Genomic DNA, 66,905 nt, shown 5'->3' with positions numbered 1-66,905 from the left:
ATCCTCATGCTGCTTTGGTGGATTCCCTTTGTTGTCAGGGGAGCAGCATCAGCACAAAACAAGGAATCACACAGCAGTGCTTTTTGGGAGCTGGGGAGCAGTGTTTCCACTAGAATTGGCCTGTTTGCCATGGTCTTTGCTGTGAAGAACAAATGAGACTGTGGCATGAATTGAACTTTTAAACCCAGACTGTTCAAGTGGGTTTGAAATTAGGACTGTCTTAATTAAAAATGAAAGGCTATTTACAGCATTAAGCTACCCTTTGTTACAGTTAAAGTTATAAGAAAGGAGACAAACCAGAACCTGAACTTAAGTTTGGAGATGTAGTTGTTTCACCTCAGTGGAACACAAATTGTTTACAAAATTGATGTTTACAATAGGAACAAAGCGCCCTCAGATAAAGGCAGAAAACCCCGTTTACCTGGGGAGAGAACTGGTAACAGGATGCCTGAGTTAAAATCCCTCATTCAACAGGGCATACCAAAATGAGGTTTTTTGTGCTGCTTTCTGTTGATTTAAAATGAGATGACACAGAGACAGATTAGCTAAAACCACAGACATTATAAATTGCAATTTGGTCTCAAAAGCTGAAGTGCTTTGATCTGTGATTCAGTTGGGGCCAAACTGAAGAGCATTTAAAGAGGGGGAAACATACAAGGGAAAAAGAGCTTGGACATAAACAACTTTTTCTCACATTACAGTAGCTGACCTGAATAAGTCTTTGCCATTATTTTCATCGGATTTTAGTCATGTCCACCAGAAAAGTTGTAGAGCAGCATCCCCACTGGGAGATTCTAAGACAAAACATGGCAGTCTCTAGTATGTTCATTAACTACAAGTCTAGAAAGAATTTCTTCTTTGCCACCCAGTTGGAGGCTCATATTTGGTCTGGTCTTTCTGTGAGAAGTGTGGTAAGAGATTTTGTAGCTGATACATAAGCAATTTTTTTTTTTTTAATAGAGCAAGAAGAGCTGGGATTTGGCAGCTTGGAAAGACCTTAAGGGTTAAGACTATGCTTAAAGTTAAGTAGGTGAGTTGATGTGTGCTGAAGCAAGAGAGGAACTCTCCTGCTCTCTGGAGAAAAAGATTATCCATTTCTCTTTTGTTCCCTTTGGAAAGGTTTCTACTCCAGACAGCCCTCCCCAGTCCACACAGCTGGTTGTGTGGTAAAAATCTGGCTCACTTTCTCAGCAATGTGAGCTCCTCTCACTGCTCTTTATGCAATCTTCTGATCTTATTCAGTCTTTTGCAACATCTGTCTTTTAAAATAATGTTTTATTTTCACCTTGTGAGCAGACCACCTTTGTGCTCCCAATCACCTTGACATGTTTCACAATTCCTACTTCTGCCAATGTGAAAGGGCAAGTCACAGCAGGGGAAGTTTTCTAGCGAGGGACTGAGCCTGACCACCCACATGAGCTGGGCTGAAGCAGGGAAGTGGCCCCTGAACAGCTGGAAGTCTCTTCAGGCAGCAGCTCAGGCACTGGGGCAGGAGCTATGTTGGAGGATGATCCGCATGTTTCCCAAACATCCATGCAAGCCTCCTCAAGGCCTCACTTCATCCCAACACCAGGGTGCATCCAGTGGAGCCTCTCTGGAGCAGAGCAGAGCAAAGATGTCAGATTTGTTTTGTTTGCCACAGGTGGTTTAAAGCCAGAGGGTTTTCCTACTTCCCAGTGTGTAAACAAAATGCACCAAAGCCCTTGTCTGCTGGCCTCACTTCTGCCTAGCAAGCATTAGCACAGCCGTGTGAAGAGCTCTTCCAGAACCATCAGTGCTACTTCTTCCTTTATTGGAGGTACAGTCATACCTTTATTTGTTTGTACTGCTTTTCAGAGGCTTACCAGCACAGTGTTTTAAACATTACCTTTCATCACAAGAAATGTCCTTTCTGATGAGAAAGGAGCACTGGACTGGCTGGGATTATCCCAGACTGGAGGCAGGAGGATTTTGGCTGATGTTTCTGGTGGCAGCATTTTGTGATCCAACGGTCTAGTCCTGTGTCTGTCATGGAACTGACTGAGTCGATGCACATCATAACTCACTTGGTTGCTTTGTCTCAGCTTCCCTTTGGCAAAAAAACGGCACTCATATATCCCAGGATAATTGCTCTGTTTAATGAGACATGGCCCTTGTCTTGCTCCTCTTTTTTTTAATTGCTCCTACTGAAGACAGGCTCGCCTTAGAGTAGGATGTGCAGGATTTAATGCGGTATTTGCACAGACCTGTGGTATGAAATGCTGCTAGGAGAGTGTTTGGGTGGGAGAGTAAAGATGAACTACTTTGAAAAAGGCTCAATTTGGAGAGATCGATAATTTAAATTTAGATACCAATTCAAAATACTGCTGAACTAAATACCACTCTTTTGTGTGCAGTTCCACTCTTACCACTCATGTGCTTAAAATTAAGCATATGCTTAAATGGTTTGACAGAGGAGGTCTTCAGAGCTCCATTAGCACTGTATGTTTTTGCTCTAAATTCACTGTAATTGTTTCTCATTGAATAGATGCTCACTGAGTAAGATATAAAAAGAGCATGGGAACAAAGGGGCCCTCAATCTGAGACTTTGATCCACATATTATTCAAATACATAATGACTGCTTTGATTTATGGATTTATAATTCTATTGAGGCATTCCGGAGATTACCCAAAACATTCCAGCTCCAGTCGATGCTGGAGGGTGATACCAGAGCCCCTGCCTGGAATTAGATGGATAAAATTTAGTTGCCTATTTGCTGCTGAGATTACTTCACAGATTGCAGAATAAGAGCAAGCTGCATGGCCATGCACTAGCTTATATTTGGTCCTAATTCCAAAGGTTTTTTTCCCCTGTCGCCTAAGAAAAGCATCTGAAAGTAGAGACTATTCTACCCACAGTATATAGAGCTTTGGCAGTATAACAAGACAGCAGACTACATAGTGGGTGTTTTGAAAGAAGGAGCAGATGGTGGATTGCTAGCACAAGGATTTAGCAGTGCTTTTAGAAAACAGATTATTTCGGAAGATGAGAAATTATGAAGTATGATTAGCCCCCTCCCTCCCCTTTACTCCCACTCCCCTCCCCAAACATATCCCAACAAGATGTTACTTTGGCCATGCACTGTAGGACTGACTCAGCTCTGACACTGAGTAAGACTTCTGCAAGAATTCAAATAGGTGACAGCTGTTAAGAAAAAAATTCCCTGCTTTTTATTTGCATCAGTATCAGTTTGGATTTTTGAATTCATTTCACCTTACACAGCAGACCCACCTTGCTGGTAACAGAGAGGATTACCAGTAAAGGGGCCTGGCCTGCAAGAGGGGCTATAAAATTTCCTTTCTTCCAGTCATTACGTATTGGTTATATTGAGAGACTTAGGTGTGGGGTAGAGTGTGATGGTTCTGCTGTGTGAGCAAGAGGAAAGAATAAGACTTCATTAAGTGCTGAATCCCTAAGGCAATCCATATAGTTTGGCTTCTGTGAGAGAAAGAACAGCATCAGAAATGGGGGCAACTGGTACTAATAGAATCTAGGGAGGGTTCTAGTTACAAAAAGAGTCTTCTCTTTCTTTAAAGGTGGTCTTATCATGGGGAGAGGAGAGATGAAGGCCTTGTACTACAAATGGGTGAAACCCTTGGCAATGTGAGATGAACCAGTTTTGACTTCCTCCCCACTTCTGGGACTGCGGCAGCAGGACTTAGGGGTTAGCCAGAGATCAGCCTAGGGAGTGACTGCATTCCCTTTTACCTCTGTTTGGCCACAGTGACAAAAAGGGATTTAAGAAGGGCATAGGAGGGGCTTTAGTATAATGCCTGGAAAGCTCTTCAGTGTGAGACAAGGAGCAGGAGCCGGGCAGGAAATATGAGTGCTTTTCTGGTATGGTGATACAAAGTCACTCTTGGTATCAACTTCTTTGCTTGTCAACTGCCTCCCATCAGAGGCTGCTGTCACTGGTGCAATAACAAGAACCCAAGATGAACATCAGCAGCAGAGTCTTGTGTCCTCAGTCTCAGTGGCACCTTGAAATAAGGCAGTGGGAAACCAAAGAGACAATGCATCCTGGACAAAGAGTCTAATTTTGGTCCTTTATGGTTCATCCTCTCAGAATCTTAAATCCTTGGGATACAAGGGTGGAATTCACCTGGAGACTTACAGATCCCTTGGATGTTTCAATTCATGTCATCCTAAATAAGAATTTTAAAGCAAAACAGGTACATTGCATTCTGTAGATGCCTGTTTCTTCCAAAGACTATCAAAAGTTTCCCAGTGAAATCAGCTCAGATATAGACTATTACTGTAGACTTTTAAGCAGGGTGAGATAAATGCAACCCAAAAATCTGGTTAACTACAAGAAATGTTCTCTTGGTGGAAAAATCAGCAACCTGCAATCCAAAAAATAAAAATAGTGTGTTACCTATGCACAAGAATAGTATTGAACATACTTGTCATTTAGCAGTAAACCATGATTAAAACCATTAGGGAGAAGAGGAGGCTGTACTGATTGCTGAAGGGAGATTGTCTTCAGAGATGAAAATGTCTACTTCAGCATGAAATGACGCTGGATTTAGTGTGTTGTTTCCCCAGGTGTACCATCAGCTTAGCTCATGTCACTTCACAACTTAAATGAATTCTTTACTGCAGTGACACTGGACGTGGTCACTTGGGGCAGTGTCCACCTGCCTGGAGATGACAGATCTGGGAAGACAGACATGAATTTTCTGTTCATCAAAGCAGCTATGCCTCAGTGATTACCAGCATCTGCATGTTTGGACCTCATTTTTGAGTGGGGAGTGGAGTGTAGCAAACTGGATCTTACATTGTGCATCAACCACTACCTCAGCATTTCAGAGGGGAGGCACATCCCTCCCAGAAACAACCTATTTTCCATTCATGCTATGGCTTTGTCCTTTTCACTATCCAGAATTCTGACAGAGGTTTCTTCTGGTTTTAGATAGACTGGTAAGTCTGGATGGTCCTGCTCTCACAGCAAAGCCAGGTGCTTATAATGAGGAAGGGAATTGCTTTTTTTGTGGATAGGACTGATTTGGTGGTGGAACAAACTCACGAGGTAACACAGTACTCACATTCTCCTGTGAAGTGTGGACAACAGGTGCTCCTTAGGTAGTGTAGATGTTGGGAAAAAAGAAAATATCTTGCATCTGTATCATCTGTGGTAGATGAAATCTGGTGGAGAACATCAGGTCCTTGACTTAGAAATGGTCAGCTTTTGAGCAAGACAGGCGGATTTTGCTTTGAAGGAGTCAATAAAGTGCTTGTTGCTCAAGAAGTCATTGCTGAGTATTTGTAATCCTGGTCACAGTCAGCTATAGCATTTTCTTTTTGGGATCAGATTGTGGAGATGCAGGTCTCAGAGGAGCCAAGTGCCTTTGCTCTCCTCCACCCTCCTCAGTCTCACTATGGGCCTGTGTAAAATGCAGAGTTGGCTTAGAAACCTCTTTTTGGAGACTTGTGAACACCAACAACATATGGCCATTGGGCTGATTGCTGGTTGAAGACTTTCCAACTTTTTTTTGTTGTTTTCCTTGGGGGGGGGAGGGGGGTTGGTTGGGGTTTTTTTACCCTGAAAATGCTGACCTGACACAAAGAAAACATACTTTGAGAATGGGATGATTTTGACAATACTTTGACAGAAACCAGGCAATTTTCCAGTACAGTCTCACTTGCCAGGTGGGTTTCCAAACCATCCCTGTTTCTTGTCAGCTCACGCACAGCTCCACTGGCAGGCTGCCCTGCTGAATCCCAGGCACAAGGATCATGGGTACACCAAGTTCCCAGAGCTTCCCTCTGCTACATGGAAAGACCCTGGCAAAGGTGACTGATCTCAGGGCTGCCATGCTAAGAAAGCCATCCTCCCTGAGCCTTCTGTCTGAGCATCTTAGGAATACTGTGAATGGTTGACACACAAAATACTATCTAAAAGTTTTCTCAAATGACTTTTGGAATTTCACCATTGCAAATGTTTATTTATTTTGGAGTAAACTTTTTTTTGGTCTCATCTGTGGAGCTGAACATGGAATAAATGTAGATCCATCTGTCCAAATTAACTGGTTACCCCTGACTGTAAACAGCAATGTGTTGCCTGGAAACACTGATGGGAGTAGACACAACCTCTCCTCAGCAGCTTCATTCCTTCTCCCTGGGAGATCTCCACAAATGGTCCCACCCCCCAAACATCCTCCCAAAGGGCTCTTGACTGTGGGGAATCACAAGATGTTAATCCTGAAAACCGCCCTTGTTCCCTGTGGCCAAAAGGAAAGGCTGTTCATCAAGATGCAGCATTCTTTTCTTTTTGTTGGGTCTACAGTGGCCAAAGTCAAGGTGCTGGATCCTCTGGTCTGGAGAACACAGGTCAGCCTCTACATGGGACCCACTGGTACAGTGCCAAGGATAACCCAAAGGGAAGCCAGTGGAGGCAAGATGAGGGGGATTATGCAACATGGAGACATGGTGAAAGCCATACCAGCTCTTTTGACTACTGTATTACGCATTCTCATAATTCAGAGAAAACATGCAATTCAGAACTGATTTTAGACTCCCTGATTTTTCCTTGGTGGTTTGAATACAGCAGTGACACAGCCAGATTTGCAGTTAGGGTCTGCCCAGCAGGCTGTGAAAAGGGGCAGCCCATCTTTTTCATTCTTTTGTCACCTGCGATCAGGTGACTGCAATGCCCCAGAGTGTTTGATGGATGCTGCAGTCAGAGCCCTGCAAGAGCTTGACTCTGCTGCACAGCAGCTTCTCTCTAACCAAGTGTGTGAAACGCACTGGTTCCCAAGAGGAATTTAGGGGAAAAAAGAAAAAAAAAAACCAAACCAAAAAAACACCTCAAAAAAAACCAAACAAACAAACAAAAAACCCCCACATTAAAAAATTTTAAGCCAGTCTGACATTTTGTATTGAGGGAGGAGGAGTGGATCTCGGGGATTTCATATGCTGCAGTGCCAAGAACAGCCAGGGAGCAGCCAGGAGCCCCTCAATGATACAGGGCTGGGCTGGCAGCTGATTGAAATCACTTGGTTCACTCTTTAAAGAAAAACTTGAAAGGCTCCATGATGGGAGAAGAAAAACACAAAAGCAGTGGTATGAGGAGCTGGCTGAAGGGACAGAGACAGGCTGCAAGCTGGGGTTTGGCAGGTGAAGCCTATTAAATGGACAGATCAATCAATAGCCCTTTTAATGGGAGGGAAAGATCAATCTTTTTCTCTGCAAGGGCAATGAAGTTGTTGAAGTTTATAGAGCACAGCTCTGATGAGGAGTGGCTGAGGGAAATGGGGTTGTTTAACCTGGAGAAAAGAAGGCCGAGGGGAGACCTTACTGATCTATGAAAAGAGGTTGTAGTGAGGTGGGGTCAGCCTCTTTTCTCAAGGAGCAAGCAATAGAACAAGAGGAAATAGCCTCAAGATGCACCAGGGCAGGTTTAGTTTGGATGTTAGGAAGATTTTCTTGACCAAAAGGGTTGTCAAGCACTGGATCAGGCTGCCCAGGGAAGTGGTGGAGTCATTTAAATGACATGTAGATGTGGCACTGGGGACATGTGTAGTAGTGGACTTGGCAGTGCAAACAATTCTATGTTCCTATGATTCTGTGGCTTACTCCTACCCAAGCTCCCATTTATTCATTTCCTATAACCAGGTAAATCCAGAAGAGCTGGGCTGTGGGAGGCTGGATTTGGCCCAGACAACTTGCACTGGAGCAGTATCCTGCGGGGCTGTGCTGGCTGTGGCAGGGGTGCCCAGTCCATCCCAGTCCAGCTGGTACGTACCAGCCCCTAGCACAGAGCCTGGGGCTGTGCAATGTCCACATTACTTGGGGCAGGGAGCAGGAAAGTCAGTGTCAGCCATGCTGGTGTAACTTGTTAAAAAGTTGTGCTGTTAGACAACAGGGTTAGGTACAACATCTGGTTTTGATCAAAAGCAAGGGAAAGAGAGACATCCTTATGATTTATACCTGCATTTGAGGAGGCCATGCTCCTGTTTCCAACTGTGAGAATGCTGGAAGCTTCACAAGAAGAGTCAAGAACTTCTTTCAGTAAGCAGATGTGGTCTCTCCTAATTGGAGATTAGCTCCAACCCTGCCATTTTGCTTCAGCAATGTTCCTAATGGCGTTTTGTAAGGATCCTTGTCCACAGGCAAGCAGAAAGCCCATAAGCCTCAAGAGACTGGCTTTCAACAGTGGCTCATTCTCTGCCTACTTAGCTCAGAAAGCTCCCAGGCACAGGCCAGTGTGCCCGCCTGCTTGCACAGCCCCCACAGAAACGTGCAGTGCTCTAGACGTGATTTTTATTCAGAGTCATGAAAATAGCCCATCCAGTCAGACAGGCACAGCTTTGTATTGTTAGGAGCTGGTTCCACTGGGGAATTTTTGATTTCAGATTGCCCAACTCTAGCTCGGCAGGGCTGGGTGCCAAGGTATTTGGGCACAAAATGGTCAAGTGAGTTTTCATTCTTTTTTTGTAGACAGACAATATTTTTATGCCCTGTCATGGCTGGGCAATCAAAACAGCAATTAGGTTGCATCAGCAGATGTGCTTGGTTTTAGTGACTGTCGGTTTCAGCAGCGCACAAGCTATGTTCTGTTTGGCACAAAGATCTTTTCATTTCCAAATAAAACTTGGACCTTTACAGAGCTTTGTCAACCATCTGAAAAGCTGAGCAGCGGTGGCATTTGCTTTTAGCACTCTCAGCCTAGAAAAGTGTAGGTGTTTATCTTTAGCACTCCTGTAAGGTGAGCAGAAAAGGGAGACCTTGAACCTGCTTGGCGAATGCAGAGCACAGCGTGTGCCCTTGCTCACAGTCCTGGATAGGAGCAATGGAGCAGATTCTCTTCACATCAGCAGAAAACCAGCCCAGCTTCCCAGGTCTGGCCAGCACAGCTCCATTACTTTCTCCCCTGGTGTGGTCTGGCCCAAATTTAAGCAGTTGTTCTGAGAGTCACCTAACATCCCTCCGTGACTGGGGACAGTGATGGTGCTGCAGGATGAGTAACCCGCCATGAGCCCTCCAAATCCACAGAGAGAAGCGGAGACTCGCATGGTCCTGACCATCTGAAATAGAAGGGACAAACCATCTGCTGAGGACTCCTGCTTCTGCAGGTGACCGGAGGAGATGGGCCACCGAAACGCATCACTTGGCTTACAGATTACCAAAATTAGATGCCATGAATCCTATCTTCTACCTATACAGAGCATCTGCACCCATAATTTCCCAATCATCTTGCATTCCCAAATCCACCAAGCAGCAATGAAACTTGCTGGTGCCTGTCACTTTGGAAAGCTAGGTCTCAGCTATGCCTCAAGCTTCACAGGAGTTTTTGCAGGTTGGAGCAACTAGGGGATTAAGTACAATAATACACATAAATTTCACTCAAATTAGCTGAGATGCAGCAATGAAGAAGTCTAGGAGAGAGATTTGTCTCCTGCTGGCTCAGGTAATCATGGGTGCAGCCACATGCCCATCCTGGCACCAAGTGAGGGCAGGAACATCCACCAAGCAACACAGGCACCTTGTTTTACAGCTCACCACCCTGGAAACAGGGTGCAAGGAGACAGGGCAGGAAAAACCCTGGGTTTGGAAAGCACATAGGAAAATGGGGCTCTGTTTTAATTTGAGCTTCTTTGCCGTTGATAGAATAGGAACACATTTAACAACATGGTCATCTTTGGGTTGTCTGTAGGCTGCCTGTGAGGGAAACAGTTTCACCTCTTCATGTTATGTCATTTCTAATAATGTTTGAAATTAAGATTGAACCCTTATTTTTTTTCATATTGATTTACTTCTGTTATATTCACTTTATTATTTTTTCTACTTCTCTCTCCTCCCAGGTCTGTGTATGTGTATTTGAGGTGAGGATGGTCAGCTTGTACAAAGTACATCATTCACTGCATTCTAATGGGACTGGCTCAAAAATTAATTTCAAATCTGAGGTCAGAACTAAGGCAAGGTAAGGTCACCTGAAAGTCTCTTAATGACTTCCCAAGAATGCTGGATACTTCTTACATGTAAGAAAAAAAAATTCTGAGCCTTCCAGCTTTGGCCTTGGCCCATGAGTTAGTCACTGCCCTTTGCAGTGGCCAAAGCACCAGCTTTGTGGTGAATGTGGGATGAACTGGAGAAAGGGTTCATGGATGCTGAGAGGGCAGGGACTTCTCCATGTGAAGTTGAGGGCCCTAAGCTAGGACTAATGGAGTGGCTGTGATGTATGAGCCCAGCACTGAGAGCCAAAAGGCTCCAAGGGGGCCAAGGGGACTTTCTCACCCATGTGGCCATTGCAGGCAGATTTCATCAGATGCAATTTAAAAGATATCAAGCTCTTTCCTAATATCATTTGTCATTATAAATAACTACTGCAGTTGACAAAGGGCTGTTCTGGGATCTCAAAAAGGATGGGAACAAGAACTCAGAGCTGGAAATGGGAGGACAGACTTGAGACAGCAATCAGGTTGGCTGTCTGGGGCACCCCTTAAGCCTCTGCAGCACCCTGAATCCTCATCACCTCCTGCAGGGCTGGGCCAGTCAGGCCAGGTGCAGGGGGTTGGCTGAAGATCTTCCATTTATTAAATGGATGGAGGATTTCAGCTGTTCAGCCTCCTTTGGCTGAACACACAGGGTGGTGTTTGGGACCCACTGCTATTCATCCCATGTTAGTGTGCTATAATATGTCTGTTAAAACCCATAGCACTCACCTCCCCTTCACCAGCCTGTGTGACCTCCTACTGAAGTAAGGCCATCAAGGCTCAGGCCAGTAAGTGGCAATCAGTAAAGTCTGCACTGCACTGTGGCTCCTGATTTCTCCTGCCTATATCCAGACAAGACTCACCAACACCAAGACTTGGGTTGCCTTCCTGCCCTGGACCCATGGCTGGAGCATGGCTACCAGTGGTGACCTCAAGTGTTTACTGAGCTAAAGCCTGAGGGACTGACCTGCCCAGAGTGCTGGAGAGACTCAACCCTTGCTCTCGTGTTGTACAGAGCTGGCCATCAGGACATGGCCACAGAACAGCCCAGGAGCCATGGGGTGTCCCTGGACCATGCTGACTGCAGTAGGAGGTAGAGCATGGCTACATGCATGGAACCTACAGGATTAGCAGGGATGCTCGCCCAGGCAAACGGTGGAACCCAAAGGCCAGCATCAGACACAAGTGAACCCTGAAATAATGACATGCTGTAAGACTTAGACTCATCCTATATCACCCACAGTTATAGGAATTTCCAGTGATTCTTTGGAAGTCAAATGGGCTGGTTTACCCTTTGGAAAGAACCATCCTTCCAAGTTCACTGCAAAGTAAGTCCAGCATATCTGTGGTCCTAACTTAAACACCTCCTGCACATAGCTTAGGTGAGCTGAATAATGCCCAAGAATTGTCCATGAACCTGTGCAAACACACACTGAACTCCTGAGAGGAAAATGTTTGTTCATTCCTTGAACCCTTATCTGGTGCACTGTAAACGTTAAAACAGGCCAAGGAATTTGGCTCAAGAATAGTGATGGACTAGGAAAAGAGATCAGCTCTGTGTGCCAAACAGGGGCTCTTGATGCAGTAGCATTTTGAAACAGGTGGCAAAAGGAGGGTATGAACCACAAAGGAAGATGCAGTTTGATTTGAAAGAAAGCCTGAGACTTTTTTTTTTAATATAAATTCAGTTTTGAAGTTGCCTAAGCATCTTTTTTTAAATCCTACCTCATTCTTGTGTGATGGACAAATGTAGAGAGTAAGCCGGGGAACTGCAGCACCCTCTAAATACTTTGTGAGTCATTTGTGTCCCTCACCACACTCTATGTTTCAGCAGCTACAGCAGAAGTGACCAGACACCAACCAGAGTAGCTGGCAGCAAAGTGCTACTGTTGCGTATATTCAATAAAAGCAGGCATTTGAACACCATATTCTATTGTGGATTTTTCAAATAAAGTTTACATCCAAGGACCTGCTTTATTTGCAACAACTAGGCAGAAATATGAACAAGAAGGACTTCTCATAACAGCGACTGCTATAAAAGTATTATTGTTCAAAATCTCCATTTGACTTTTTGGATATCCCTTTGGATGATGATTTTGCAGTATCACTGGGATATCCTGTGTGATACCCCTAACTAAAAGGCATCTCTGATGGGAATTGATTTCTCTGCTGGTGGGAGAGAGCTCACAGTACAACCTAAGTAAGAGTACAGTCAAATCAAATTGTTTCTAGAGTGCACCACTTTAGAAAGACAGATTCAAAAGTTCAGTTGTCAGCTGTGCCCATGACCTGTGCTGTGACCTGTCCCAAGTCACTTCATCTTCTCATGCTTCCTTTTCCGTTCCAACCTTTTTGCATTTAACTCTACAGTTTGTGATCTGGGCAGATGAGTTTCATTGTGTTTGTACAATACATACTAAACCAGAGCTGTCAGCCTGATTTGTGTCTCTTGGCAGTGCCAATGTTACCAGGTCTTGGGGATTTAGTGAAGGTCTGCACGTTCGGAGGCTGTCATGAAGTCTCCTATCTTGGCATGTTGCACTGAATAAATTTTTCATTTCAAAGAACAGCAGATTTTCAGGCAAGCTTGAAAAGGCTTGCACTAGAAATTAATACTTGAGAATACATGTAGAGGTGAGGTGGTGTTATTTTTAACATTTGGTGTTAGCAGAATGGCAGAAACACAGAAAAGGTATGAATGACATAGCCACAACAGTAAAAGCAGTAGAGAGTCAAAATGTTCCTGTTGCAAAGGCAATAGACAAGAAACATCTAATTACCATGTTTTAACAGTATGGAAAACCAGTTAATTTACCAGGAGTTACATCATGTATCTGCATATTCTGTTTACAAAGGAGGATGCTGCCATTCAAAGGCCATGGGGTTGTCAGTGGGGGTTTTTACCCTTTTTATCAGCCAGCCCCACGCTTCTCTGCACTCTGCCGCACACAATGCTGGCGGCCCAGCACTCCTCCCCTCCTCCAAACAGCACTGCTGAGCCAAAATCTGCCTGCTCCCTATGCACTGCACAGGGCAGCCCTCCAGGGAGTAAGAAAAAGGGCTGGCAAGGAGGAAACATAGACTTTCTATTTTATTGTTGTTGATTCCATGGCTGGCTTCTTATGGAGTGTGGTGGCCTGCTAGCCTGCCTCTAAAATGGGGATAATGAGTCATTATTCTGCCAGTAACAATGTGCATCTTTATTTAATTTTCCTCCTGAAACCCTGATTGCCAGCAGGTGATGCAGATTGCCCAGGGTGAGTGACAAGGAGTGACTGCCAAGCAGCTGGGGTCAGTGTTTGGGGCCCGTGGAAGGTGGATGTAAGCCACGCCAGCAAGGTGACAGCACCCAAAAGCCACCTCACACACAGACATTTTGGAGAGGTTCTGGGGAGGGAATCACCGCCCCAGAAGGCTGAGCACAGTGCAACGCACTGGGGAGAGGTGGGAAGTCCAGGGGCAGGGCTCCAGTCCACAGCCAGATGCCTCCCATTGTGTTCATTTGCATGAGTAAAATACAAAAGTGGTTTTATGGAATTGCCCCTCCTAAGGTGAGAGGTGAAATTACTTACCCTAGGGTCACCCCTGGAACCTGTGGCAAAGTCCAGCCTGCAGGCAGATTTGTGAAGGGAGAGAGGAGATGAGACCTTCCTCAGATCTTATCCACCTGCACATTACACCTTGAGACTGCAGAGGGGAAAACATTTTACCTTACAAATAATTTGATAAATTTAATCTTGAGGTAAGCAATTCGATAAATTCAGTCTTGAGGAAAGCAAGTCAAATTGTTCACTTTGGTAGCTTTGTGCTCAGATCCATCCTAGCTTGGTAGTTCCTGAGTTTCCCATTTTATCTGATGCTGATGGGGTGCCCAGTGCAGCTCCACTGTGCCAGCCACAGCTGTGCTGTGCTCCACGAAGGGTACCTGCTCAGCCCCAGCACTGCTGCAACCTGGCGTCAGCCCTCACTGGGCTGGTGTGCCGAGTACAAACCATTACATGCAATGACAAGTAAAGCACTGCTTGAACCTTAGCACAAAGAAGAAAAAACCAAAACAATAAATGCATTTTCCACAAGGGCAGAGACAGCAGCCTTTGAATAGGAATTGCTGGATCGGCTTATGACTCAGCTGGCTGCTCCCAGAGCACTTCAGCACATGCTCAGCTTGGGATGGCAACTGGGGCTCTGTTGGCTTTGTTGGATCCAAAGTGAAATGCATGCAGGGATGTGTTGTAAAGGTGTGGGATGTGGGAGAGGTCTGCAGCACTGGTAGGGCCGGGGGGATGTGTTGCCCACGCATCCTCTCCCCAAGCAATGTGGTCACCCAGTGCCAGCAGCCCCTCCAGAGGAGGCCGAGTGGGAAGTGGCGGGTGAAGGGCGGCCCGTGCTGCTCCCAGGGCTCAGCATGGCGTGGGGTGACACGCTCAGGGTTTGCGGGATGCGTTTCACCACTCGGGTCAAGCCCTGCTTGTTGAAGTGGGAGGAGGGAACCAGCCCAGGCGCCAAAATGTCTGTGACTCTGCTTAGATCATAGTTATAATGTTTTTCTGCATACGGATCTACGTAAATAGAAAGAAACCATTCATCTCAGCTGGGAGAACTGGCAGTCTTTGGAGTCACCCTGTCCAGTGATATCCAGCCACCTTATTTTTTGCCCACTCTTTGATTTCTGCCCTCCTCCCCCCACCAGCACTGTTCCCAGGGCATCGTCTTCATGAAACGGCCTTTTGTTCATAGGTGCCTGAAGCCAATGCGCCTCTTTGGCTGCTTCATTTCACGCCGGCACCCTTAACTGCTGGTTTCATCTTCCTGGTAGCGATTGTCTCAGATGAAGTTTCAGTATCACTGTTTCTCATCTGCGGCTTGAGAGTCCCATTTTCACCAGCCAAAAGCCAAATGCCTTGCACTTGCCTGACCTCTGCAATTACCGGCAAGACTGTTGCTTCACAGCACTGCAGCCTCTGGCCATGGGGAACCTTTGGAGCAGGGGCCATTTGGATAAGCCACAGGAGACCTAGAAACAGCACAGTTTGCTTAAAATGTCCGGTTCTTCCTGCAGTTTCTTTCAAATTCACTGCTGCGACCTCACTTGCTGTGAAGCACAGTTTTGATTACAGTGTCATCTGAATACTGCCTGTGATGGCAGAGTGCCTGTCCTCACCTCTGGAGGGTCTTCCTATTTTCTTCTTTTTTTGCTTCTTAATCAAAGAGCAAAGTTTCTAGCCACCCCAGGCTGCAAGTCTGCTGTGAGTCTTTCATGTACAGAAGTGCAAAAGAAAGCATTAAACACAACTATTTGGGGATTTCTTCCCTCCAATGCATATTTGTGCAAGAACTTACGCAAATCTCCTGGTGCTGGTCAGGATATTCTGCTAGATGCGTACCACCTTTGGTTTTCATTATACCATGAGCATCCATATGACTTCAGCCAGCAGCTTTTAATAGCTCTTCAGCAAACCCCAAGCATTTGCCAATACCTTCAGTGGTGTGAGGAGCCCACAGCACGCACCTCTTCATAAAAGGTGAAGAGCAAGGCATGGTAACACAACAGATTGTGTGGGAAAATTGCAAGCCCACCACATGCCCATAATGCTGCTGCACAGAGTAGGTCTGTTGCGGATTTGAGCTATCACATTTCAGCTGCAGTGCATGGGAGTTGGGGGTGGAAACCCCCTGTCACACCATTGCTGTGCTGTGGGTGTGATCAGGTCCAAATGTAAACTTGGCAGATCAGTAAAGCACCCAAAAAAATGGTGGCCACTGCAGTTCTCATGGGAAGCTTGGCATTGGAACAGATCACCTTAACTCCAAGTCCCCCGGAAATTTTACAGCAACTAGGCAAGGCATGCAGGAAAACTCAGAGGCCCTGCCTGCCTTCCTACAGGCTCTTCTCAGATAGGTATTTGTCCTCTCAAGGAAGAGGATATGATGGGATTAAGGCTTGTGGTGCTGCTCACTGGCTCTGCTCAAGGGCTGGAAGAGGGTTAGGCATTCAACCCAGAGTTGGTGAAGCTAACTGGCTCTGCTCATTAATCACCCCCAGCACACCACTGTCCTGTGTGTCAGTACAAACTCTAGGAAACACAAGTTTGTGAGTCTGGGCACCATGCTCCAGCACAGGCTATGGTCATGCTTTGGCTTCCTCAAGACAAGAATTATTCTGCTCTTCTGGTGGCACCCCAGCTTTCAGGGATGGATGCAACCATGGTACTGAGGGGGAGAGAAAAGTTGCTGCTCAGCTTTCTCCCTGCACTAACCAGGGGCAGCTAATTAGATGGCAAATGTCCCACCATGCCTTGTGGCTCTCCTAGGAAACCCTGACTTGGCTAATAATTTTAGCATAAACTGCAAGAAAACTCTGGATAGCAGAAGAAAATGAGATCACATTCAAACCATCACACTGCCTTTCTTGGTGAGAAGAATAAAATTTCTGTCTATCACTCAGATAACTTCAGACACACTGTGCATGATCTGTTGAGTTCTTCCCATTCATGCTATTATCAAGAGTTCAGCAGCCACATCAGCTTTGTCTTCAGTTTGAGTGTTTTCCTGTTTTACTTTCTCTGCAGCTTATCGAGTACAGGCACTGTTCTTTGATAACTCCACAGATAACTGCTCTTTCTGGACTTTTATTTTCACCGTTCATGAAGCATCTTACATGAGTGGATCTCCATGTACTTCAGGAAGTCCTGGAAGTGAGTGTCTGGAGGCAGATGGGGTCTGATTCTCCAGTACCTCGTGCTGCCCTTCATAATAACATAAAGCTTAAAGACCTGCAAAGCACTTTGAGGTGTGGGAAAGGAAAACCCAGTTTCACAGAATTACAAATCCTGTCTGCTTTTCATGATGAGGTCGTATGCTGGTGAGCATTGCATCTCTAGAAAATAATTCTCACACAGAAGAAGACGCAAGAAGTCTGTGGCAGTCCCAGAAGGCAGCAGTCAGCTGTCCCAGCCCTCCGTGCCTTACTTTAACAGTGACCCTTCACCACACAGAGGCAGTGGAGACTTGGGGTCAGGTACCAGGAGGCTTGGGAAGATGACAGTTCTTTAGCACTTGGGATTTTCACTGCTGCCATGGTGCCCAGGTACCTGCCACAGACAGGGACAGGTGCTTCCAAAGCAGCTGACCAGCATACCTTTTTGCTTCTGAATAGTCTCTCATGTCCATCATCCCAGTGGGGAAAAGGAAAACATACTACAGACAGGACATGCCTCGTTTGGTTTTTTTTTACTAGACAATAAATATTTTTTTCCAGTCTCTTACATATTAAATGTCAGCTTGACTACTTTGGGACAGCTGGCTACAGGTATGCAAACTCAAAGATGTGATTTATTCACTTGTGACCCTCTCTCCCACCCATAGCCAAACAAATTGGCGATGCTTTAACAACAGCTGCACGTGGCAGCTAAGAACACAACCAACAAAATTACCTGGCACAGTTGCAAGTTGTTCACTGCACTGACAAACAGTAACCAACCACTTTCTTCTGCTCTCTGAGCTTAATCTTGTTACAGACACCGCTTGGAAACCACATCCTTCTGTTCAGTATGACTTGTCCCCACCGCTTACGACACACTTTCTGACTAAATGCATGAATGCCATGTTTTATCGCAGGGAGAAGTCGCTGCGGATGTTCAGAGGATCCCCAGTCTGCACAGAGGATGCTTTGCCCACCAGCTGCAGAAACTTGCTTCAGGCACCAGGACCCCCTTTGCCTTTAGCCAAGTGCTGTCCTCATCCAGTAGTGGAGTGCTTGGCACTGTTTCTCCAGCGCTTTTGGCTCACACATTACTTGCAGGATAGTACATCACTGCTGCTTTACTCAAAGGAAATCTAACCATCCTGCCAGGGAAGTAATGGAAGAAATTCACTTCTCATAAACTGACTAGAAAGAGGCAAATTCTCTGCCTACCAGCAGGAACGTGCCTATGAATAGCCACTGTGTAAACACAGATTGCTTATTGCAGAATGACATTGAGCGTGGTTACCGCCAGCCATCTCTTCCTGAAATTCAATAGACATTGATATTTATACCCAGCCTTTGAGGTTTAGCATGCTTCAGCACAAATATACATTTCTTAATACCACATAACACCGGGCCTTATTGACTCTTATTCCACTCACAGATACACATTTTCTCTTGGACTGTCATGCTTGAAATAAGTTAAGCCAAAAGTGAATGGTCTTTCAACAGAGTAAGTAATATATTTAAGGCCACATTCACCATTATTTTCCTTACTTCCCTTCACCAAAGTGATATTTATAGAGAGTGCTACATTCTGCTCAGCAGTAGATTAATGCTAATGATATATGACTCCAGTGGTTATAGCACAGTTGATCTGAACATATATTGACAAAACAGGGAGTGGGAATTCGGCCCAACACTCTCAGAATAGGAGTACTAGGACTGGAGTTATGTCAGGAAAGAATTTGGTCCATACTCTTTCTGAAATAAGGGAGTCAAATAATGCAAAAAAGGAAGCTGGTCTGAAGTCTGTTTACAAGAAAATCCATGATCTCCAGTGATTTGGAGTCCAGCTAGAGGAAGGTTAAGTTCAGGAGCAATACAACCTGACTGAAATAAGTTATTTCTCCCCGCAAAATGACCTTTTAATAGAAATGAGGACAAATAAAATTCTTAAGACATGACCTTGCTCCGGAAATACAATCCTTTCATATTTTCCATCTCAGATCCTGTGCTGTACAAAGACATCACTTCACCTTTAAAGCAGTTTCTGCTTCTACTGTGCAGTATTCTCATGAATCTTCATCAATATAAATGCTTCAGTGGCCATAGTAAATAGTCCAGTCTGTGCCTGAGGTTCAGTTATACTAGACAGATCTGGAAGTTAGCAGAGCAAGACGCAATGACCCATGTTATTATTCATTTATTTGCCCAAACAGGAGCTGGCTTCTGCCATTTCCAGCTCAGGAGACCCAGCACTGAAGGGGTGACTGCCAGCGCTTCACCAGCAGAGCAAGGTGCATTGATTACACCCTTTTTTCCTTCCAGACTGACCCTCTCTTTCCCCTCCTCTGACATGATAAACAGAGCTCATGTCTGCTGCAACACTGGGCTGAAATAGGTCAGGGAGTCTTCAAAGAAAAATCTACATGCAGGAGTCATGAATTTCCATCCGGCAGCAGACAACCAGCAGGCTAGAGGAGACAGAAGCAGAAAGGAGTTGGCTGATGTAGGTCCAGGAAACTGCTGCTCCTTTTCTCTTACTCTGCAGTGCCAGATGGCTGGTCCCATCCTGCTTGCTGCATTTTGGTGTATCACTGCCTGGCTGTGCAGCAGGGAGGGAGGCGGAAATGCCAAGGTTAGCAGGTTGTGAGGCTCTGCACAGGCAAATTGTGCTGCTGATTCAGTCAGCCGACTCCCCTGCAGGGGTCTTTCTTTAAGGCTGAATCTCAACACCTCTCCTGTCCAAGAACGTCCCCAGCATCCAGACAGAGATGAATGAAAGAAGAAAACACACCATGCAAACAAGCTTTCAGCACTCATCTGATTTTGCTGGGGAAGATCCCATGTGCTAACTGCCTCCACTCACACGCCTAATTGCTTCTAAGTGTGGTACCTTCTGAGAAAATCCCACTTGCACTGACACTCTGGTTTTTCAGGGTGTAACCACTGGGAAAAGAATGAAATTGGGTAAAAGCATTTTTAAATAAAAACAAGCCAAGTCCATGACAGACGCAAATCTTTCAGCATTTCAGGTCTTCTTTGTCTAAAAACAAGGAATAAAACTCTACCATAATTTAGCCTGACCTTCCAACATATTTATGTTCCTGTCTCATGGGTTTCAATGAGAAATGGAGCTGAACTATGTGCCATATCCCAAAAGCTGCTAAGTTTTGTATTTGGTTTTTTGTATTTGCACTTGTATTTGAAAATAATGAAAGCCATAACTTTACCAATGAATACCGGAAGCTAATTTCACTGATCAGCTCCATCCTTAATGTGGCATCATGCTGTACCAAGTGTTTCATTTGCAAAATACAAACAGACAAGTTCTTCTGCTTGAGAAACATTACAGTTTTTCAGTCAGACAAAGACATTTGTGTGCTTTGCATTGGCCAGGCACAAAACTGAGCCAAGGCAGTGGGAGGAAACAGGCAGCAACCCCCCAGGTTCCAGTTCTCTTCCCCAGACAGCTGCCTCCTGCTTGCCCTCTTCTGGCTCCTTGGCTTTTGAGCTCTTGGCCTCATGGTATCCTGGCTGCAAAAGAAAAGCTCGAGGTGTTTTACCCAGCCTGACCTACACTGTTGTGTTTAGGCTGTACTCTTCAGTGATACGCATTGTAGCTGGGAGCCAAGGCAGGAACTCCCACTTTCCACCCAAAGGCCAGCAGCATTTCTGTCTTCTTGAGGATATCTTGCCACTGGTCCACAGTGCCAGAGGACACTTACATCTCACAGAGATGTCATAACTGCAGCTTTGATGCAGGTACACATGTTTAGGAGAGGGATGAAACCTCGGGCACATCCTTATCAGTGCTGGAATTGGTGCCTTTTGTAGCAGCTGTGCAGCCAGTGCTGAGACCCAGCCTTGTCCCTGCTCCACATGTATGACCCCAGGCATCCAGGTCCACCCCATGAACTACACCTCCAGTCCTGGAGGGGAGAGAGTTTTCTGTCTCCACAGGTAGTCCTGCTGCTGTCATTACATCTGTTTTGTAGGACTACCTTCAATACTAATAGGAATACATTGCAAATGATTACTTGTATTTCTCCTTTTGCAGGGAGTAAGATCAGGCTGCCTTTGTCCTGATTTTTAGATGCAGTTTTTTTCATTTAATATACTTCTCCTCTGTATCACTCCCAAAAATTATACAGGCTGAAACATTTCCAACTTTAACTTGAAGCATAAAGTATTTTTGTTCCAGATGATCCCTATTTATGGGCTCACAGCACTGGCCAGTGTGGTCTCAGAAGGCTGAATTGAAGTAAACAACATGTTGAAATATATTTAGTGAATTATCGTGCAAACCACAGAAGAACATGAAGAGAGAGGAGAAGAGGTTTCTCGGTTGGGTAGTGATTTCATGTTTTCTGTCAAAGAAATCAGATATTATAAAGGCTTATTAGGTCAGTGAGCTCAGCTTTCCTGGGCCAGGCCATAATTGTTTCTTATGATAAACATAATTTCAAGTACTTTGTCTAGTTAGGGTTTAAACCCTGAAAATGAAAAGGTGTGCACCCCCACCCTCAAGGAAGAATTCCACAAACTATTACATCTCCCTATCTCACACAATTATCTGAACACCCATTTTGCAGATTAGGATGTGTAATAGCAAGGATGAGAAGTCATTTTATAGTGTCTAAGTGTGTGTAACATCAGTCAGGGCACAAATTTTATCTGTTTCTCTTCCTTCCCCTAACAATATAATATAAATGCCGTGCAAATGATATTAGAAGAGTGCAACAAAAATTATGATAATGAAGGCAGGACTGTCACTCATTTGACATAATGTCAACAGGCTGGATTTTTGGCCTGAAGAAACTACATCTATTTGCCTGTGTATACATGTTCCGCATGGCTTTACTGAATGACTCATGGGGTCATGAAATGTAAGGCATGTGACATGTGTCAATCAGCTCATTTAATCATGCATAGAGCACTTTACTATGGCAGTCAGGGAGGCTGGGTAAGGCTCCAGAGCTGGGTGCTCAGGTATGCTCTCTCTTCCTGCTTCTGGGCAAAACCCGAGAATCTTTTAATTTCGTGTGGGATTTCTAGTCTGGCAGCAATCCAGTCAGAGCTATTGCACAGCAGCTGCCCCCTCCCGTCCTCTCTCTCCAAGCTGCTGGATGTCTATGAATAACAAACGTTTCCACTGCATAACAAGTTCGATTTTACAGCACTTGATCTTGTCAATCTAGCCTTTTCAGGAAGCATCAAGCTGTTCAATAATGTATGAACAACAGAAGCACTGCACACTTGTAGAGTAGGTGCATAATTTAGGGAAGCATCATGTAGATTTTGTGAGCATCCCACAGCACCTGCACAGCACATTGCCACCAGGCTGACTGTTCTGGGACACACAGTAGGGTCAGTACAGTCAACCTACAGATCATCTTCTTACTGCTCTTGAAAAAAGTGTGTGTTTATCGCTCTGTGCTGCCTTACAGAATGGTTGTGCAGCAGACGGTTGTTGGGTGTGATGCTTTCTGGAAGACAGTGGAGATGCATTTTGTCCAAGTTCCAGGTGGAAATATTGCAGCCTCAGCAGGATTTCAAAGCTGGTATCACACTGCTAAAACACAGCATGAGTATATGCTCTGGGAGGTGAAGGTGGCTCAGTGTTTGGATGCACCTGGGTCTCTCAGCCAGTCTGTTTCAACAAAGTTAACTCGAAGGCTGCATAAGGCATTAGGAGAAATTTGACCTTCTAGCAAAGGCCATCACATCTCAGCCACTCCTACAACAAGGGCAACAGTCCACGCCTGGCTGCAATGTGTCTGCCAAAAATGCATCTGATGATTTCAGGAGGCAGAGAAATCCTTACTTCCTTTGGAAGTTTATTCCCACCTTGTTGTTTCATCATAGTGTTTGTTTCTTAAACTTTGCAAAAGTTATGATCATTGATGATAAAAATCTGTTTAAACCAGTAACCACTTGTGCAACTCTATCCCAGCAGGTCAGTAATCTCTGTCAAAGGATGTGATGGTCTCAAGCCAGTATGCTCCATATCATCAAGATTAAAAAAATCTCCCCATTACCCTTATACAGCATAGTTCACAGCCTGTCTAGGTGACCTCAGAAGAGAGAACTGATTGGGTTTACAGAACTGACAATCTTTGTAAAATTTACAGGCTGGTCAAGATGCCATGCTGTTTGTAACTCAAGTACCTCTTAATTTCAGCATTCTGCTTTCCTTTATGACTCAGTAGCTGGGCAAAAACTGAAGGAAATCCACAGCAGTGGATGGCAAGTGAGGTACAGTTGAATCATAAAAACTGCCAGACAATTGTGAAGGGAGCACTGGATATTTTTGCATACTTCATTTCAGCAATAAGCTTACAAGGAGAACTTTCAAGAATGTGGGTATGTTCACCAAGAAACCAGCTTGTACAAAGACAGGCTTTTATTCTGCAGAACTTATGCACATTTAACTCAAAATGGAATGATGAAAGAGCTCAAAATCAGGCTCACATGCACAAGCTTTTGCAGGCAGCAGGACTCTGCAGATGCTGTAAGCAGAGCACAAAACCAGCATTTTACAGGAGCATTGTCACACAGAGCCCAGCAGTTCATTTCCAAACACCACATCTAAACAGAGTTGAGGTGTTTTAAAAATTGTCATATTGTCTCTAATGTATACACTAATTTTCTAAGACTGACACCGAGTAAGCACTGGCCCTGTTAAGTACATTTCTGATCTCTATTAGGCATTAAAACTCTTTATTAAAAAAAAAAAATTTGCAGAGGGGAAAAATGAACTCCAGAAAAGATATCCAATAGAATTTTTGTTTGAGGGCAAGAAAGGGTTTTAGGCAACTTCTATTTGCTGTATTATTTCCAAAAACAATGAAACACTTTCAAAGTTTATGTTTCTCTTGACATTTCTCAGCTACTAAAGTACTGAAAGGCAAGACTGGGAGCCACAAAGGTATTTAAGTGCTTCTTGTTTAATTAAGGGTTAGTCAACCAAATACTTAAGCATCTGGGCATGCATGTCCTGCTTTTTTTCACAAGATGTTTGTGGCAGAACAGAGACTAGATACCAAATTTCTCTAATTGTAAACTGCCTTACAAGTCAGCCTAACTTTCACACCAGACTAATGGAAAATTTTCCTGGGTTTAATGGACTTTGCTAAAGATCTGAAGATGTCACTCAAGGCAGAAATAATTTCAGCAGGGGAGTGGGACCCAACCACATTTCTAAGAATGTTTAGTCATGTATACTTGACACTGTGGATATAAAATAAATGAATGGATGCTATTACTGAAATCTGAGTATTTGCAAATGTTCCGATGTTAAATATTAGGAGTAATTCAGCCAAAATCTTTCTCTTACCTGTTTTTCAAACTTGTCTGCTACCATCCTTGCCAACGGGTTTGAGTTTTGAACCAGACACTTTAACAGCAAATGACTCAAAGTGATCTTACTTGAACTGAAGAGTGAACTCCTCTTTGCTTGTGGCTTAATAACACTGATCCTCTACTGTTTCTTTTAAAATTCTTATTTCAGATAACATGATCATGGAGTTTGGCAAGAAATAAAAAGCTGTTTATATCATTCACGTAGTTTACTTAAATGTTAGCATTACATTCAGATTACACGATGAAAACTAACCTGTTTGGCTACCCTTTTCCACTGGTTTAAATAGCACCATGCTGCAGTGTGTGGGATTCAGACACGGCACAGCAAGTACCTGCACTCAGGGAAACAAACAGTTTTCTCATGTTGGGATGCCTTTTCTAGTACACTGTTTGGGGGAGAAACCCCCAAAACACCAAAACAAAAGAAAAAAAAAAACAAACAACCCCCTTTCATGTATTCCTCTCCAAGCATTTTGTATTGCTGCCTGTGACTGTAACATTTGGATGTATTCCCAACAGTGGAGTCCACAGAGTGTCCGTCTGTTGAAGGCTGCTCTGCCTGGGGAAAAGATCCCTTTTGAAATGGACAGAAGGGAAAGGATGGAGGAGAATGTTCCTGTGGATGTGGTTTTACTCATGCTGGCAAAGTCTGATCTGAGAAACTTTTCGGTAGTTCTCAAAGATAGATCTAGGTTCAATCAGTCTCCTTTAAGATATGTAAATTACTAATTGCATTGTGCCCTTTTTAGCCAGTCAGTTGACTAAATTATACAACGCTTCATTTTGCAAAAATAGAAAGTATTCCCAGGCAAAGCAAATCACAGTTCTCAAGCAGCTGGTTTAAGAATGTTTCTCTGGGAGAAACCTTGAAAACAATGTAACATCCCAAATCTGCTTAGAAATTTCATAGCGTAATAGCATTCTGTTGCCATTAAAAAATAGAAAATAAAATCCTTCTGTATCATCATCTTTCAAAATAGGAATTATATAACGCTCGACATTTAATGAACTTTTATTGACGTCGGTGGGACTACTTATGCTGAAGCTCATCTGTGCACATTTAAAAGCTAAAGAGCACACAGGCAAGGGAAACTGCAATGATGCCGTGATGCAAAAAAGAGGTCCATACCCCAGCTCTCCGAGGCTGCAGATAATAGATTTGCCTCTGTCCTAATTATACACTCCATCTCCGTGCATTAGCATGGAGCCTAGAAAACCTGACTCATCATCCCTAACAGTCCCGGCGACCTGAGGCAACCACACACACACACATTCTCGCATGCGTGCTCCCAACTTTCCCTAGAGCAAACACCTCATCCTGCTCCGCCGGGCAGCAGCACAGTCGTGTCCCTGCATGTGCAGCCCGCCGCTCTGGCAGGGAGAGCAGATCGCCCCCCGCCCCGGGAACGGGGGTACCCCGGGAGAATGAGGCTGGCGATGCCCGGGGACTGGGTCTGGCCGCGGGGTCGGCAGGCAGGTGGGATGGGGAGCTGAGGCCGGCCCCTCCTCCCACCGGTGACCCCGAACGGGACCCTCGGGGACGCTCCTGGGGCAGCGGGACCGAGACCGGCCCGGGGGAACCGCGGCCGCCGAGACCCCGGCCCGGGGGCGTGGCCTCCGCGCCTCATTTGCATGGCGCGCACCTTATTGGCCAGCGGAAGGCACGCGCCGAAGCGCCGGCTCCGCCCCTCTCTCCCCAAGGCTGCCCAGAGACGCCACCGGCCACGCCCCTCCACGGCCCTGGCCACGCCCCCCTCCCCGCCCCCTCTCGCAGGCTGCCCGGAGATGGGAGCCGCAGCGGGCGCTGCCCATTGGCCGGCGGCGGGCGGCCCGCCGGGATTGGCCGGCGGCGGCGGCGGTGGGCGGGGCGGGCGGCGCTGATTGGCGGGGCCGGCGGGGGTGTGCGCGGGGGGCGGTGGCGCGGAGCGGGCGCTGGGGCCGCGGCCGGGGATGGGGGCGGCCGGCGGCGCGGGCAGCTGAGCGGCGCGGAGCGTCCTGCGCCTCCCCGTCCCGCCCGGCCCTCGCCGCCATCCCCGCCACCATGAACCGCCTCGGCTCCGGACCTGTGGGCAGCGCCGCCGCCGCTGCCGCCGCCGCCGCCGCCGGGCAGTACCGGGTGTGCGGCAATTGCCGGAAGGTGCCGAGACAGGTATCGGGGGGCGCCCGCTCAGAGGAGGCGGGAGCTGCGGGAGAGGCTTGTAGAGCAGATTGGGGGAGCGAGGGGCGGTGGGACAGAGACTTGGCGGGGGGGAGGACACGGACGGCGACAGTGACTGAGGAGAAATGGGCAATAGGGCAGTAGTGGGGCGGGGGGATAGAGGGGAGCAGTGGGGTGGGGGCGTGCATGGAGGGCTTTCCAGGAGGTGATTGTCTGGGGAGCGTGGGGTGGGAGGCAGGAGAGGGGTGCAGGGCGAGGAGGATGTGGGCCCAGGGGGTGCCGAGGGTGCCAAGTCCCGCGCCCCCATCGCCCCCATCCCCCTTGGGACGGCTGTCACTTGCCCTTGTCCCAGGCTGCCCCCTGCATCCCGAGGGCTTGGGGGGGACCCGGCCTCCCCGGTGGCATTGCGGGGCTTGACTTGGGGCCCAGCCACGCTTGTAAAGTTTATTATCCACGCATTTCACCGGCGAAATTCATCACCGCGATCTCCGTCAAGTCTTTGTGCGGGGGGGAATCCGACATCAGAGCTTTAAAAATGTAAGAAAAGCACCAAAGAATTCCCAGCCCGCTGAACCACATCCCTGCAGTGCCCGGCCGCTTCCCTGCGGACCCCCCCGTGCCCCCGGAGGGGTGCGGTGGCTGCACCCCCTGCTCCCGACATCTGCCTCACGGGGAGCATTAGTGGAGGTGCTTTTTGTTTGTCCAGTGCAAATGAATTAAAATTGCTGAGCTGTTCAAATGCGCCGAGTCTCCGAGCGCCCAAGATGAACGCGACGCCGGTTTTGGTTTTATTTTAATTCAATCTCTCCCAACACATTTTGCTCCACGTTGGTTCTTGCAAATGCTAAGAAAGCCTGTAAGTCAATGAGCTCAAATATTTGCGCTCTTTGTCCAAAAACTGTTTTTCTTCCTCTGTGGGTCAGGCCAAGTGCCAATCAAAGTTGTTTTTCAAGCCTCTCTTCCCTGCAGTAGGACTGCTTTTTTCTTTCTTCCTTTTTTTTTTTTTTTTTAAGGGTTTGGTTTTTGGAAAGGAGGTGTGTATTTAGGGGAGGGGGAGGAGAAACGTTAAAAATCGGTCAGAGAGAGAAGCAGGTCTTAAAAATCATGTTTTTTGAATATTTTAATGGAAACAAAATCTTATTAAATGTGCATGCTTGGTATGTGCAGTTATTTTTTCCATAAACTCTTGGATCATATTACAGTTGATACTTGGTGCTCAGCTCTTAGCTCAGCTTGCAAGAAATGTAATGGATCAGAGAAGCACACATCAGCAGAGTCTGATTTTTAACCATTTCGTTGCAGGATCGAATCCCTTCTTGGCTTTAGCTTGCTGCTGTTCCCGCTTTAAGAAAAACAAGCACTTAAAAGAGAGAAGTTCTGCAGGGTTAAAGCCTGAAACAGCTTCAGACTTGACATATGTCTAAAGACATACAAATTAACCAGTGCCAAATATGTCTGTAGAAAAAGCAGGGAGGGAGCTTGCTTTGTTCTGCCAAATAATCAAAATGTTTTGTTGACAAATAAAGTGGTGCTTGGCAGCCCTTGTAGATCTAAAATTAAATTTAAGTTATTGAATTTTTTTGAAGCCGTATTCCCATCCTGCTGTGTAGGACTTTTTTTGTATACCTCTTTAATATCAGTGGGAGGTAGGAGGCGGGGACAGGGTTAGATGGTACTTTTCTGGTAACAGGAAACTTGCTGGATTTGATTTATTGCTGTGTTTTTATTTTATTTTAAAGTAGTTTAGGGATGATGGTGAAACGTAGGCACCCAGTTGGGTCTGTTGAGAAGGCAACTTAGTGCTGCTCTGCCTTGGCTGTGGTCATTTCAACCATACAAAATTGGGGAAGAATAAAGAAACTGAGTGACAGCCCGTGAAACCCTCTTGAAACATAGGTGTTCTGTGCTTTCAGTGGTTGTACTGGGACATTGTTCCATCTCTGTTGTAGGCTGGACAATAAAAATAGAAGTGCAAAGCTTCTGACTACATCTGTCATTATTTAAAAGTTGGTATAATAAAAATCACTGTAAATTTTAAGCTTTTGCACCTCATTGGCAAGCATGCAAGTAGAAAACAAAAAGTGCTTGATAGAAGCAAGATGCAAATTTGACCTGAGTCTCAGAGTAATAATCTTCAGATAAGTGCTGCCTCATCTGTTCTTTTGATGGTATTGGGGTTTTTTTTCTAATGATCATGTGATAATATACTGGAAAAAATGACTGGCCTTGAAACATGTTGAATCTCTTCTGCCCTCCTCAGTCTTAAGCCTTTATTTGAAGTCATATGAATGCTCACAGTTTAGGTAGTGCTGTTGTCAAAATAATAAGGAGCAAAGCAAGCTTTCAACTCAATGGCATATAATGAAATTTGAAATAGTCTAGCACATTTTGGATTTTCATGGGTGAAGGTAAGTTTCTCTTTCAGCTGGGAAACAGGAAAAGCTAGATGCAGCACTTTATGCTTTGGCCGATTTCAGATTAATCAAAGTTACAGTTTATTATGGAAAGTTCTGTGAGGGCAGCACTGAGAATCTTGCTACGTATTCATGGATTGCATTTGCCTATGAAGAATGTTTCTCATATTAAAAGGATACAGTTTCCAGTTGGGTTTATTGTTATGGTACTCTTTAGATAACCAGATCTACTTGCAGAACAGTTGTTGCTAATCAGAAGGGCTTAGACAGTCATAGATACAACAACTGCATCATTATTTGGTTTAGGAGAAAAGCAAAAAAGGACAGCCAGTGGTAGGTGATGCTGTCTTGAGTTTGATCAGTGAGCTTGTTGAACACACAACCAAGGCAATGCTTTAACTCAGTTTAATAAATGGGAGAATGACCAAAACAACATGAGTAGCTCTGGTTCATGGGGTGGATGGGCAGCCTTTGTAACAAAACTGTGGCATACCAGTAGGGAAAAGTGTTAAACATGGCATATGAGTGCTGTTGCCAAGTCTTTCCTAGAGGTGGCTGAGAGGTGCTGCCACTTCAGTAACCAGGACAGCTCCAGCTCTCTCCTTTGAAAATGCAACATGTAGGGGAGTCCCTGGGCAGGGGAGCTCCAGGGTGTTATCCTGGAGCCTGATGGAAATCCAAGGTTCTCCTGCCTAAACAGAATCAATATCCCAAGCAAGAAAGAAGAGAATATATAGGAAGAGCTCAGTATTTCTTTGGACAAATAACTGCTTCAGGAAGGCTTTTAGGAATAAGCAAAAAGTCTTCGGGGGATAGAAAAGTCCTGATACGTCAGGAAATGTAGGAACAGGGAAGATTTGCCAACTATTCAAACTTAGTTGCAAATTGCAAAGCATGTGAAGTAGAAGGTTCTTTTACATGTACATACAAGTCAGTAGGATATAAAAGAAGTATAAACATGGTTCCAGGATTAAATATTTGGTTTGTGTTAGATTTCAGTGAGGCAGATAGAAGGGCAGTGGCAAGATGAGTGATGGGGGAGTGTGGTTTAAAAGCAACATTTAGTGTTGGCAAGGTGGAAGTGGACCCAACTTACCTGACCCTCCTAGCTTGAACCAGTGTCTGTGCTGGAGTGCAGCATAAAGGCATATGGAATCCAGGATTTTCATGGTATTTATAGACCTACCCACTCAGGGTGATCCTGTGAGAGGGGAAATATCCATAAAAATGAGTGACATAATTTGCTCCTCATCCTCCCATGCCAGTCTCCTTCTTTAGTGCAAGTCTCAATCCTGTACAAAGTTACTAAATAAAGCAAGTAGGAAAAAAATTTATATGACATGGTACCACCAGAAGCAGGTCATGCTAGACTAATGTAGTGGTCTTCTGTTGGTAAGACAGCTGCTACAGTGTCCTGTTCCAAAAGCTTTGAATGGACTAAAACTGCACTGTAGTCATTAAACATCTGAAGTAACATCAAAGGTTGAACTTGACACTGCAAGTCAATGCAAATTAAATGTTTGTGTTTACTAACATCAAATGTTCTATATATCAAAAAGTTTAACTGGGTTTGAAAATTATTTAGGCGAATTCATAACAGAAAAATTAAACAACACCTGTAAATATGAAACAGCAACACCTCTCAGTATAGTTTCTGTATGCTTTCCTGGGTGTCACGTCTCCCATTGTCCCCTAGCAGTGACAGATTACTGGGCAGGAGGGACCTTTGTTCTGACACAATTTGTCTGTTTTTCTGTTCCTGTTAATTACAGTGATTCGGAACTGATGAGAATGGGAATTTTGGTGGGCCATGCTGAAAGGAGAAGTTGCTGTGCTGAGAGGAGAACACAAGTGGTAAATGTTGTTGTTCCAGGGAGAGAGGGACATTTCATGGAGAGCTGGGAGACCTTGAGCACTGACATAGTTAAAGCGGTGTGAAATCCAGTGGCGTGAAATGTGAGAGTTGCAGGCTTGGCTGTTTGCTACTCATCACTTTTAATAAGAGCAGCTCCTTGGAAGGAGCAGGGAGAAGAATGTCGATGCAGGAGGACCAGCAGCTTACTGTCACCCTGCAGGGCTGTCGTGTTGGAGAGGAGGGAAGCTGGGAAGGATAGGCCCTAATTAAACAGGCACAGAGGCTGGCTGCCTGGGTGCTGGGAGAAAGGGCATACTGATTTTGCAGAAGGAAACGAAAAAGTTTGCTTTTTTAATCCAGCAGAAAAAAAGGCTGAGAGGGGATATGATCCACGTCTATAAATACATCTCATGGTAAGAGCCAGTGAGGAGAAATTAGCTCAGGAGTAGATGGATGTAATATGGTCATAAATACATTTAGGCTGGAAAATTGAAGTGTCCACAGGTACAAGGATCTGGAAGAGTTTGTTCTAGGTCTGATGCTGCCAAAAAAAAGCACCCGCTTTTAGGATAGAAAAATGTGTGAACATCATTAAATGATGTGGTGCTTACAATAGCACTAGCCTAGGCTCAGGGAGTTGAGGTCATATCCAAAAAAAAAGCAACCAAAAAACAGAAAAAGAAAAGGCACACTTTGATTCACATTGTTGTTCTGTGTGGGTGAATAAGAAAGTAGCCCAAAAGTGAACCAAAAATAGTTTAATGTCAGGTCTCATAAGCCCATGTAAAGCAAAATATGTGTCACCATGAGTCATGAAGATGCATGGAGATGCTGTTACCTGCACTGTAAAAGTCAAGGGGCCTTTCAAGGATATCTCAGCTATTTTGAGGGAAGTCAGCCTGGTTCAATCTCTTCTGAGCATAGGCAAATCAAAGTGGCTATGCCTTTGCTTGGAAAACACCCTGGGTTTTCCACAATGCAGCGTCTTTTTTTCTGAGTTGAATAGTCTAGTTGGCTTTGGAAGTAGTCTAGTTGGCTGTCACAGAGAATCTTAATTTGTAAAATCAAATTATATCTTCTATAGTTTGATGCCTCTTAATCTCTCTTCACATTGTAGGGAATGTGAGGGGCTGCCTAGATGGCTTTAAATCTCCAATGTGTTTCTTCCTAAAGGAGTTCTCAAAATGATTTGCAAAGTCCGTCATGAAAAATTGGTTCTAATATTAGCAACATTCTGTTGTGTAAAACATTGTGTCTGCCTTCAGTGTTTGTGTCTTCCAGTCCCCTGGAGCACTGGTGAAACATGATGAAACTAGCTCAGGTCACTCCTCCAACTAATTCCGAATGCACAGCTGGGGGGGAGAAGATGGGTTTTCTTAGGGTCCAAAAATGTAAAGCTATGAACCAAGAGCAACAAACCAAACTTTTTAGGGCAGTTAAAGTCAACAGCAGCAGGCTCCTCACTCTCATAATTCATTCTTACTTTTTCTTGAAACATTTGATAAAAAAACTCCCAACAAACTGAGAACTTAGAGCAGGGTTCTTTCCTGTGAAATAAATGCTGTGAAAATCCAGAGCTGACTGGTTTCTCTCCTTCCCCATCCTCACAAGTGTTTCAATAATTTGTATCTTTTCAGAATCTGATCCATTTAACTGGCTCTTCTCCCATCCCCTGCGTAATTACAGTCTTTGTGTCCTGAAATCAAAGGACAGTATTGCTCTTTGCACATGTATGCTGGTCCTGAGGCTTCCTGGGTTCTCCTAATTTTGCCTTAGAAACTACTGTAAAGAAATTTCCTTGTGTTTTCCTAGTTTTACGGGCTGAAAATGAGATGGCAGAATTACTAAATTTTCATTAGACCTGTAATGAGAGTGGCATGAGTGAAATGAACCTCTGGTGAACAGCACGGTTTTGCAATGAAAAGCTGCAAGAGGTGGCCTCGTAGCAACCGTGCTCATTTAGAATACTCATTCTATTTAAAAAAACAAAAGCAAAAACACCGTCTTCCCTGAATTACAAGGAGGGAATGGAGGTGAGAAAGGAAGGAAGGTGGGTGGGAGGATTTTCTTCAGAAGAAACCTTGAGGTTTAGTGTTGGGACTGAGTTAGCCAAGCGTGGAGGTTGTCCCCTGCTAAGACTTACTTCTACTCGTAGGAGTGGAGCATTGCATTAGCCAAATCACAGGCTGTGGTTTGGAGATGTGGACTGTGTGAACATTTGCTTTAAATTTATGCATATTACTTAATTAGGGCTTCAAATCTCACATCTCTTTAAATGGCAGTGTTTTGAAATCTGAAAAAAATAATATGGTTCATTAAGCATCCTTGGTTTTTCCTCTCTTCCACATTGGTGAGGGAGCTGTTGATACTCATTTAGTTCTTTATTTGAACCTTTTTTTCCTGGCTAGGGAGATATGAGAGAGAGAAGATAGTGGTATAATTCTCCCCTGGCTGTGCATAGCTGGGATCTGGAGATTTTATTATCAGATTTCGATTTACAGGGCTGGAGAATAAGGAGGGATCTCAAGCATAGTTTGCATGGCCAGGCTGAATATTGGCTTTTTGTCTAAGTGGGTCAGAATGGACTGGGGGGATATGGAGCACTTTCAGTAGAAAAGAAATTTGAATTGTCAGGAGGGAGACCTCAGTTAATGAGAAATTGCACCTCATCAGCTTTGGAAAAACCTGTTTGGAAATAATTTATGCTGTTTAATTTCTCTGTTCTTTGCAGGTGTTCCTGTTTGTATGCAGAGGTCCTTCCCATTGTTTTCTCTGCAGCCCAGCCTGGTAGTCTTTGTGCTTTGAGTAGAAGCTATAGGGAACGTAATGAAGATGAGTCAAATTGTGAAATGCCATTACAGGGCAAACATTTTTTTTCTGATTGTTTGCCTATCAGTCAGTCCATGAAACACATTACAGATAGTTCAAGAAATTTTATGCAGTTCTTGGTATGCCATCCTGGGCAGACCAGTGTTACTGATAATAGGGGAGGCCATGATCAAGGGGTATTAATTTTAAATGTCTCTCTTAACCACTAGTTTCAAATTTGTATTATAGGATGCTTCTTGCATATCAGACATTAGAGAACTACCACTTGGGGCAAAATACTGGTATAGATGGTAGTTAATATTATGTGTTTATGAAGCTGAAAAACTATTTTGTTCCTTTTACAGACCATGTCAACCATTGATTTACTCTAATATCTTCATTCTCACATCTTACTTAAATTGAAAGGAAGGCGTTTTGAAGCATGGGCTTTTTCCTTGTAGGGCATAATCTTTGTGACAGTCATGGACTTAAGTTAGGGAGAGGCTGAACAGAGTGTAAGTGATGGTGCTCAGGGTGAGAGACAGAAGTCAGTGTTCTTAATCTAGCAAGATATCTTAAATCTTTCCTGAATGTCTCTGCTTACTTGAATTAGGGTAAGATAAATAAACAGATACAACCTCCTGATTAAACAGCTTTTGTTGTTGTTAATGACTCCCATAGTACTCTCAAGGTAAGCATCTTTGTTTTGTTAGACCAGCAACAGATTTCTAATGGATTCTGAGCTCAGCCCCCAACCTATTGAACATGGTAATAGTGTGAAGCTACCTGCAGTCCCCATCCTCAGGGGATCAGATGGTAAAAAATAATAATGGAGTAGAATATGAAGTATTCCTGGCTTCATGTGTTGGGAGTAGGCTGAAACAGAAGTAATAAGTCTTTATCACAAGGGAATATGGTGTGGTCAGTGTGTGGACCCCCCTTTGGCTTGTGGTTTAAGTCTTCTAACATATACAGATGTTAGGTTAACAGGTATGAAAGCCAGGAGGAATCGCATTCTTGAGAATTCTTTGGAGTCATAGGTCTCTGTTATCTCTGCAAGTGCAAAACACATTTGGAAGAAAAATAAAAGGTAACTTGAAAATCAGGTTTTCATCTATTCAGAATGGGCAATAAAGTAATAAATACAGTCAATGTGTCTCAGTTGCTGCAGTTTGGAATCAAACTGTGTAATTGTGTATCTGTTTTAAAGCATATTAAATTTGAAATTAGTTTTGTCATGAAACTGGAGAGACGTAAATTCTTTCAGAGTCATTTGACACTTTATAGGATGGATTAAAATTGTTCCTTAGAAAGGAGGAATGGTTGCAAGAATGACTCCTCACTTAACATTTTCAAATTAAAAACTCATGCTTCTGAGCAATTGCACATAACCTCAGTAAAACAAAGTTATGTTAATGACAGTGAGGGAGTACAAGCTGTCTTGGTGTAAACCATTCTAGAGCAGTACACAGCTGCTTACTCAAAATCATCCTTTATTTGTCTCTGGGCAGTTTATTATTGCATTGGATTTGTTCTGGCTGATACTAACAAAACAATTGAAAGCCAGTGTATGTTCTCTCCTCTGTATGAATTCTGCAGTTAAAAACTGTTTAATAAGACAGTATCTTAACAGTGTTGAACCTAATTTAATAGCACATGCTTGTAAATATGTTTAATATCTCCTGCTTTAGCATGTGGTAAAGGGAATATAGTTACATTATTGTCTAAATGTATCTGGAGGGGTTTTGGCCATATGGTTCTAAATCTGTTTTAAAGTAATTATACCTATTAACTAAAAAAATAAAAAATATTCCCCTCTGAGTTGATTGACATTCCTCTCAGTAAAGCACCCTCATTGCTGATTAGAGGTGTGGAAATAGTAATTTGTTCTAGCATTTAGAAATTTGATTAGAACTCTAATGAAATGGAGCTCCTACATGCTGTCTAAATATTCTACCTGGCATCAGCTGGATCTCATCCAGTGTGGAAGAACACTTGAAATGTTGCTTTACTACAATATCTTTTGTGTCTTGAAGTCAACGTGCTGTCTGCAGTGCAAATACCTACTGGCTATTCAGCAGGCAGAGCAAACCTTGAGCCTCCCTGGAAACCAGTATCAGGATGTGATTATTCCAGTGAGCACTGATTGCCTGACTGCAATATCTGGCTTAGAGTTAGAAAATTAAAGTAGCTCTTTATGGAGAAGCACCCATACTACAGCTCTGTCCTCTGGACTTCAGGTGGTTGTGCACATATGTTATACACAACATGGTGTGTGTATATGAGGTAGAAACATGCTGAAGTTCCCAATTTGTCGCTGTTGTTGTCTAGTAATAAGGTGGCAACAACACACTATGAATAAGAGTTTAAAGTTAAAGCACCACATTTCTCTCCCCATTATGAGTAGTGTCTTCAGTTCCTCCAAAAGCTGATTGCAACACCCATTACGTGCAGTGGCAGCTGTTTGAGGACCCATGTTTTAAGTCCTCTTTAATTCATTTGCAGCCATTTGCACTCCAGACCACTATGGCTAGAAGACTCTAAATTGGCACTCTGTTAGTATCCTGTAGTGGAAACTTCCAGTCCCTAGTGGTAGGAGACACTTGAGGAACACTTGAGGTGCATGGTGTTCATTAGTTAACAGTTCATTTTGACTGGTTGCCTTCTCCCTGTGAAATCCAGAAGATAAGCTGTAATGCATCTCACTAGAATCAGACATGGTCTTTTGTGTTCTTCCTTTTTTTTTTTTTTTTAGTTCTGTTTGTTCACCATATTTAATATTTTTACATCTTGCAGTCACCACATTTAAACAAATGCAGTGGAAAGGTTGAACCAGAAAAACTCCCAACTAGTTTATGCCACATTAATGCTTCAGAAATTATTTTCATCTTCTTGTTCCCTCCAGAAAACTTGAACAAACTGTTCAATTACATTAGTATTTTAAGTTTTGCGTTACTGGGGAAAGACTGGATGAGGTGGTAACATTGGGGGTCATTCAAGTAGAATCTGCTTTGAAATAAGTGACTTCTATTCCAGCAATTTAAAACTTGTCTCACTTCTGTGCTGGTGCTTGACAAGTAGTTAGGAGGAAAGGTGTGTTGGTTGAAAAGGTCAACTTAACATAATTAAAGGTTGAAGGAGCCTGCAGCTGCCATTGGAGTTCTTCACGAGAGATGGGGCTTGGTGCCTCTTCCACCTGGGCAGAGTCCAAGAGGAAGGAGAGCAGGCTGCAGCCATGGAGGGTATGCTGGAACCATCTTACACACATGGCTTAGAAAAGCCAAGAGGGGAGTAGAGGTGGAAGGAGGGTCTCCCTCCATGCCCCTGCTCTTTAGGCCACTTATGCAAAAAGTATTAGATAAAGGTGTAGTTAGTTGACCTATTTATCCAACAGAAACTTGCCGTACAAGCAAAAGCAGTTTGACTATCCAGTGCTGTTGCTGTTTTGTATGGGACACTCCTTTGAGTTAAGCTGTGCCTCATGAATACATAGAGGCAGCATCCAGCCATCCAAAATGATTAATTTGTCTTGTTTGAGAAGTTAGGGCTATGGCCTCAGTTCTTGTTTCCCAGAAAAGTTGGACAAAAAATTGCATGGTCTAACCTGTCTGTATAGAGGTAAGGCTGTTGCAAGTAAAGGCTGTGAATGTGTCTCTTGGGAGCTGGGCTTATTCTGATGAAAAGGTCTCTGTTTGGGTTTGGAGACTTCATTAAGAAAAAGGGCAAGTCGACTGGAGGGCAATGGAGAACCTTATTAGGCAGTGCATGTTAATCACTCTTCCATAGCTACAGAAGTCTTTATTCAAGCAGGGCATAAAATAAGTGAGTTTATTATTTCTTTATTACTTGCTGGTGCTTTTTTTGTAGAGTCGTTAAGCCACCAAACTGTAGCAAAAGCCCTCTTAGTAAAAGTGTAGGCAGTGATCTGAGAAAATGGTAGCACCTGCTAGCAGAGGCTGGAGGTAAATCTGAAATTCTGTCGATCTGCTGGCCTGGGTGGCTGGAGAGAGCAGGAGTAGCTGATCTATCTCTGGACAAGTCCTGTATTTACATGCAATAAATCTTCTCTAACAGTTAGGAGTCTTTAATTTTTGAAAATCAGCATCTCTTTTAAGCTCCATCATGAAAATACATTTGTATCTTTGCTGCCACCAGCTCAGCTACATTCAGTCAGTGTGTTTTGGAGATTGTATCTCACTAATGACTCACTTTGGTAAGATGTAGCTTAAGATGCAAAATGTTCTTAAAAAAAAAAAAAGGAAAGAAGAAGAAAGGGGAAGAAACTGCCTGACTGAAAGTATTCTTATGGTCGCTCCAGCAAGTCGGTGGCTTGCGAATGTGCTACTGAGATGAAGCCTTTCCTCTGTCTGTCTCTTGCCCAGACTTTCCCAGACTAATCAAATGTAAAACAGTGTGTCAGCTCCCTGCTCATTGTAAAACAGTCTCCTGCCTTTGCAAACAAGACTCCTTGGAGAAATAATTTGTTCTAATTGGTGACCATTTTAGGATTTCCTATCAGGTGTAAAATCAAAAGGGCTCACCCGTGGTTTTCCATCTGTGGCCATAGCACCTATAAGATTTTTCTGGACTTCCTTCAAGGAGACTGTGTAAGAAGACTTACTTCAGTAAACTCAGAGGTATGGTCTGGGTGCCACCTCCTTCTGAAAAATGCTTGCAAGTCAACTAATCAAAAGAGGCTTAAACTCCTGCCTTAGACAGCAAGGCGCTTGCTCTTGGAAATTGTACCTTTAGGCTAGAGGTAAAGCGTGTTAGTCAGGGAGATTTTATTTTTCATCTGGCACATTCTCTCTGTTTGAGTCATCAGCCAAAGAAAGATGGCAAAAAAAGCTGCTGCTCTTAAAGCAGGAGGATATTGCTCCTTTTGGATGTCCAGGAAGACTCTCCCTTCCCTGGCAGAGCAAGGACAACAGCATCAGCATGCCTTACATTATTTGAACTGTTGCAAAGATGGTCAGTGATCATCAGTTGCACATAAGCATTTGTCTGAGAAACTTGTGCCAAGGGGGCTTCTCGTTTTCTTTTAAAAGCTTTTCAGTGGATTAACTTAAAATTTTAAGGAACATCGGCCACAAATTTTGTTTGTTATAAATTAGAAACCTTATAACAGGCTCATGTTTTAATATTTTGATGTTGTCTTGAATGTTAACACAAACAGCTTAGTTAAAGTTCTTCAAAATGAGGTGGCATAGCCAATATGTGCTTGTATTCCTCCAGTACCATCTATCTAAACAAATATCATCTGCCCATCAGGTGAGTAGGGAGGGTTCATAAGTATATTGTCTTTATGTTTTAATGCATAGGCATTTTTTTTCTTCACCTTTTTCAAATCTAAATTGAGGGAATTTCTGAAGGGGTGCATTCAGAAAAGAGGAATAATAACACTGGCTTCCTCAAACCGGTGTTAGTAAAGAATTGAAGTGTAATGTACTTAAGATTCTGAAGTAAATTATATGATACCACCTGTGCTGAACAGGCAGTGTAGGAATGTGCTCACCCAGGCACTAAGGAGCTCCGTAACAGGGCCGGCATCATCTACACTGGATTAGCATAATGCTTGTTTCTGTAAGGGTCCAGTTTAGCTAAAATGCCTCATTGCTTAGGGGATGCCAATTCCTCTCTCTATTAGAAAATAGGTTCCATTTTCAAATAGGACTTACAGAATAAGTAGTATTCTTGAACCAGTCTGTTGCAGATACGTGACTGCATTAGGGCAGATACAGTGGGTCGGATTGAAACTCAGACTCCAGTCATCTGACAGTGGCCAAGGGAAGACATTGAGGAAAGAAGACACAAAATGGAGCAGTTTGTTATGCTCTCCAACAACACTGTCTCCCAGGTTCCAAGTGTTTGCCATTTGAAAACTTCTGGAGCTGGAGGTGAATTCTCCATATTTAATGATCATTGTTGCATTTCTCTTCCATGAACTCAAACACTTCACTTTTAAACACACACTGGCTTTTTGTCTGTAGCATCTTACAGCAAGGATTTCCACAGCTTAGTTGCACATTGTGGAAAGGCTAAGTACCTCTGCTTGAGCTTGTCACGTGCTGTTTGGTTCACAATCTTTTTATTGGAGGTGGTAAAAGCACACTATGCATGGACTGTGACAGCAAGGAGGAATCAATTAAAATTATTTGACATGCTTGTGACAGCAGTCTCAGCAGTTCAGAGTTGCTGTTTCCAGGACTCAAGCTCCTGTGTTTCACAATCCTGTTTGAAAAAGATGGCAGAAAACTAGCTGGGACAGCTCCAGTACTGAGCAGAGCACATTTCCCTCTTTAATCTGTGTGAGAGGATTTTGTTTTCTGAACTTGGGCAAGTTACTTCCATGACGCTTAAGATAGTTCCTGCACACAGTTCAAAATAACTGCTATGATCATTTGGTACATAAAATGTGTGGGAAAAGCAGTTTGAAAGCCCATGCTTGAGCCATTTGCTTGGCTTTCTTATGTGTCTGAATAGAATTTGGTTTTATGTAGTACTTGGTAAGTGAAAGGTGCTTAGGAGCATATGTCTGCAGCAGCATTTACTACTGAGTAAATAGATGGTGCTCTAGACGTTTTTATCGAGCTGAAAACACTACAAGGACACAGACTTATCAAGAAGGAGTGTTGGCAGGCACACATGCTAAGTTTATTTCTGCAGTGTGGGGCTTCTGCTCACATACCTGTTCCCTGAAATGCAACAAAGAAGCACCTGTGATACACTCCAGGTAGCGAAATGTGCCTCTGCAGCGGGTTTGCTGCTCTTCTGATAAAATTCAGATGTCCCACTTACATGTTCTGATTCAATGGCCGATCAGGGGAGCAGTCAGAGTGCATCTCCTACTGAATTTTAAAAGAACAGCTATAAGAAGATTAAGCTGTACAATGACATTGCAGGGTGAAAAGTAGTGGGAATTCCTGGGAAGCTGGGCTGTATGATCTAAAATCTCATAGTTACAGGTCAAACAGGTTTTCACATGGAAAGGGTCCTCAACCTTTGCCTTCTTGAGTTAAACTCTGTGGTGGATTTACACTGCACTTAGCTTGTGAAGATTTTTCACTGTTTGGTAGCCTGTAAACATGTAGTGTTTGACATTAGTCATGAACACTGCTTGACTATCACCTCAGGCAGCCAAATACTTTGTGTGGCCAGGAGACCAGTGCAGGAGACCTTGTTGGTTTTGATAGTCTATCATGCAGGTAAGTTGAAGCTGGGAAGGAAACTATTTTAGTGAGCTGGTGCAGAGGTCAGAGCCCAGCTTCCTCCCCTGCAGCTGTGGGGGACTGAGATGCTAATCAGAGGAGGATATTGTTATTATTTTTTCCATTCAAGTGCAAAGGTAGGACTGCATACTTGCTGTGAGCAGATTTCTTTATGGTACTGTTCCCTCCAAGCTGTCAAGCTTCATCTTTTCAACTGGAGACTCAGCAGTGGCTGACTTAACATTTGTCTGGTTTCTCAAGCCAGTTGTGCAGCGGAGCTTCATGTGCCTGCCTGACTTAGGAACTCTTAACCAAGGACTCCTTCAAAACCAGTGAAGCCAAAGACTTCTTTGAAGCTGACTTGTAGAAGAGCAGCAGTTGTGCTAGCAACTGCAGTGTAGGCATGACTTTAAGAGTCTTACCTTGGTAAAAATCCATATTTTAATCTTTTAGGGCACACTGTGCCTAAAATCAATCTCTCTCTGTGCTTTGTCATAATGAATGCAATGCCAGTAACAAAGAGGAGAGATGAGAGAATGCAGCCTTGATGACGGTCCCTAGTTAAAAATTCACCCAGTCTGTTTTTATAGTAACGTGCTATTAAATGCTTCTTCTTTTCTATAAACCCTTGGTGATGATGGTCACTGCTGAAACACTGTAGCACGTGAGGATTTTCTAGCATGCATTGCAGTGGAGTCCTTTCAAGACTTTCTTTAAAAAATTGTCAGAGTGTTGTGTAGTGTACTACCCTTATATTAATCTAGTGTTTCAATCATTTAGCATCTTTGAAATATTCAAAAAACCAAAACCAAATAATAAAAAACCACCATACCATGGGCCACTTTCTTAACAGTAAGAGGATGCCATTATGCATTTACAGTATGGATGAATACCATTCCATTTTGCTTGCTTACAAGGGATGTCTTTTTAGACAATATTTCTATTAAAAATTCGGTAGAGCATTCTTGGGAGACAGTTCTGCCAGAGATACATGATGGATTTGCATAACCCCAGGGAGTCTTTCTCTCTTTTTGTTTTTTAATCTCCAATTGGCAGTACGCCCCATAAATCAAATGTGTGTTTATGAATTGAAGTATTTAACCATTCAATTGCTGTATAGTAAAGAGGCTGTGCTCTCAGTCGTTAATTTAGTATTAATTCAGGCCTGTCAAAGCAGCTGCTGTTCTATCTGTACTTTCTAGCAAACGTTTGTTGTACCTGGTGGCAGTGTTCTGCTGCGTGGATCAAACGGGGCATTCGATACGATCTCTCCGTAGGAGAATGGAGGCCACACGCATGACCACAGTCACTGCCCTTGCCCACACTGAGCCTGCAGCCTCCTGAGCACATGGGACCCTTCTGGCAGAGCGAAAGCAGGCTTGGTTAGATGGGCTGTGCTCAGGCAGGACAAGGCAGCCCTCTGCATGGAGGCAGCGGATTAAAGGATATGCTGTGCTGCTTCAGAGAGTCTCCCTGAACATGCAGCGCTCCTGTCCTGGCTGATGAGGAGGCAGATTAACTCAGTGCACGTTTGCCAACTTAATGGCTAAAGGCTACGTTCTCCAAACTAGATAATACTGGTCTGTCTCAGTATGTCAGATGTGGACTAAACCCAAAGGTGGAAGGGAGCCAAGGTACAGATAAAACAAGTCCCAGCTAAAACCACTGAAGTTTTCTAACTTTTGCTCTTAATATCTGGTGCTGTTGAAACATAGAAAATGCTCTTCTGCCATGCTTGTAGTTTATTGAGTCATCAAGACATTCACTCACAAGGTCTTCTGTCCTCAGGGCAGTTCTTGGGGGAGCACACAAACTCCAGTGTTACTGTTCGGTGTGCAGGGAGGGAAGGAGGTGAAGTTCTCTGTGGATGAATGAGAGAAGCATTGTTTCTCTTTTTTTCTGTTCTCCCCATAATTTTGGTTTTGGCTTTTTTGTTTGTTTTTTTGAGGGTTTATTTGAAGGCTGAAGTAGACCAGAAGACCATTTGTTGTCTGTTGGTGATACGTGTGTTGCTGGTCTTCAGAGCAGTACCTGGTTAGCCATGAAGTCCTGTTAGTCTATGGTGGAAATTCAGGCTTTTTCATGACATAGTTGATCTCATCCTGAGTTAGACATCCCCTTCCTTTTTTCGTTTTAACCAGAGTGCAGCTGGCTAACTCTGATTTGGGTGTCTGTGTTTGGTCAGTTGAGTTTCATCCTTGGTATCTGAGAATGGGGCATGAACAAGAAGTCAGATTTTGAGGTTTGAATTGAAGTGATTCTCAAGCAACGAGGAAATAGAAAAAGTAGCTGCTTGTCTCTCATCCTTTTCATGTGTTAATAATCAATGTTTAGGTTTGGCTTGGCAGCATTATTTAAGCAGGTTTTCTTGTGAAGGTCTTTCCATTTTTCTAGCCCGGAGCCTCAGCCTTGCTTACCCAGCTAGATGTACTCTGAACTTCAGTCAATATTAAGTTACAGGTGTGTCTTTAACTTGATACATTTAGGTCTATTCTGACCAAAAAATATTGCGAAATACAGTTCAGGTTTCTTAAATAAAGAAGTGTTTTTCAGCATACTTGTTACACTGACGTTTGACTTGTGGTCCTTGTTTGTCTGCTCCCAGTTGCAGTTGGGGGTTGGTTTTGGTTCATAGGAATGATCTCCAGGACAAGGAGAGAGATACAACAGTAGGAGTAGTAAGGATGCAGACATAGGTTTGCTATATGGAAAAGGTGATAGGCTTCTCTGTCAGTAACTTCGTGTTCACTGCTGAGTTTTACTCCCATAGGCCAAGTGTACAGGATATCTTTCAAAGATCAAGGAACCATTGTGGGACTTCTGCTGCCTGACCATCCATCTTGGGTTGGGTAGAAATTGCTGACCTTTGGTTTCTAATTAGTGTGGATTGTGTTCTTAATAGCTGGTGGAGGGATGGGAACTTGGGATAGGCTTCCTTTTATTGTGTGAAATCCAAAAGGGCTGTAACCTGTTACCAGAGCGAAAGCTCTCCATCAATTGTACTACATTGGCTCTCTTCCCAGCTGTTTGCACCACTTCATCAGCTGTGAGGCACAAAGATGCCAAATTCTTAATGTTAAAAGTTACTGGTTTAAGTATTTTGAAATGCTGTTCCATTAAAAAAAAAGGTTTCCTGCTGTTTGACTTCCTCTGCTAATTTTCATTTTTATGGCTTAGTTTGCATTTTTGGAGTTGGACAGTTTGCTAAGAGGAAGAAACTGTTGCAAAATCACTTGAAATACCCCTAACAAATGACCGTAGGCTAGGACTTTTGCTTTGTGAACTCTTTAACATTTTGACATTGTTTGTTCTGAACATTTCTTTTATTGCTTCTGGAGTTATATCCTGGGTTTAATTATAGGAATGGGTCAGCCGTAAGGAGGAGTTCTGCACTGTCAGCAAATAAAGTGTTGTGCATCCTTTAAATCATTGCTCTTCACATTTTTGTCTTCTGGTTTTTCTTTTTCTACAGAAATTGTTTTGAATAACAGGACACCATTTACCCTTCAAATGTGTATCTAAATTTTTGAAGTTGCAGCGCAAATTTCATGTGAGATTAATTGAAGATATGTTCTGAAGCTATAAAGCTCCCAGTTTTATTATAATAGATGTCATAAACTGATCTTTTTCTTTAAAAAATGATGATCAATAAATGGTTGTCAATAAATGTCAAAATTTCACTGCTTTGCTGAATATACTTCTTTTTTCTTGTCAATCAGAGTCTCCCAGGAGTACTGACATGGGAAGACAAGATGAACTGTGACTACTGAGTTTTCATTTTAGTCAGCAAGACTATGTGTAGCTTTAACTATTATATTAATCCTCTTCAAATTTACAACAAATAATAAAGTTATCACCTAAAATGAATTGGAGGCATCCTAAACTTCTGTCACATTTCAAACTGCTCTTCGTCTGCCAAAGTTGGGTGGGTAAATTAAAATGCAACTTGACATGCACAGAAATAAACAAAATCCCTCCTGCATCCTAAGGAAGAGTTTGAATAAAAGTAGATGCTAAGACACAACCAGTGTTCAGATAACCTTTTTTTTTAATGTTTTCTTCTGTTTTCAGCAAGGATGGAATAAGCAGATGGCCCAGTATGACTGTATGACTAAAACTGCGTTACAATTTACTGAAACTCAGAGCATTTGACTGTGATTAGAGCCAGTGGAGGTAGACCCTGTTCCAGGATCCAAGAACCGAAAGTGAGACTGTGTTCAGTAAGCAACAGTGGGAGTAGGCGAAACCAGTTTGTAGGTAGGGTTTTAACCAGCAGCAGCAGCAGCAGCAAATAATGCTGCTTGTAATGTGAAGTAAAATTCAAGGCATTTGTGTCTGTCAGCTGAAAACCAAATGTGGGCTCCATAGCATTAAGTCTGTGAGATTGAACTGGTGTATTTTGAGTTTGAAGAACTGTAAGATAGAGCTGAGACTGGGAAAAAACCCAATTCCTTTGGTTTAGCCCCAGATAGGGAATCCAGTTCTCCACTCCCACCGAGTGACAGACTTGACTCAGATTATTGCTGCAGATGATAATGTGGGTTTTAAAGAGATAGACTGTTGAATTTAAATAACAAAGATCCTTCTAAATGCTAAATGATAGCAAAATTGCTTGTAGTTTATAATATAAGAGAAGGTGTAATAAATAATAAGTATATACTCATTACCTTCCCCTCAATAAACATTTCTGCCTGTTTAGGAAAAAGAGTTTGTTCCTCAGGAGAAGCTAATTTTGGGATGCTCTTAGGATTTATATTTGATCTGGTATGTTTATTATCCTGATGTCTTGACAGTGGTGGCAGGTATTGTGAGAGTGGAGGCTCTGACCCCCTTCATGAGTGTTTCCCACGCACTTGCACTGCTCTGGGAGTTTGCAGGGACACAAGTGGCAGTATTGCTGTGCCTCATAAAATTCCCTCTTGAATGTTTCTTCCCTGTGATTTCCCCCCCACCACCCCGTTGAAGCATGACCACCTTGACATCAAGTGCAGGATGAATTAGATTTTATGTGCCGTGTGTGTAAGAAGCCCCCATGCACCCGTAGCAGTGCAACCACTTGCTTCTTGGCTGTGTTTTCTGAATACATAGATATTCAGGAGTACCTCCTAAAGCAGCTGTTCGATCAGCCCCACCAGCTAGCGCTTCCATTCTCAAACAAAACAGCCTCCTTTTACAGCTTGCTAAAAATAGCCATTTCTTTAATGCCTGAGGACACGGTGATTCATGTGGTGGGGAAGAGGAAGAAAGGGTATTTCTTTTGCTTTAGGCTTTGGGAGGAAAGCCACTGTGCTATCCCAGTGCCAGCTGGGCTCATGCTTGCTCCCACTTGGCCTGAATCACCAACTCCAGTGGCTCTGGCATTCCGTGCTCTGCCACTGCAGCCTGCCAGCTATTTGAGATGCAGGTGCCACATCCCAGTGCCCATCTTGGCTCTGGAAGGAAGGGTGTGCAGTCACTGCCACAACTGAAAATAAACCCGTGAGATGGCAAGTTGCCGATTTGTGTCTGTGGGTTTGTGCAGAGCTCGCCCAAGCACGCAGGTATTTCTTACAATTTATAGCTGGGCAAAGGTGAAATGCTCCTACTTTGTCACCATTCAAATTCCTGATGAAGCTCCTGACACCATTGCAAGTGCAGTTTAAGGACAGGAAGAAGTCACAGGTAGAGCTTAGGTAGGATTTTTCATGGATTCCTGCGTCAGCTCTCCCGTGCTCTGCAGAGGTCTCGTTCTGCTGTCTGACACTGCAGTGTGCTGCTGCTAAACCTGCTCTGAGGCTCTGGCTTGCAGCAGCCCCTCTCTTAGGAACATGCTCAGGCACACCTTTTTCTGCTTTGAAGCCTCCTTCTGAGGAAACAGCCCTCAAAAAGGTGTTAGTCTTAATGTAAATGGAAATTGTTCTTACTCCAGAAATGTGTTTCTGGCGGATCGTGAAGCAGAAAATGACTGGTAGATGTGCATACAGCATTTTAGTTGCTGAGCAACCCACTTCTTGCTTCAGCCTCATTGCATAAGAATCCGATTTCAAATAAGATACTTGGGACCCTGGCTGACTTAGTGATAGTTAATGTAACCTGCAAAGACTACTTGACAGTAAAACAAAATGGCTTTCTTGGAAAACAAGAAGCTTTGCAAGAACTTTCACCATAAAGGGCCATATATCTGCACTGTTACTTTCTAATTCCCATATACTGGTTTTTATATTTGGGTTCTTGGGTAGACCTTAAATCACTGTTTTAGATAAAGCATGCCCAGAAGCAGTGGTTCTTATCAAAGCCAAAATTATCTTTCTCAATGCTTGTAAACTTCACATGTTTTTATTAATAGCATCCTGAGAACCTGTGCAACCAGATGATGTTTGCTCCTTTTCTCCTCACAACCTTGTTTTAACCAGTTTTAATAAAATAAAAGCATTGGCAGGAAGGCAAAATAATCTTTCTTGTTGATGGAAGGGAAGAGTATACACTTCTAATATCAAAAAAACCCAGCTCCCTGGAAGTGTGCAGTGATAAGGCTCATCAACTTGAATGATCATGTTCAGGCCTTTGGGGTTTTGTTCTTGTTTTGGTTGTTTGTCTTTTTTTTTTTTTTTTCCCAGGCTTGGGGTTTTTTTGAAACTGCCTCCACCCAAAAGGAGCTGGATTTTGTTCTTTTGGTAGTAGATTTAACACACATTTTTCATGTCTGACTATCTCCTGGGCTTTCTGTCATCATTCACAGGAATTAACTGTTGATACTTGCCTATATTCATCCACCCAAGTACCGTTTCCTCCTTTCCTCAGCAGTACCTTATCTGCAGGCTCAAAGGAGTAATAGGAGTCATACTGAATGGGAAAACAGTGGACTGGAGCCCAGATCCTGCTAGAAGCAACATAGGAACATTTTTTTCCCATGGTCTGGCCTCACGGACCAGCTTTGCAGAGCCTGAAGAAGGTACAGATCAGAGAGCAGGATAGAGGAGGTTCACCTCTGGTTTAGACCTGTGCTCCAGCGAGAGCTGATAGTGTACAGGTATCCAAGTTGTGTCACTCACACAAGGTGCTTCCTCCAGATTATTCAGTGTGAAATAAAGGCTTAAACTTTAATTTCCAGATAACCTTCATAAAACAAGTAAAATCCAAGCTTGGCTCCAATCTTGGAAAGCATTTCTTTTTTTTACTGTTGGCAGAAATGACTGGCTGCTGGCAAGATTGTGTATTTGAAGGCAGAAGGTGTCTTCCTGTGCCTTGTGTAACTCTGTGAGGAAGGGGTTGCATGTGCAGATACCAGGACTCTCAGGACTCTACACCATTTCTTCTTACTTTAGATTGAGTATTTTTTACACATGAGAAGTATTTTACAGGATTTTGGGGGCTGTGATAGTAGGCAGCAGATGCAGTAAGTTGTCTTCTGGCTGCTGGGCTTCATGTGGTTGATCCAGCTTATTTCTGCATCTTTTAGCAGCTAATTGTTCCAAAGTCACAAATTCAATTGTCCTGCGAGAGTTTGCTTTGGAACATCTTCCCTGAATAATCATTGCTGATTTTTGCATGTTATTTCTTAATCTAATTTAGAAAGGACAGGATTTTTTTAAGGATCAGGACAATAGTTACGCAGCTCCAGTGGCTTAATTTTCCTGTGTGGAAATCAGTGGCACATTCATTATGGGACTGGCACTGCTGTTTGTGCACATGGCAGTTAAGCTTAAAGCCCCCCTGGTAGAGGTATTTAAGGGTCATTTGTTATGGAAAACTTGAGACTTTTACGTTAAGGGCATGAAATACTTAGTATGCAAATCCAATACTGCTGTTTATGGATAACATATTAAGAGTCACCAACACTGTGGTTGCAATTAGGGACTTGAGACAAGTGTGCAGCCAGCCAGATAGGTGGAAAATAATCATAAAGAGGAAAAGAAGAAAAGACAAGAAGCAACTGCTTTAAATTATTGCAAGGGAAATTCAGGTTAGACATTAGGAAAACTTTAGCAATCTGAGGAGCTAGTCACTGAAATAAATGACCCATGGAGAGGAAGAAGCCTCCAGGAGAATTGGACCAACATTGGTCAGGAATCATGTGGACAGTGTTGGTCCTGTCCCCAATGAGTCGGAGGAACAGGCAGCCTCCCCAGGTCCCCGTTACTCCTCTGGCTGGTAGCACAGTTTATCTTAATCCAGTTTCTTATCCCTAATAAATCAAAAAAGTCCTCTGGCTCTTGTTACACTATCAGCTTGTTCTGTACTAAATATATCCTCCTGCCTTGTAGCTGGGGTTTGCACACCAAGGCTTGTGCTGCGTGCAGTGTGCTCCAGGCTCAGCAGTGAGCAAGGTGGCCTTTTCACCAGGTTTCTAGAAAATACAGGTTTCTGTAACTGGGTCTTGCTGGTTTGCTTGGACTGTGCTTTTCATGCCAATATTTGGCACACATAGTGCTTATGCACTTCACAACACTAAAGATCTCGTCAGATGGTGATATTGAAGAAAACAGCATCTTGCTTATAGTTTCCTGAGTGTGGTTTATTTTCCCCTCTGTTTTCAAACTTCCATTCAATCAAGTAGAATGGCTAATTTTAGCATCATGCGAGATGTTTTGTTGCTACTGTCTGTGTATCTTCAAACTGGTCTGTAAACCAACTGGGATTAGAGTTTTGGGGTTTGTTTCTGCCTTACCCCTGCCCAAAACTGGTGCTGTTCCTTGCCAAAATTGCTGCCATTCCTTCATGCAAAGTACAGGGGATGCAAAGCTGATTTAATGTGCTATGGTGCCATACCTCCTCAGTGGACACCCAGGTGGCTTTGAGAAGAGAACTGAATCCAGACCTTGAAGATTTCATCTTGTGAGGTGAATATGTAATATGTAAAAATTCACTGACTGAACTATGTGACTGTTTTGCAGGAAAAGAGAGTACAAGTCTCCCCACCATTGACAAGAGGACCAAGTGCCTTTATACCAGAGAATGAAGTAAGTTTGCAGTTAGCTGGGCTGGGTGATGGCTTTGAAAATAACGACACTGAAGGACTGTTCTATGACCCTACTTGTTCCATGGTACCTGGATGAGCTCCCTTGAAAGCAAAAGCAATGGCTTCTCTGGAGCAGGTTCCAGTGGGTATGAACCACCCCTGCCTTTCACACAAGTGGTACTGTTTGACATCTTTTCTGTCAGCAGCATTTCCAGAGGCAGGCATGAGTGACAGCTCTACTCTTCTCGGGTGGGTGTGAACGCATTACTCATAATGCCAGACCTGAGGGGAGGCCTGTCCAGTATTGCAGCAATGTGATTATATAGCTCTCAGAGCAGTGCCTGACCTTCAGTTTGAGAGAACCTGCAAATATGACTTCACTCCTTAGACTGTAGCTGTGGCTCTTGAGAGAATTAAGGGTTGAAAGGTATGGTTGGATTTCAGACTCGAGATTCCTGCCATGGCAAATGCCAACTGTGGTTTGTTAAACAAATGACTACCATTCTCCATCATTCCTTGTCATGAAATAATACAGTGAATAGAGAGGGTTTAGTGACAGAATAGTAACACACTGAATGCCTCACAGATCTTGATAATAACACTTACCGTTGTCAAAGGCTGCTTTATTGTTGTGATGGAAGGAATATGGGCAGAGAAATAATGACTTAATTGTAAAGGTTCCTATTAACATGCCACAAGGCTTTGAAAGCAGAATTTAAAAAAATGTCTGTGGATGGAAGTAAATCAGGAGGGAGTACATGCACAGTAAGAAGAGGATAGTAATAGAGATGGAGATAAATCTTAGAAATAGTCATATGGCATATTGCTATGCCTAACATAGCAACACTACAGTCCTACAGGATTATGTTTTGATTCTGTCAGCAGAATTTCTTGCTATAACTTGCACTGTTACAAGGAAAATTCCTGACAAGCTGGAGAAGATTAGAAACCTTACCAGAGACACAAAAAATATGATTTCCCCAAGAAACCACTAAATGAGACAAGAATCTCTTAAATACATGGGAGATACACTTGCTGAAGAGTAAGGGGGACTCCTAGGAGGTATATACAGGGAAAATAGTCTCTAATGTGTGAATAAAATTCTGATGGTAAAAACATTCTTAAGGAAAACTGAGAAGGCATCATTTTGGGTATAAAACACAGAAAAGCTGCAATAGTGAAGATACATGTGTAAAAATGATGGAGCTGCCTGTGTAGCTGCTTCTTCCCTTTCTTTCTGGGCCCACAAATTGAAACAGGAAAGTACAGTGGTGAGAAATGAAAATGTCATATGTTGTTTGTGTTTCCTTGTATGTATCTTCTATATATGATCCTATAGAAAAATATTTGAGACACAGTCCACTCATCAGCCCATCATAAAGAGGAAAACATATTTTAAATAGAATATTTCAGCAAAAGCATTGTGCTTCTTGGTTTTAGGCACTTTTTAGCTTCATGTGCAGTAAAACAGCTAAAATGTGTTCTCATTTCATGGTATTTGCAATAGTAAGCTGGCTGGTTTATTACTGCACAGTTGTCGGAATAAATACTGGGTATTCTAGTCTTGTGCTTGTAACTTCAGTGGTGAACATGTTGAGAATGGCTATCCCTGGTGATAAACACTGAGTAATAGCACTCATACTGTGTCAGGGCTTGCAATGCAACTGCTACTTACTCTTCTGCTGTTTCATTTAATCTTGTGCCCAAGGTTTGGATTGGTTGGAATAATTAAAGAGCAGGTTTTGTTTGAAGAAAGCATTAAATTCCTATTCTAAATAATACCTGAATGTTATGGACAAATTAGCATTTGATGTCCTCTTCAATTACACAAGCACAGAAGGGGTAGATTGCCGGGCTGTTTCTATCATTTGGTTACATAATCCAGTCCCTCTCCATTAATTTTGAAATTGATTTTAGGGCTGAGCACTCAGGTGGTGTGTGTCTGTACAGGTTGTCTTCCATAAAGAATTTACTTTTCATTTAGCTTTTACTTACTTCCAGATCTCTGTACAGGTTTGACTTTCAGCATCTGCAACCTCCACTGTTTCAAGAAGATCTATATAAAATGGTTCGGGGTTTTGTAGAGACTTATAAAAAATAACAGAGGTTCAGTGTAAAGTGCTCTTCAATTCTCATTATACAAGCAGGATCTGTATGTGTGTATTTGCATTCATGCAGGCATGTATGTTTGCAAATATATATCTAGAACTCCATCATTGTCTTTAAGTCTGTACACAGATATACCTTTCACACCACAGTGTGTTTCTCCCCAGGGCAAAAGCCAGGGAAAATCTCTCCCTCTGTTAATATTTCTCCATCTTATTTTCAAGGTTATGCAAGCAAATGGTTTGGATGAACGTACTAACCTTCTTGTGGAAGAATATTCTACGTCTGGTCGCCTGGACAACATCACACAGGTCATGAGTATCCATACTCAGTACCTGGAGTCTTTCCTCCGCAGCCAGTTCTATATGCTGCGCATGGATGGGCCCCTTCCTTTGCCCTACAGGCACTACATTGCCATCATGGTACGTACCAACAGGCTGTGTATCTTCTCCTGCCACCCTGACTTCTGTAGTTAAAAAAGGAAGAAAAAAAGAAGAATTTTAAAAAGGAGAAATTAGGGTGGTGTTTTGACAGAAGCTGAATTTTTGTAGTAGATTTTTATCACAATAAAGCGTGCCTAGCTGGAAAGTTTTCAATGAGAAGGGAGAATTGGCAACCTACATCATTCCCTGTTTCCCACAGTGATACATCCCTCACATGCCCACATCACTGTGCAGCAGTAGGATGAGATGCAGTGGACTCGAGTCACAAGAAATTCCAGGTAGACACTAGGAGAACAGTTTTCACTGTGAGGATGTTGAGACATTGCAGCAGGAACCAAGAAAAATTCTGTGATCTCCAAGGGTGAAGATCTTGTCTGGACAAGGCTCCAAGCAACAAGTTCTAAGTCAGCCCTGTGAGCGGAGGGTTCTCTTGTAGTGATTGCTTCCAACCCAAATTATATTTTTCAGTTCAGAGAAATCAAATGTATTTTTATTGGAGAATCCTCCATACTGTATAGAAATGCATTGCAGTGCATTTGCACAAGGCCCTTTGGAATGACACTGTACTTTTATTTTGTGTTATTAACCTGTCTCCCACCCACAGCAAAATCAGATTACACACTAATGTGCTGCACTGTTCACTCTGTGTTTAATTATTCCAGGCTGCTGCCAGACATCAGTGTTCCTACCTAATAAATATGCACGTGGATGAATTTCTGAAGACTGGTGGGATTGCAGAGTGGCTGAATGGTTTAGAATACATTCCCCAAAGACTGAAAAATCTGAACGAAATAAACAAACTTCTTGCACACCGGCCCTGGCTGATCACGAAAGAGCACATCCAGGTACCTCTTCAGTCATGCCCTGTAAATACCAGTAAATGTCTGGTAAAAAGAACTGCCAAGAACTGTGCAAGTGTCTGGTTAGGCGTCATCTCCGTGAGTTAAAAAGTTCTGGGAAGTACTAGTGCACCAAACAAGGTGATTCTCTTGTGTGACAAAGCCAGTAAGATTTTCTTTTTAGCAATAGCATTGGCTAAAATAGTCCAATAGAAAAGAAGTAATATATTAGGTGTCTCCTTTTTCATCCAGTGAGAGTTTGTGTGCAAGGGGAATATGGTATTATTGGAAGAAAGAATTGATCTCTTTTTAAAATGTGTAGTGTTTTATAGAAAAGCTGGGGGCCAAAAGACATTTTAGATTTACACTTTTTTTATTCTCATTTCAGAAACTTGTCAAGACTGGGGAAAATAATTGGTCTCTTCCTGAACTGGTGCATGCTGTTGTCCTGTTGGCACATTATCATGCCTTGGCAAGTTTTGTCTTTGGTAGTGGCATTAATCCAGAGAGAGATCCGGATACATCTAATGGACTCAGACTTATAGCAGTCAACAACTTCTGTGTCTGTGATCTTGCCAATGACAACAACATAGAAAATGCATCCCTCACAAGTAGCAACTTCGGGGTTAGTGTTGCAAGAAAATTCTTTTGCTTGCCTCTGTTTTGCATTAGAAAACTTTCTTCCATTCTTTCCTGTTTAAATTTTAGGGTAGTTTGAAATTTTTTGTCTGCTTTACAGGAATGCTTGAGTCTGGTAATTCTTACATACACTTTGGCAATTTTCAGTGTAATCTGTTGAAAACCACATTGTAACAGTGAATGGAAGTCAGAGCAACGTGATTTTGATAGTTAAATCTCACCACCCATTGGGCAAGACTAAAACTTTGCTTTCAGCAGAAAGCTTGAAGTCCCAGTTTCTTCAGACAGTGTGGCATTGACCTGGAGCATTGTGCCATCCATGTTCCTAACACAGGGAATGAAAAAAAAGAAATGGAAAAAAATGGAAGTAGTAGCAGTAGTAATAATAATAATTTTTACTTCAAGGTCTACAGTCATGAAACAGTTTGAAACGCTTCCATGTAGATGGGAGGAAATGTCTGAAATAAAATTACTTAATTCTTCATGCTGGTGTTCCAGTCTTGTATCAACAGAGAACTTTGATTACTAGTTAATTAACTTGATTAATTTGATTACTGGTTAATTAACTGGACTTTTTTTTCCTGAAAGGTCCTCTAGAATTCTTTTGAAGACGTGCCCTTGAATTAATGCTGACAGATGAATTAGCTTCATTGCCTTTTGTGGAAGATCAGGATTATGAGCAGAGTTGCTAGATACAATTTTTACAATTAGCAGTAGAATGTACACATGTCATCACTCAGTTCAGTTGCTGTATCTTAAATTTCTGGGCTGTAAAACATGCCAGCTCATGCCACGGAGGTGCCTTACTCCCCGTTTGTAGTGGGCAGAGGGCTGCTGCTGACTGTGCTTATTGCTACGCAGTGAGGAAACAATTCTACTAGAAACAGTTGCAACTATGGGCAAAACAGACTCAAAAAGATGGAAAAGAAAAACCAAACAGTTTATCTTAGGAAAAATCTGAATGATATGTACAGGGCACCCAAAACTCTGACGTATTTCTAGTAAAAAGAGGCCTTTTTTCCTCACAAAAATAAGAAAAAGGGTCAACATAGTGGCTATTTCGATGACACATAATGAAAGAAAAGCACTGATTTGCCGTCTCAGGTTGTGTTTCTGTAAGGCAGTGTTACACTGCCTCTCTTCAGAAACATATTTTGCATTACCAATGGAGTGACTATTGTTACCTTAGTATGAAAAGTTGTTTTCTGAGAGATGTAGGGCACACAGATGGATTTTCCTGACCTATCTACATGGTGGAATATGAGTGACTGGCTTCCACACTCAAACAGCACCTCTTTGCTGTTAATCCCACTGCAGTAAATTACTGCAGCAGGCTACATTAACACTTCCTAGCTCCTGTCTTCTTGCTGTCTGAAAGCTGTTTGTCTGTGCTGTATGTGACAAAATGCATTCTGGCTTGAGTTTTTGTGTTTGCCTCTGCTGTCTGGTTTTGAGAATGTTTGTTGTCAAGCATGAAATCCGAAGATGACACACGTTGTCTATCTTCTAATTTTTCAGAATGTCATGGTGTTTTTGCAGATTGCAGATTCTTTAAGTGAGCTGGAGGCCCTGATGGAAAGGATGAAGAGACTACAAGAAGATAAAGAGGACGAAGAAGCCTCTCAGGAAGAAATGGCAACTCGCTTTGAGAAGGAGAAGAAGGAGAGTCTGCTAGTAATTAGTGGAGGTATTTGTGCTTTTCCAGTTCAGTTTTGTTTGTGCTTTTTAAGAATTAAATACTTGAGGCTAGTCCAGTGACTAGAAACTTTTTCTGTCCATTTCTTTATTCTGGTACTTCATGTAGGAGGAGTGTAGTAAGGGTGGTCTTACCTTTTGCTTCATCACCTTAAGACTTCTTGATTGACAAATAACATCGTCCTTTCTACTACTTGAAATTTAGCTTTTGTATATTAAAAAACAAAGCCTGCAGGCTTCCTTAAAAAGTAGGGTGTACATTTCTCTTTCTTTATATGTTCTGTATCTTCAAAATAATTAATTTATGTAAATATTCAGTAGTATTTCACAGGTTCTGTGGTGCTTAGAACTTCAATAACACTCATAAGTAGCCTTCAGATATGACATTTAGTTTAGGAATTAGATGATGAGACTCAACTACTTTACCATTTACTGCCCACCTGGAAAGGACATTTCCAACTTGCTGTTCTGAGTGATCATACTGCTGTGCTGTTCACTGCCTATCTTGTGATAGAGATTCATAGCATTTTTTTATTCTTAAATAATTTTCCAAATTTTGAGCTGAAACCTTCTTTTCCCATATTTTTCATATGCTCTGGAGGCCTTCATCTCTAACAAACCACAAAATGAAGTCTGCTTCATACAGACAGGGAGGTGGGTTTTTTCCCAAATAAAGTGTTAGAAGAAAGAATATTATTAAGACAATCAGAATCTCTATTTCCTCATAGTAGAAGCTACTTGAAGATGATTGCTTGTGTCTTTTTGAGAAGTGACCCCTAAAATGCTTCACATTTTACTGTACTGTTCTTAGTGAATTTAGGTCTCAGTAGCTTCAGACCAAATGTGTTTGAAAGAACCAATGGTATTGTGCAAAGAGCCCAAAAGGGAGGAAGAATGTACTGCAGATCAGCAAAGAGATTGTTTTGTGGCTCTCTAGGAACATGGAAAAATCTCTGACAGAAGATACATCCAGCAACATCAAGCTGGATTTTTTGAAATGGACATTATGTATTCTTGCTGTATTTTCCTTTGGTCAGGCAGTATCAGCAGTGCAGATGTATGGACACTCATTGCAGTTTCATTATCAAATCAGGACTTCCATGAACCTGTGCAACTTCAGGTTTTTAAGGAAAAAGGGTCATTCAAGACAGGAGGGGGTTTTGGATGGGGTTGCTGACAGTTTTGTTGACTTTCTTCCCTCTTTAGCATTTGCTGATTTCAGTTGAGGAGTCTGTGTGTGTTGGCTTTTACCCTTTCATGAAGTCCAGTCCTTGACGGGAGAAGAGTGTATGTGTACAGGTTTTTTTATTCTTCACTGAGGATTTACTGTAGCAGATGTTGTTCAGTCTTCTTCCTACACAGTTATGTTTTGATTGTTTAATGAGGCAAAGAGGAGATAAAGCACTTCTGCAATTCTTAGATTAACTGACTTTTCAAGGTGCTAACAGTGGACATATGGCAACTGTTCTGTCAATGCATGTGGAAGCGAGCCATGATTTTAACATCAGGGTCAAATGCAGTCAGCTATGCAGTAGTCAACTTCTGCAGAGGTAGTTACACAATCAAGCCACCTGTTTATTCGGGAAGGAAAGATTGATTCCTGATAGAGAACCTGCGTGTGCTTAGCGATATGTTTTGGAGCTCTTGGAAGATGCTTAGTTACTAGAGCTTCTGGCAGAATTTCACCCTGCTGTACTATAGAGCTCTTTGCTTTCACATAATCTTCAGCTGATGTTTACAAGTGGAGTGTTACATTGCTTTCTGGTGCTCATACTCCAGCTTAGAGAACAGAGCTGGTGTGATTTCTGACACAAAGGCTGCTCAGTACAATCCTGCTGTCAAGGATCCATTTTTTTGTTTCTTATGCCAACACAGTGATTTTGCTAATGATGTTCATCTTCCTGACTTAAGATACCTAGCCTCCTTCAGAAGTCAACAGAGAGAAAAGCAAACCTGCAGACAGAAGTGTAGCCCATCTCTTCCCCTTTTGTAGAAGTATATTAGATGTCTGGTATAGGCTGGCATTTAATGGGCTCAATGAAAGCAGTGTATCCCATACAAGCAAATGAGAATTGAAATGTTTCTTTCCTTTGTACCACTCTTCTCTTTTGCATAACTTCTAAAATTGTCTTCTAGTCCTATAGTAGAGTGGTAGTTGGAAGTTGGCATTAACGCATGTTCTTGCCTAAAGCAAAGCTTTTTGCTGTTTTATTCACAGCGTTTGATGACGAAATAGTTTCTACAGACGTCTCCCGTTATATTGAAGATCCTGGGTTTGGGTACAAAGATTTTGCAAGGCGAGGAGAAGACCATCTGCCAACATTCAGAGCTCAGGTATCATCTCTTTAAAGCACATTCACTCAAAGAATGTTTATATATCTCACTACAGGGCATAAAGGGGTTATAGTGGGGCATGTTTGGTGCACACTCCTTTTCTTGTCCTGGTTCATTAAATAACTCACAACCTTCCATAAACCTCCCTGAGATGGAGTCTTTTACTATTTGTCAATCACTGGCAAGGTAATACTTGGCTTTCCATCTTACTTCAGTTACTAGCAGTATTAATGTTTGAACACTGTAAAGCATATCTGAAATAAAAGTGAAAGGTAGAAAAGCAAGAATTTATTTCCCATCTCTCCAGATGTTGTAGAAAAAAAATCTACCAGAGCAACTCTTTATTCCTGTCATTTTACCAAGTACTCTCTGTCCAGTGGCTGTCAATACGTGGATACATATATGTCTGTGAAAATGATTTGGGAGTATTGTTCTCATATGTGCACCAAATCTCTGGAGCTGGAATGCTGGGGAAGAAAAGGAATTCCTAAATATGATTACTGAAGTTTTTGCTATATTTTAATACATTTTTCTCAGTGCTGTTGAAAGAACAGAATATGCATTTTACCTGTACATTGTCTTATATATTGACATCCTTTGCCATGACCAGAATCATGAACTTCGTATTATGTATAACAGGAGGGACATTCTAGGTGGTTCTGTTCTACCTTACAGAGTACATTAATAAGCAGCCTAGAAATAAATGGAAAGTAATGGAAGAAATCTTCAACCAAATCAGAGAGCTTCAATTAAACTGACAGTGGGTGCAGGAAAGCTCCATGGTCAGAAGATGTATCTAAGACTGTAAAATAAAGAATCCATGATCACTCTCAGAAAATGTATTTAGCTGTATAGCAGTCTCTGCTGAACTGAATAATTTACTCTGTGGTCTTTATATGAGCCTGAGGTTATTGCTGCCAAAAAGAATAAGGCATAGTCAGTGCCTATAAATCAAACAATCTGCCTAACTACTTTAGGAGCAGCAGGCTCCCTTGGAAAAAAGCGCCAAAAGAAGTTGAAATTGGAACTAAAACATCTCTGCTCTTAAATGAGCAGGACAGCTTCTGGCCTACATTCAAAGGAGTCACCTTGATAATTTATTATGTCCTACTCTTAACAGTTGGATGTATATACCCACAGCCTCCCAAATGCTCTGCTATTAATGATACTTAAATTGCAGTAGCATCCCAAACACCTGAAATAAATCTAATCCTTATCCTGATAAAACAAAACTACCTTTATCTGTATGGTTTTAAATTTATTAATAGAAAAAAGGTATTCTATACACAGCAGAATGTCCTTAAGCTTGTTTTTGGTGGGGGGTTTCACTGATAATATGGATCAATTGCTGTTAGTCAACAACGCTTTCCTCTCTCTGGACCTTCTGGCTTTCAGAGGCTTTTGTGATGTCCTGGACACCTTTCCAGGGCTGGATGGGTATGGCATATTTCTCACAAGCCTTACAGTCTTTTGTACTGGCAGCCAGAGGCCGAACGTGATGTTGTGATGTGTTTCAGATGTCACTGATGCCTCTGTAAGACAACGGAGCACTGTCGTGCTCTTCCCTGCTGTCCTACCCAGGGGGACAGGACAGTAGACATGCTCCAAGGTGCCCAGGTGAGGACCTTGGCCTGGCAGTACCTTTGGAAAACAGTCAGACACAGGAAGGGCATGGAGATGATGCCCTCAATTGTAAAGATGCCATCATTGATGGGATGATTGAGCACTTGACAAGGATGTGGGCACACTCTCACCTTCAGTGTGATGGCAGTGCAGAGCGCCCTTGCACCCTGCTCCGGAGCAGGATGATTCTTCCTGCTGTGCCACCACTCTGAAAAGATTTCCCATTCCTCATATAAGCAGGCAGGCTTTTATCTTGCAATCCAGGTGCTTGTCTAAGACTGAAGCAGCCTGGATTTTATCAATTTTTTCAGGGGTGGTTCAGCACTTTACCCAATGACTGTACATCCTGACTGGAAGTAAAGATTCCATCTCTGCTCAGAGCTAAGCATCAAAGCCTCCAAGAGGAAAAAGTTTTTAAACTTACAGGCCAATCCCACATGGAATGATACTGGTCAGAGTGGCAAAGCAGAAGAAGATTCCCTCAGCACTTCAGGAGAAGCTTGGGGTTTTTTCTCCTGTAGGCTAATGATATCCAGGATTGGGGTGTCGCAACATGATTCACATTGTCAAGAATTCTGGGGGAATGGAGCAAGTGATGTGGATGAAGGATTCAAAATACAAACTTTTGGAAGGGAATAAAGTCGTAACTATCAGACAACAAAAATGGTGACTTGTAGAGAATGACATAGGGAATTCACTTCATTTGTGCTTTTATATATCTCCTTCTCTTCCTGCAGGACTATACTTGGGAAAATCATGGCTTTTCCCTTGTAAACAGGCTTTATTCTGATATTGGACATCTCCTGGATGAGAAGTTTCGGATGGTGTATAACCTCACATATAACACTATGGCAACACATGAAGATGTTGATACAACGACACTAAGAAGAGCTTTATTTAACTATGTCCACTGTATGTATGGAATCAGGTATGGACAAAAATTGACTGGCTTAGGAGTACATTTTAAAACTATGTGAACAGAAAAATAAACCATATGTAAAGCATGATTTTAGACTGTGGGTGTTTAAAGTGGAGATGGCACCTCTGTCTGGAAGTTAGAGTGGTTTTGCTGGCACTGCAAAAAAATAACTTTTCCTTGCAGTGCAGAAAATGAGTCAGGATGGAAATTTTTACAGAAATGTCTTCTCTGAAGCCAGCCTGTATCCTTCATACAGGAAAGACAACATCCCTAAACAATTTCACAGACAACACCAAGTTGGGCTGGAGTGTTGATTTGCTGGAAGGAGGTAGGAAGGCCCTACAGAGGGCTCTGGACAGGCTGGATCAATGGGCCAAGGCCAATTATACGAGGTTCGGTGATGCCAAGTGCTGGGTTTTGCGCTTGAGTCACAACAACCCCAGGTAGTGCTACAGGCTGGGGGCAGTGGCTGGGAAGCTGCTCGGCGAAAAGGCTCTGGGGGTGCTGGACAACAGCAGCTGAACATGAGCCAGGGTGTGCCCAGGGGGCCAAGAAGGCCAATGGCATCCTGGCCTGGATCAGCAATAGTGTGGCCAGCAGGACCAGAGCAGTGACCGTCCCCCTGTACTGGGCACTGCTGAGGCCACACCTCAAATCCTGTGTTCAGTTCTGGGCCCCTCACTGCCAGAAAGACATTGAGGGGCTGGAGCGTGTCCAGAGAAGGGCAACGGAGCTGGGGAAGGGTCTGGAGCACAAGTCCTGTGAGGAGCAGCTGAGGGAGCTGGGGGTGTTCAGTCTGGAGGCTGAAGGGGCACCTTATCACTGTCTACAACAACCTGAGAGGAGATTGTCGCCAGGTGGAGGTCAGCCTCTTCTCCCAGGTAACAAGTGACAGGATGAGGACAAATGGCTTCAGGCTGCACCGGGGGAGGTTTAGTGTGGATATTAGGAAAAACTTCTTTGCAGAAAGGTTTGTAAAGTGTTGGAACAGCCCACAGAAGTGGTGGAGTCACCATTCCTGGAAGTGTTCAAAAAACATGTGGATAGAGCACGTGATTTAATAGTGAACATGGTGGTGGTTCAGGGTTAACCATTGGATTTGATGATCTTAGAGGTCTTTTCCAACCTTGTCAATTCTGTGATCCTACTAAGCCTTTCAGATCCTCTCTTAACACGTGGGTTTTGGTCACGTATCATACATGTTCCAGTTCCCAAGCTTCAGAACATAATGCTGCAGAAGACAATGCTTTTAGAAACTTAGATCAAACAGAATGATTGCTTGTGTTGTGTAGGTATGATGACTATGACTATGGAGAAGTTAATCAGCTACTTGAACGCAGCCTGAAGGTTTACATAAAGACAGTGACCTGCTACCCAGAGAGAACTACCAAGCGCATGTACGACAGTTACTGGCGTCAGTTCAAGCACTCGGAGAAGGTATGTGTTCCAGAGCCAAAGTGGCTTCACAGAGACCCCTGTGCTGTTTGAAAATTAAAGTATGGGGACACCTAAAATGGCAGTATCTGTCAAATGAACTGTTCTGAATCGGAGAAAAACGAGATTCATTCCTTGAATGTTAGATACCAATTTGACAAAAATACTTCTTAGTTGTGCTGGAAATACTTTATTATTATTATTATTATTATTATTTTGAGTGAGTTCTTGTCTGGGTTTGAAAAGACAGGTGTCTGCTAAGGAAGGCAGAAGCCTTCCTTGGAATGGCAGATGCAACCCCCTTCCCTCCGAGATATTATAATTTTGAAATCAAGGGGCTTTTAGGCAAAGATGTGGGGAATAGGAATAACAGTTCTTTACTATTATATATATAACCAGTCAAACAATAACCATGGCAGTGACAGCAAACAGAATCACAAACCCAGTGCCAGCCTCTCTCGGCTGTCAGGCTATTTCCCCTCGGGTGCAGTTCCGCTCGCAGCCGGCAGGGGCGCTGGCGGCTCCCGGTGAGCAGGGCAGGTGCGATGGTTCCCCCGCGGCTGCAGGGGGCGCTCCGGAGCGAGCTCGGGGAGCACGTGGCACCGGTGCCCTGGGATCCCGGGAAGGGATGGGACAAAGGCTTCACAAACCCCTGGGCAGCCGATCCCGGTGTCCGGCCGGACCCTCGGGAACAGCAGGCTGGAACGGCAGGCTGGAAGGGCAGGGACGAGCACAAATCCCGGGTGGCAGACGCGATGTATCCAAATGGAGAAACCCCCCCCCCGGAGGTCTGGGCAGGCAGGGCAAGCACGGCTACAACGCAGCGAAGGCTTGAGTCAGTGGCAGGGCAGGGCGGCCACAGCCCGGCTCCCAGTGGGGCAGGGAAGGCGGGCTTGGGATCTCAAGAGCTTCTCCAGTAGTGAGGAAAAGCAGATGAAGAAGCAGACTCCTTCTCTCTCTCGAACGCAGAGACCGACTGCCCCCACACCCAGGTGAAACAAAAGAGTAGCCAGGCACACCCCACTTCCAGTGGGTAGCTCTTTGTTTTCCTTAAGTACCCAGCGATTTGTCTTCTTAGCAACAGTATGGGGGAAAATTCCTTTAACAGAAAAAAACTAGAACTCTTAAAACCCCAACAGTTCTCCATAAAATTGAACGGACAACTGTAAAAGAAAAGTGGATAAACTTGAGAATGCAGAAGTGGTCAACTATGCCAATACTTGGGATTTGGAGATCAAGAAATACCTAAACTCATATATATATATGTATAATCTTTATGGTGTTTTTCAGCAATAAAAACATCAACAGGCCTTCAGATATCCTATTAAATGCTTCCTGAGAAGGGTTCAGCACGTGTGCCTGCTAGCCTATCTGGCAGGGAAACTGTCCCTTATTCTGTGCTCCTATATAATGGTCACAGGTAGTGGTAAAGAAAACCAAACATAATTCAGAAAGAACAAATGCCATTAGGATATGAAAAAAGGTTTAAAGGGGACTTCTCAGGTGGAAGATTGCTTAAAGCAGCAGTTGAGGCTAGCTCATTGCAGTCCTGGGATGTTGTCCATGTTGGCATCACTACACAGCTGTCTCTAGAGGAACTGTAGTCCTGCAGCAGGGTACAGGGAGAAGAGACAAAGTTTTCTTGCAGCAATACTTTACTAAAGGTTAGAAATTTCAGCCTGGATGAATAAACCATGTTCCATTCAGAGGTGAGCTAAATGGCTGACGTAATTTTTCACAGGTTCATGTCAATCTACTTCTAATGGAAGCTCGGATGCAAGCTGAACTTCTGTATGCCCTTCGTGCCATAACTCGTCACTTAACCTGAAGCACTCACTGGCCAGGAGTACAGGAGCTTTTACTGAGTATGTAAAGACCTTTCGAAATAGATACACACCAGAAGCTGTTTGTGTTGTAGCATCAGCTTATTCAATTCTCTAGTGTCAAAGTTTAGCCGTGCTTCTTGGCGGCTGTAATGTGCAATGACGTGTTTTATTTTCTTGATGCTTAACATTACTAATGATAACAGAAGTAACACTGAGGAGTACTACTCTGCATTGTTTCCGGCTGGATTTCTGCGCAGTGGTCAGGATCCCGAAACTGGTTTTACTATATCCAATCCTAGCGCTTTGTTCTTTAAGCACTGGAGTGAAGTGCTTAGAGACTTCTTTTTCCAAGCAATCATTTTCCAGATTAGTGGAGTCCAGCAGAATATCAGTTCTGCCTGTCCTGAGAATGTACCACCACATCGTGACTCGTGACAGAGACGCGCGGGCTGTGCTGCATTGAATTGCCCACTGGATTCTCCTGTGTGTCCTGGAGACTGCTGCCAGTCATTGTCTTACTACAGCAATTGGAGGTGATGCAAGATGTGGATGCAAACATCGAGCACACTTTAATGTGAAATTAATCTTGGTAAATCCTATAGCATGCTACTGAAGTGCGAAATTCATCCGCTTTGTCGTGCCCCTTCACAAAGAGAAGAGGCCTCACGATTTGCCATTTCAGCCACACTTACTGTTTCAATCATGCATAGTCTTGTTTTACTGACAGTCACCCTCAGTTGTCCTGACAATATCCATGCTCATCACGTGTTGCAATTTGTTTAGTTGGCACCTACAAAATTAATACACAGGCTGACCAAAAACAGGGTTGTGGGGTTTTTTGCACTCTCTTCTTTGTCAATGTTTTAACTAAGGAAAGTAAAGGAAGGCTAGTATATCTACTCTTTCATATTGGATGTATAGAAATTATTTCCCATAACTTTTTCATAGCATGAAATTGTAATATTCAAAGTTTTAAAAGTTTCTATGCATTAGTGTGAGTGAACAAAAAAAAAAGTGCAATATTTAAAAAGAAAGCAAGCTTTTTTCCCTGACATGCCACTGCTAAAGTGTCCTTCTTATATAGCCATAAAGAAATTTTAAAACCAAATTTCTTTATTGTCTAAGGCCTAGCAGTTTTGTTTTAGCTTTTGCGGCTTAAGACAACCTGATACTGAGATGCCAAAGCATCCCCAAAACAAAGCATTTTTGGACAACCAGTAATATTGGGGAAGGGAAGAAATAAGCTGCCAAAAATGTCACACTTTTGTGCTGTTTTCTGTTGCTTTTGACTAATTTTTGAGAGCACAAAATGTTGATATTTATAGCTTTATTTTGTATTGCATTTAATGAACCAGTGAAGTGCCTAAAGAGATGCTTAAACTTACCCAGTAGAACACAAGTTAACTGCTTCAACTTTAGTCTGTCGGTTTGGACTTTCCATATTTCTTTTGAGGAGGGTGACCTTTATTTCTGTGGTATACATTCAGAACTAACTGGACAGGTTTATTTTTAATGTTCTGTTGGATTGTAGAAGTTAATGCAGGACTTTTTTTTCATTGGTGATTGCAGAATAGTTAGAAAAAATACTACCAGTCATAGTTTGACACTTTTCATTTATAAAACCATGGACCAGTACTCTACTAAAGTTAGTTTTCTCTTTTCTTCCGTTTTCCTGATCCTTGCTTTGACTTTGCATGTTGGTTTTTTCTGCTTTATCTGTCTGTTCCAGATTGGAAAGCCCAATGATTGTACACTTTTCTGCACTTTCAGACTGCAGACTCTGCATGTGAAAACCTTTTGAGGAAGAAATCAGTAATTATTTTTTTAAATGTCATGTTGGCTATTTAGAAAACTACCCAACAGACAGCACTGGTCTGTCTTCTAGAGAGCATTGGGTAGAACATCAGATTTATTTATCTTGTATAGCTAACTGCAAAGATTTCTCAGAAATATTGAGATGCTCATATGTATGAACTTAGATTTACTTTCCAAATTGTTATGATCCTTTTTCCCCCCCTCTTGTGATTGTAGTGGCCATACCTGATGGCTTTTGTGCATAAAGCAGTTCTGCTGAGAGAAGTTTTCATGCAATACTTTTGTTTTTTCAAGTGATGGGAACTGTTCAGTACTACTTTAAATTTCTTTGCATTGAAAAGTCAAGTAGTTCTCAAGAAGCACAGCTGAGCTCTGGAAAGGAGGTGAAACTAGATTTGGGTAACTAATATGATGGCTTTGTTTCCCTTCAGAAATGCAAAGACTTCTGGAGTAGGTTGAGTTTTACATTTGGAAACATGAGTGCCTTTACTTCTTTCCTTATGAAATATACTTGCCAGCTCAAATGCATTCGTGAGCAAAGTACATGAGCAGATTTGAAATACAGAAACCATAAATAGATTGCTTCATAAAACTTGTAGTAAACCAGTGTTTTGTTTTGGTTTTTTTGAGTGCCATATCAAGTCCCATATGGCCTGCAAGACATTCCATCATAGGAAATGTCACTGTACAACTAGTTTGCTATTTCTCTCTTTTTTTTTTCTTTAACATTAAACACAAACATGAAACATCTGGAAATGTTTTCCACGTGGCATTTTTTTTCAAGGTATTGCATATACAGTGCAACAATTTATAGCCTAGTTTTTATACACAAATTTGGGATTTTTAGTAGATGTTTGTTCAGAATAGGTGTTTAAAGTCAGACAACGCTACCACACACTTTATGCACGCTTTAGGTTCACACTGTGCCAAATTTTAATGTGCAAGTGTACTTGGATTTTTTTGCATTCTTAAAGTACTCATGAATGTGAATCTTCACACTTTGTTCATTAATATTTTTCTTAAGAATACCATAATCATCGGAAGTGTAGGTCGTCTCCCTCTGTGTTCCTTCATTGGAATTGGCAATTACCAGCATTCATGTTAGTCTACAAAATCCCAGCTGTGACCAACATAAAAACAAAGTGTACAGTCTCCTGACTACTGAAGAGAAAGCTTGGTAGGTATAAATTAAGCAGCTAGCACAGGGAACACTGTGAGTAGGGAACAGAGCTTTTGAGCGTGAACAGCTTCTTATCATTGCAGAGTCACTTAAAATGTGTGTTGTGATAGAGTATGTCCGTGCTGAGATCGCTCTGGTTTTTTTGGTAATGAAGAGAAGTGAAAAAGGTGCCAACTGGAGAAAGCATTTGCATTTCCCAGAACACTCTACCCACAGCTGAAATTCATGAGAGTGTCATCATACAAGAACAGAAATAATTGTTAAAACAGAAATAAATATTTTAAATTCGGGTGCAGTTATAGCTACTACAGCTAGTGCTGTGGTATCCTATGAGAATTTTGGTGAGCTTTGTCCTAAAGCCTTCATTAAAATGAAAATCACAGAATCACAGAATTTGCTGAGTTGGAAGGGGCCCACAAGAATCATCAAGTCCAGCTCCTGACCCTGCACAGGACATCCCCAAGAGTCACACCATGTGCCTGACAGCATTATCCAAATGCTTCTTGAACTCTGTCAGGCTGGTGCTGTGACCACTGCCCCGGGGAGCCTGTTCCAGTGCCCCTCTCTGGGGGGAAGAACCTTTTCCTAATATCCAATCTAAAGCATTCCTAACTCAACTTCAGGCCACTGCCTCAGGTCCTGCCACTGGTCACCAGAGAGAAGA

The 66,905-nt window shown here is 43.0% G+C and overlaps 1 protein-coding gene and 1 long non-coding RNA gene across 2 annotated transcripts; both read left to right on the top strand.

Annotated features, from left to right (window-relative positions):
- The first annotated feature begins 25,979 nt into the window (after nucleotides 1–25,979).
- On the top strand, nucleotides 25,980–66,678 carry SESN3 (sestrin 3). Its single transcript, XM_048294583.1, has 10 exons — nucleotides 25,980–26,156; nucleotides 49,324–49,389; nucleotides 51,719–51,916; nucleotides 52,600–52,782; nucleotides 53,165–53,401; nucleotides 54,955–55,102; nucleotides 57,329–57,444; nucleotides 59,805–59,995; nucleotides 61,279–61,423; nucleotides 63,162–66,678. The coding sequence occupies exons 1-10, from the start codon at nucleotides 26,049–26,051 to the stop codon at nucleotides 63,246–63,248; spliced, it is 1,479 nt and encodes a 492-aa protein (XP_048150540.1). The 5' UTR covers nucleotides 25,980–26,048; the 3' UTR covers nucleotides 63,249–66,678.
- LOC125321553 lies at nucleotides 26,477–28,141 on the top strand. Its single transcript, XR_007201588.1, has 2 exons — nucleotides 26,477–27,021; nucleotides 27,468–28,141. It is a non-coding gene; the product is annotated as an uncharacterized LOC125321553 (long non-coding RNA).
- Nucleotides 66,679–66,905: the final 227 nt, after the last annotated feature.

The sequence above is a fragment of the Corvus hawaiiensis genome, chromosome 2 (genome assembly GCF_020740725.1).
Source record: "Corvus hawaiiensis isolate bCorHaw1 chromosome 2, bCorHaw1.pri.cur, whole genome shotgun sequence".
NCBI lineage: Eukaryota > Metazoa > Chordata > Aves > Passeriformes > Corvidae > Corvus > Corvus hawaiiensis.
Note: the sequence above shows the minus strand (reverse complement) of the source record. Positions and strands in the feature narration are given on the sequence as shown.

Coding starts and splice junctions, on each gene's coding strand:
- SESN3 (XM_048294583.1), top strand. CDS start 26,049: ATGAACCGCCTCGGCTCCGGACCTGTGGGCAGCGCCGCCGCCGCTGCC. Junction 49,390..51,718: donor CCTTTATACCAGAGAATGAA/GTAAGTTTGCAG, acceptor CTTATTTTCAAG/GTTATGCAAGCAAATGGTTT. Junction 51,917..52,599: donor GGCACTACATTGCCATCATG/GTACGTACCAAC, acceptor TAATTATTCCAG/GCTGCTGCCAGACATCAGTG.